Consider the following 71,700-nt stretch of genomic DNA (forward strand, 5'->3'; position numbering starts at 1 on the left):
TGTCCCTTTTAACCCAACTGGTCGTCTTCGACTCTAATCTTCAATTGATATTGATTGTGTACATCGGCCCAGGTAACAGATGGGTACTCGATCAAGTTTTGCTTTAACCGTCGTGAAGCCATCGAGCTTCGTTCGTTTAGTCCTTGGGTGTAAGCTTGAACGGCCCAATCGTCCATGACATGTGATAGATCCATTCGTTCCATTTGAAAAATAGAAACAAACTCTCTTAGTATCTCGTTATCTTTTTGCCTTACCTTGAAAAGGTTCGACTTCCTGGTTTTGACCTTTATGGCTCCGGCATGTGCTTTTACGAAAGAATCTGCAAGCATAACAAAAGAATCGATAGAGTTAGGCGGTAAATTATGATACCATATCATCGCTCCCTTTTGACAGAGTTTCACCAAACTTCTTTAATAATACGGATTCGATTTTGTCATCTTCCAGATCGTTCCCTTTGATGGCACATGTGTAAGAGGTGACATGTTCGTTAGAGTCGGTCGTTCCATTATATTTAGGATTTTCGGGCATGCGGAACTTCTTGGGAATCGGATTTAGAGCCGCGCTCGGGGGGAAAGGATTTTGTATGAATTTTTTGGAATTCAAGCCCTTCAATATTGGTGGTGCCCCCGGGATTTAATCAACCCCGGAATTATAAGTTTTCATTTTTTTGTCGTTTGCTTCAATCCCCCTTTCTCCTGACTCTATTTGTTTTGTCAGTTCCTCGAGAATCTTAATAATTTTGGGATTAGTCCCTGACTCTTATTCGTTTGACCTTACTACAGGTGGCCCCATTTTATGGGTGACTTCTTTGGGTGGACCGGGCTCGAGCCTGCTCGATGCCTGGGTTTGGCTTTGCAACTGAGCTATTGCTACCTATTGAGCTTGCAACATTTCAAAAATCATACGCAGGCTGATTCCGTCTTCTCCAGCATTTTGGGTATTTCGAACTGTAGATCGAGTTCCACCATGAATGCTGTTTTTGGAGTCGGAACGTTGGTTCGCCTCAATGGACACATGTGAATTAACGTCAATTGGATCTATGACTCGAGTTCCAACGGGGTCGACGAGTGGCCTTTCATCCCCGGACGTCAGGTTGTTATTCTCATCTTAAAGGCCAGCTTCGTTATCAATAGGTAGGGCCATTAATTGAGAGTTTATCGTTTTTAACTTGAAATCAAAGACATTTCCAAGAGCAAGTGTAAAATAGTGTGTTTCATAGAGATTCGTATCAAATAATAACTGTTATCCTTAGCCCCATGGTGGGCGCCAAACTGTTTACCCGAAAATGGATAGAGTTGAATTTATACGTAGTTTTAAGGATACGTGGTATAAATTGGTACAAATCGGGAAAGGTAAATAAATGTGTATTGAAATTAGTTATAAAAGAAATGAATGCTAACCAGATGAACTAATTAGCCTAAGCCTTCAAGTTTAATCACCTCCAAATCGGGTGAAGAACGATTGATAAAAGAAACAATTTGACTAAAATACCAAAAAACACCCCAAAAATAGTATTGGAATGAATGTGCGTATGAATCAATGTCCTCCTACAAATGATAACCACTCTTGATAGAGTAGGGGATCCCATTTTGGGTATAATTTAAAAATACATAGTAGGGATCCCATGATAGATTAATTAATTAACTTTTCCTTGATTTTCGTCGGGATTCTCTCCCCAAATCCGGCTATAACGACTCTTTTGTCCCTTGGCTCGATCTCGATCTTGTCCGGTCTCGGTATGGTTTGATCCCTGGATCTCGTGCTCGATATTGATCGATATTTGGGTCTCGAGCTCGATATTATAATAACGAACCTCGGTTCATCATACTCCAATCTTGATTAATTACACGAAGGGCAAACTCATTTTTGACCGTATACAATACTCTTATTTATCAATAAATTCCAGAAGCCATTTTGGGGAAGAAAATTGAATGGAAAATAGAAAATTATGGAAGAGATAATGTATATGGACAATCTATCATCTTTTTTTTTTTTTTTTTTTTCTTTTCGAAAAAATAGTGCGGTTGAGGTCATAAAGAAAGAGAAAGTGGTTTCCATAATTAGAAGAGCTATGAGATACTCATGTTTTGCCTGATTTAACCAATCAATACAATATAGGGGAAATGCTAATAATACATGCACATGAGGTTTTCATTTTCTAAAGCAGCTTTGTATAATTGGTTAAATAAGTTATATGTACAATATTAGAAAATAATTATATTATCAGAATGGTTTAATCGAATATGACAAATACTTTACTACGATCTTTGTTAAAGTTATTATTTAGACTTACTATAAACCTGAATTATGAAGGTTTATCTGAAGTGATTAATTACCCTGATAAAAAGTTTTGGTGTTTATAAATAATGTTAAGTACTATTTAAAAAAAAAACTAATTGCACTTTTAACTCATACCAATGGGATTCGAGTGATCTCTAGATCACCAAATTGTCCTTGCAGGAGTTAACAAGGCCAAATATACTAATACGATATTTTTACTCGCCCTTTTCTAAAGAAAAAAGTTACTAATAATTAATTCACCACTAATTAAAAATAAGAAAAAAGTACATTGATTTAGATTGTCTTCTCATCTTAAGAACAAGGGATACAATGTCTTCTATCAAAGCAACAGAGTAAAGTAGGGATCTGAGATTTGAATGTATTACAGAATTAACGGAATAATGTCTCTTCTAAATCAGTATACAGACACTATTATAAAACAAAAAAACTCTATCACTCCTAATGCTTCGTCGTCCTTTCGCATATAATTTATTTATTTTATATTACTTTTTTATAATTTAAATAGCTCTTTTTGGTTTTATGTCATGGTCCCCCCACTTAAACGAAAATTTGGAGGATTTGGAAAACTAGTTGTTACTGTACTATATAAGTATTTTAACAAATGTGTCTGTTTGCATATCATGGTCCCCAATGATTCTAAATTTATTTTTGTAACCAGGGGCGGATGTAGCATATAATCGACGGATTCAATTGAACTCATAACTTTCGACATGAAATAAAAATTTATTAAAATTACAGAAATAATAGAGATTAACCCATAACTTTAAAAATATAATTGATTCAATACTAAATTTTTTAAAAGTTGAACTCCTAAAATTTAAATTCTGGATTCGCCTCTGTTTGTAACGCGTGGAGTATCTTAGTAGGAAACAATTTGTTCCTAGGACTCGAAGAAACTTAATTAGTACATATATTTACAGCTAATTAATTAAATCCAAAGAAAATTTTATCTCGGTTACAGGAATACAAAAAGTGACCCTTATTTCCTACAGAAAATATGGACCACCAAAGCTTATAAGCACTTCCCTCTTCTTTTTTGATGAGCAGGCGTGCCAACTGTTCTCTTTTTTCGTCGTTATATTTTGTACTTGACTGATGATTACAAGCAAAAAAACAAAACAAATTGCTGACTTATTTAATATTACATAATTGCTTATTGCTAATAATATACACTATATACTGTGAGTCTGTGATATCTCCTTTGCTTCAACTATTGATATGTTTATTTGTTTCGCTATATTCTTGTTAGTGATGGACTCATAATTTTTAAATTATTGAAGTTCATTTGCTTCTAATATAGAGCTTCAATTAATTATAAAAGGGCACTCAGTAAATCTATTGTTCATAATCAGGGGTGATTCAGACCCCGAGTCACTAAATCCCAGTGTTGGTTAAATAAAAATCAAGGCCTCAAAAATTACTATCAATGACAAATACAACCAGTATGTCAGTATCTATCAGCCTCCGAATAATTATTAATAAATTTATATGTCTCTCCCTTTCTCTCAATAACTAGTACAATCAATTTACTTTTCACTCTTAGCTAGATATTTTAGGCTCCTTAATTTCTTGCTAAGGATTCGTTTTTCATTTCCTTAATTTCATGTTTTCTGATATTAGACCAAATTTTGGATCTTTGTTGCCTGTTTGATTGTACATCAAAAGAAAGGTTATGAGTTTGCAATTCCTCTGATCTTCGTTGTCCTGTTTGGTTAAGATTAAATTAAAATTGAAATGTTGTAATTTGTGAAATTTATCATTTTCTGTTAGTATCTTAAGCTATCTTTAAGCTTCTTATTAAAGTTTGACTTCAAAATTCAAATCATGTCCATAAAATATCATTTTGACCCACTTCAAAGGAAATGCTGCAAAATACCTCCAAGTGGAGAGATTTCTGAACAAGGTTTGGAGCATTGAGAAAGCTTACGAGTTAGAAAATTTTAGAATTTTAAGGAATTTATTTTGAAATTCTTTCCTTAATTAATTCCATATATACCATAAAATCCATTAATTAGAATACTAATTTCTAGCGAGAACTTGAGACACCTTCCTTCAAGTTTAGTTTATAACATTAACGTCCCTTGTAATTTAAGATATTATACTTACTTCCTTTATTTTGATTTTCATGTAACAATTGTTTTTCATAATTATTAGTAATGCAAAAATTGTAGCAAACTGACCAACCTTTTATCATTCTTTATTATACAGCACTCCTTATTTAAGTAATTGATTTAATAAATACTCCTTTTCTTTACTATAATGAACACATTCGTCTTTAACGTGCTTGCTGAAGTAATTATACCATTTTGTTTTACAATTCTTCCTCGGACCATTCCACTTACCATATTCTTTTTTATAACAGAAAACGAAAACTCGATTATATCTCCCTCCAGCATTTTGCCCATTGAAGTTGAAATGAAACTAAAATGAACTGGAAAGAACTCCCTTTTCTGCCCCATTAAGAAAATTTACCAACAATGTATTAACAAACTATAATTATATAAGTTATTCTGACTGAAGTTGTGATAATTTTTCCTGATTCCATGTTACATTTTTCTCCCTGTAAAATAAAGTGTTGCTTGAGTGTTTTTCTTTGATATGGAAGATCCTGTAGTTTTTCTTTTCATACAATGATCTAATTGTTTAACATTTATTTATTATCAGAATTCAGCCTTCCGAATAATACTTGTACTACTTTTCCCTCCAAAGGAAATAACCGCTAGATCAGTCAACAACACATAACACTAGAATTCACTAAATCCAATCTTTTACTATCTAACAAGATAATGCCATCCTAAGTTATTTATTTCTGATTGCATAAATAGTTTCTAATTATGCAAAGAAGTTTTGGCACAATTAGCTTATCTTAAAATCATTCTAAGTCGATTTTTAATTTTTTGCACTGACAATGTATATAAGATACAGTCAGATCACTTACTTATAAGTATTAATTGGTTACATAGTAAAAATGTTATGCCATCACAGGTCAAAATTCACTGTAAGTGTAAAAGCTTCCATATTGTTAATGTATTTAACCTAAATTCTTCTAAGTCATGCATGGAAAAATGAGTTTAAATTATACACATTGATGTAGAAAACGTTTAAACTGCCAATACAGTTTAATTGGGTATATAACATATATATTTTTTAAATTATCATATCAAAATTGTTACCAAGAGTTATCTGTTGCCATAAGTTAAGTTAACTTACTAACGTTAGAAAATTCTTAAGAAAACTTGCAGTTGCTACCCTTTGGGTGCGCACTGAATAACCTGCTCACTGTGTAAAAGCTCACAAACTGCACATGAGATGTAAACTGCATTAATTAGGCAAACATAATGCGACAAGCTCTTGACTGAGGAGACTGCTGGTAAGGAAATCAATCCCAAGTTGTTGGTAAGGAGAATCAATCTCAGATCACTCAACCAACACTACTAGAAATCCGGTAAAAACCGACCAATATTGGTCGGTAATGGCCAAAAACCGACCAAAACGCGACCATTTACGTGTGGACGGTATTTTTGTGGTCGGAAAGACATGCCGACCAAAGTTGGTCGGTCAATTAAATTCAAAAAAAAAATATTGCAAAAAAAAACCGACCAAAGTTGGTCGGTATTTTAATTATGTAATAAAAAGATTTACCATCTTGGAATCGAACCGGGGTCTGTACTGTGGCAAGATACTATTCTACCACTAGACCATTGGTGCATTTTGTTTTAAGACTGTCTTTTATTTGATTTATACTCTTTAATTGTATTTTCGCACGAAAATAACCGACCAAAGTTGGTCGATTTTAGTAAAAAGTAAAATTACCGACCAAAGTTGGTCGGTTTTTTTAAATGACCGGCCGAATTAACCGACCAATTTTGGTCGGTTTTTTTAATATTAATTTTTATTTATTTTAATTGAAAAACCGACCAAAGTTGGTCGGTTTCTTGAAAAATAAATTTTGCGGGACTCAAAAATAGTCGGTTTTTTGGTCGATTTTTTGACCGACCAAACCTTGATCGATTTTTGCCGAATTTCTAGTAGTGCAACCCTGCGGGCAATGTGAAAGACTTGTGGCAAAACTCGAAACCTACTTAGATTTGTGGATCAAAGAAAAAAGAGAGGGAAGAATGGCCACGATATAATGTACAAGTCATAAGTATGTGAGACTTGGATCCCGTATTTTAGTACATAGGGAAAAGAGTAAAAGCTGTGTATGCTATGACCTGGGACCTTAACGGAGAACGATACATACTAAATGTGAGAAGGACGAAAAAGCGCCCGTCAACGCAAGTATACAAAAAACTGCACATAGAAGTAGTCAGTGACTAAGAATGGCCCCAATTCTTACTGTACATATATAGAGGAAGTACTAAGAAATGGCCCTCAACTGCTGTATTTTGTCTTGTGGTTTGTACCAAAAACCTGTGGCCCTAAACGAGACATTAACTACCAGGCACTGCACTGTATCCTATCCAATCACTACTCGACAACACAACAACCCCCAAACCACTCTTGTTTTCACTTTATCTTTTGTTGCCCTTTCATTTCATTCAATTCAGACACCCCCCAACCCCTACACCTTTGTCCTCGTGTTTCTTCTCCATATACTTCCTAATTTAATTTCACTAATCCAAACACAACTCTTTTCATCATTTACATGGTAAGGGACAACCTTAATTGGTCCTCTCTTTTTCCAACCTTAGTATCCGCCAAATTCTTTAAATGCACCAAGATGGCAGCCGACATGATTCAATAATACTTAGGAATACAATTAGTTATAACCTTTGAATAATTATCAATCACCCATAACCTTGATTCTCTACCACTTTCTTTCTTGAGGAATAAACTCCTTTTTGATTTAGGGTTTTTCTTCTTCACTTTTGTTGCTTCCAAATAAATATAATTTTTTGTTTGTTTGTTTTGACCATCACCATATTTGAAATTCTTCCATGGGAAGAGGTAGGGTTCAGCTGAAGCGGATCGAGAACAAGATCAGCAGGCAAGTCACCTTCTCAAAGAGGCGTTCTGGATTGTTGAAGAAAGCAAATGAGATCTCCGTTTTGTGTGATGCTGATGTTGCCTTGATTGTTTTCTCCACCAAAGGCAAGCTCTTTGAGTACTCATCTGAGTCCAGGTATTCCTTAACTTTTATCTTGTACCGAATATTAAATCAAACTCAAAGATACCAAAGAGAAACGGGAGATTAAAGAAAATAATCTAATTCTGGTTATACACTAAAAATTGGTAGTATGATATATATTTCCTAAACTAATTACCGACTCGAACCGTTGATGCAGTCATGCACTAATTTCAAAAGTTTTCTCTATGTTCAGTTAAACTCATTATTTTCTTTCTCATATAATCATTATACCCTTTTATCATTATGTGCGATTTATACCAATTTCACTAGAGTACTAAAGTTTAAGTGATTGATGACTTCGTTTTGAGCCATCGCCATGTATCTTATACGTAATAATGAAAAGTGACGGAGTTCTTAATCTACAAAGCATTGAAGCTTATTTATGTCAGACGAACCAACCAGAAAGGTAAAACAAAAAGACAGTTTGATGTTACCTTAATTCCTAACCACATAAATATGTTACTTCTTCTATGCTTCAAACTTTTTGCAGGTTGTCATGTTGGTACTTTCGTTCTTAGACAATTTTTGACATTATTACGTTGCACTTATAAATCACATGCACCAAGAAAAGAGATTTAGAAGTACAACTATATATTGTCAGATGTAATTAACCATCAATGTTCCTGTGTTATACACTGATATTCAACCCCAGTACTGTTTACTCTTTAGTCTGTTTGTCTCTGAAAGAACTGAGAAGTTGTAGCTTGTTGGGGAGCTTTTGATTATTTGGAAATTCAAATCGGAATAAAGGGAGAAAAAAGTCAGACTAAAGAAAAAGCTGACGAAGAGCGTTTCACCTTTAATGTTAAGAGAGTGTTGAATTTAGGCGAGACCAAGACAATCTGTGTCTGAAATGGAGATCCTAGAGCCTTGTGCCTCTTTGTCAGTTCATTCATTATTAATACGAGGAACTCTCTCAGTGACGCGTGGGATCATATATAATCTTATGTGCAGTTTAAGTTCAACACATATATAAAAAATTACATTATTAAATTACCGGAAAAATAAAATCATATGTAAATATTACTCCTAATAACAAATGAGATTAGTAATTTCAAAAAAAGGTAGATAATTTGCCTATACACATTAAAATACAATGATAGTGTAAGAGTTTTTGTACTATTATCATATATATACCATTAATCTTAACCTAGTTAAAACTAACTGTGACAGGAGATCGTTTCTATACATATTGTTTTGTATTGCACGAAGCAAAATATAAAAACCTCTTCATTTGTCATCGCTAAACCATGTCGTATCACTTTGCGAGTACCAAGTATCTTTGTGACAAAGATAGGAAAGTCTTTTTTCCTTGCCTTCAATGGTACCTAGCAACAACATAAGGAGAATCAAATTTCCTTTAAGAAAATTAAACGAATTACCCAAACATGTTTAGAGCTCTCCTCAACCTACCAGAACTAGAAGATTCTATCTGATTGCCTCTCGAAAGCAAGGAGTCATTCGATAACATTGCTTCCCATTTCAACAACAACAATAATAAAAAATCCAATTTAATCCCACAAGTGGATTCTAAGAAGGATATATAGTGTATACGCAGACCTTAACCTACGTTGAGAAGGTAGAGAAGATGCTTCCGATAGATAATCGACTCAAGGAAAGATGAAAAAACAAGTAGTAGCAACCGGTAGTAAATATCAACAATGTAGCAAGAAATCCGAAGCGAAAGAAACATAAGGTAGTAATAAAAATCTAAATATAAGAACATACAATTCTAATACTAATTATACTAATACTACTGGTATGGATAAGAAAAATGCACAACTACATACTAACCTTTTATCCTAATTCTCGTCCTCCACTCCTTTCTATTTTGTCTCAGTGATATCTCAAGGCAACTATCTACAGTTAAATTCAATCTTATGTAGAAAAAAAGAAGAGATTTTAAGATTGAGAATGTGTAGGGAAGGGCATTCCTTTTGATAGTTTCTCCTCCAGTGGCCTGGTTTATTCTAAACTTTAATTTTTGTACTCCATCTTTTTTTCTACTTTCTTATGTTCTTTGTTGATCTTCAAAGTGTTTTCTGTGTAGCATGGAAAATATTCTGGAAAGATATGAAAGCTACTCATATGCAGAGAGAAAGTTGAATGCAAATGACTCTGATCCCATGGTAATCCGCAAATACTTCATAATTTTGCTTAACTTTTTTCTTTTTCTTGATTTGTCCGTTGAGTTTTGTCATTGTTGGCAATAAAAAAAGTGGTACCATGAGCTAGCCCTGATTCTGAAACCCTCATTTGGAAGTTAGAGAAAGAGTACTTGTAAATACTAATTGGCACATTTTAAACTTCATGAAATATATATTAGTTTATTTAAAGTTATATTTCAAGTGAAATACTGTTTTGCAATCACAAACTTTCAACTTTCACAAACTTTCTTCCCAGCAAAGTTCGTCATGTTTAGAACACAGTATCAACTTCCACAATATAATTTTTTCTACTACAGCTTCAAATACTCTTCTTTTAAGTTCTATTGAGATATTGTCTAAACGCCTACTGAGATCCGCTCTCTTTATTTATTTTCTAGTCTTGGTTTTCCTTATATATTGACTCTATTGATGCATTATTGTAGGAAAATTGGACTCTGGAGTACCCGAAGCTCATGTCAAGGATTGAACTTATACAAAGAAACATAAGGTACTACTTCTTTTAAGATCAAGCACAAGTATTCATATATAGTGTTACACGACCAGATTCTACTGAATTTATAATTATGAGTTTGGTATACAAAACCAAGAATAACATAGTTTAAAACTTCACACGAGTAGCAAGTTTAAAACTTCACATGAGTAACATTAATTCTTGCTGTAGTCATATAAAATCTGTGTTTACTTCAAAATTTGTAGGCATTATACGGGCCAGGATCTGGACCCTCTTAGTTTGAGAGAGCTACAGAGTTTAGAGCAACAGATTGATACAGCATTGAAGCGAATACGAAGCAGGAAGGTGAGCATTATACACCAACAATAGCATAGTTTAAAACTTCAAATGAGTAGCATTAGTTCCGGCTGCTTATTAATTACGTACTGGGATTAAACTTATATACTGACACTGAATTTATTTTTTACATTTTCCGTATATATAACATGTTTTAGCACACGTCTTATTTTCCAGATTATTAATTTTAGTTTTTAATAACGATTACATGTTTCTTTTAAAGTAACATGACAGTGTAAATATTCTACACTGTCAACGAATGGAAATAAATTTTTTTATTGTTATAATATTGGCATAAGCTAGTTCTCAACAAGTATGTCGCTTGAATATGCAGAACCAACTGATGCACGAGTCCATTTCTGAGCTGCAGAAAAAGGTAATGATACTCCGTCTAGTTATACTTATTATAATTCTGCTACCATAGAATATTTTTAAAAAAATAACATTTGTACTGTCACTTTTGTATCTGCTATATCTATAATGCAAATAAATCTTCCACTATGAGCTGAGGGTTTTGACTAGTTTTGCACATTATGGCAGGAGAAAGCACTGCAAGAACAAAACAATTCGATGACTAAGAAGGTACACCACGTACGACCTGTTTCCTAACATCTTAAGATTGATGTTACATGTCGAAATTCAACTCGGTAGTATCCTTGTGTGCTCATTAAACATTTGAACTGAAAACAGCTGAAAGACAAAGAGAAGATGCAAAGTGGGCAAACACAACCCAATTCAGGCCAAAACTCAGCAACCTTTATGCTACCTCAGCAGCCTCCACCACAATCTCACCAACTTCCTAACCTAACAATTGGGTACTCTCTCTCTCTCACACACACACACACACATGTGACAATGTTCATCGACAATATATGGTATTATTAGTAACTTGAAAAATAATGCTACAATTTATTAACTAACACTTATAGTTGTGAAGTTGGTTATAAGATATTAGAATATATAAATAAAATCCTACAGTTTTGTGTTAAAACATGTACTACTACATAAAGTTTGGTGAAACCATTGTGAAATTCTTTAAATATCAAAAACTGATAAATAATCAAAGTTTATAAATAATGTCAGTGGACCATTTGAAGCAACAAGGGTAAGGAACACAGATGGAGGTCAAGCTCGCTATGGTTCTAATTCCCTGGTGCCGCCATGGATGATCCGCCATGTCAACACAGAAGGGTGAAAACAAGATGTAATATTGGCTGTGTTGTAGATGTACTCGATCGCTCACACGACAGTACGTAGGCATTGCTTCTGCAACAGCTAGATTAATATAGTTGTCCATGTCTATCTGTATATGTTCCAAACAATGAATTCATTTTCCAGCTTGTATGGTATGGATCATTATCGCCATGAATGATAAATGTAGCCTTATCTCAGCCGCTTTTTTAGAGCATATGATATACGTAATAAAACTCTCATCCTTCATTTTTTTTCCCTTTCTTGAGTTTCCTTATTTGTCAATTAAGAAGGTTAAACTGGCAGTGTATCTGAAATATATTCCTTTAGCACAGAAAGATTAAGAAATTAAGGTTAGACCATAAGGTAATAAGCTTTTAGTTATACTCAGTAAATATTTATTTACATTCTTTTGTTGATCACCTTACTGTCTTGTTGTTTTTATATGTCTTTTTTGTACTGTCTCTTTTTGTCTATAGTGCTTATGCTTTTCTGAGCCGAGGGTCTATTGGAAACAACCTCTCTATTCTCACAAGGTAGGGGTAAGGTCTGCGTACACACTACTCTTCTAGATGTAGAATAATACTAGCTATGTTGTTGTTGCAAATGATTTCTAAGTTTGTATAATTTTGGCAATTGTTTTTACATCTCTGTCGGGTAAATATTAACCTCAATAGGTCCTCAAGTAATTAAAATAGGGACCTAGTCCGAGGAACAAAAGAAGTATCGATTGAGAAACCAGCATACTTTCATTTTTCTCATCTCCTTAGACGATCCAATTTTCAGCTCCTTTTTGCCATGTTGAAAAGATGGGCCGAGCTTAATTTGACCTAGATATACTATAATAGAAACCTATTTATCAGCTTTATTTAGATTCTTTATTAGTTACTTTATATATCTATATTTACAAGTTATATACAAAATCATAAAAAAGAAGAAAATTCAAGATCTCTTAAATTTAGCCTATCAGTCACATGACACTCACCCTCATTTCCAATAATCCCTACATTTAAGATTATGTTCTTTTTCCAAAGAATTTTAAAAATATTTTCTCTATTAATAATCACCCAAAATCTCTCTTAATTTCTTATACCCATTGTTACCCCCAAAATTATAGATTTTTTTCCTTTTCCCTTTTCCAAAGCTTTTCAAACCCAATTTTCCTTTTTCTTACTAATCACCCAAAATTTCTCTCTTTTATTGATACAATGCAAACGAAATTCAGAATACTGCTCTAGAATCAAGTTGTGGGTAAATTTTGAATCTTGTTTTCTTTCTTTCTAAAATCTTTATTATATGTGACTTGTATATGATACATCAATACCCAAAACAATACTTGATATAATACTAATACAATTATAGTACGATTATATTAGATTTTAGTGTAGAGTTGTGATTGAAACTTGAAGAAGATGAAGATCATAATTGTATCACAATTTTTCAGAAATGTATCACGATTGTATTATAATTGTATATGTATCATAATTGTTGATGGAATTGTATTATAAATGTATGATAATTGTATATTCATTGTATATTGTTACGAGCAGTTGTGAGTTCGTGACGAATTTCACAATTTGTATCACAAATATATGATAATTATATATTAATTTATTAGTATTGTATCGGGTATTATTTTGGGTATTAATGTACCATATATATAGATACAATTGTGATACAAATATGATACAATTGTGTTTTATGCATTGATGTATCTGATACAATTCAAATACAATTATGATATAGTTATCATACAATTCCTGAATATTTCTTTATTTTCAGTGTTGTCTAATCTCCCAGCAAAAGAACGATACAATTGATGATTTTTTAATAATATAAAGTTGTCGGGAATGATGGGAAGAGAGAAGATGAAAATTCTGGGAGTAAATTAAGGGATTTTGATGTAAAAAAAAAAAAGGAGGAGAGAGAAGAGGAGAGGGAAAAAGAAAAAAAGAAAATGATGTAATTGAATCTCTTAATTGAAGGTACTAATAATGGAGTGTGAGCCTTTTAAGGAGCAATCTACATAATTGGTAAGAAAAACCTATATACTTATTAAAAACTACAAAACATAGAGAAGATAGGTAATTAAGTTTCTAATATAGTATAATTAGCTAAAAATCCCAAATTGAAGTCGTCATAACAGTGACAAAAGGCGTTACAGAGTGAGCAGGAATTATTAATGTTAGTATAATTAGCTAAAAATCCCAAATTGAAGTCGTCATAACAGTGACAAAAGGCGTTACAGAGCGAGCAGAAATTATTAATGTTATTAGTATATATATATATATATAAAACCCGTAATTGAACAAAAATATAGCAAGTAAAACATTCAGGTTGAACACTAATTTTGCTAATGAGATATTGTTTGCTAGCTTCCAAAGTGCCAAAAGTATTAACACCAACAAATGATTTCCATTCAAAAGTACTCCAGTTATCTGAGAAAGAACAAACATGAAACTTTTATAATCCAAAAAGATAATTCCAAATAGAACAAATTGATTCAAATTAACATATTCACGAGATGGAAACTCGAGCATCACATCGCACTAACGTAAAAAAAGGGGGCGAACTGAAGACGGAATTTTCTCAAAAATATTAACTAATTTAGAGTTGGGTTAAATGTACACGTTTATTACCATATACAATTTATTTCCAATTAAAACCTGCCAATCTAATAATGAAGCACCACACTACGACGAGATAATACATGTGATGAAGAAATAATGGGCGTTCTCACTATTGAATTACACGAATTCAAGATTCAACCCCAACTGGGGAGTACGTGATATTACTTTGACACTATCAATGGCTTCACGTACCATACTCGTCATCATTGTAGTAATGCTCCCTGTAAATGCAAACAAAGAGATGAAAAAAGTTACGACAATGAGAATTCAGATAGCCGACCCCCACTTTCTTGGGGTTGACCCAGTAATTGTTGTAAAAAGAGCTGAGACAATGATGCAGCATAAACAAGGAGAAAAAGAAGATGCCCGACAAAGAGGACGAGGAAGGCAAGGAAGCTTTATAATAAGACGAGGTTTTAAACCTTGAAAGAACCAGCAACTGTTTTAAATAGAAGGATTCAACAGCATATATGCTTCACTAGTATTTCTACCTCAATCTTTCACAAAGTCGTGCTAAAGCATCAGCTCCTGTTCTCGAGGCAATATCTTCAACCTCCAAAGCATTGGATACATTCACAGTTTCTGCAAGCTGAAACTCGCACAACTCCTTCAGCGAACATGCATCTGTCAACACTGCTGAATGTCCACCACCAGCAGCCATTTTGCGGACCTCCCCAACACACCTGAAAAAACCAGTGCTTGAATTAGAAATGACATTGTATCAAACAAATTTCAAGACCTAGTTAAGCAATAGGCTCTCATGAAACATACCAATCAACTGGTGACGGATACCAGGCATATGTCGACTTCTCATTAGCCGCTTGACCGTAGCAATTGTAACCCCATCCATGTATTCGTCCATCTTTAGCAGAAATAAGTGTGTGTGAATGCCCACAAGCAACAAGTTGCACACCATCAGGAACAACCAAAACTGGTATATTCCGGAGCATCATCTCAGATTCATTGAGTTTGCATGAAAAGAATCCATTTAGGGGACCAACTCCCAATTGTCCAGCCTGACCACCGCCCCAAGCATAAAGAGCCCCTTTTGCAGTCACGGCACAGCTATGAACACCACCACAGGCAACATCTTTTATAATTATGCCATCAAGGGCAACTACACGCCTAGGTAAAAGTTCCTTGTCACCTGACTGAAGGGAACAATGCCCAAGTTGTCCCATGCTTCCCAGTCCCCATGTATAGCTGTAGATAGTCAAAATGACTTTAAGATAAGTCTGCGAGCATCAAAATCATACGAAATGGACGGGGAAGCAGAAAAGAAATCACATGATCTATAGCAGCTGTTGATGAGTAAAACACAACCATCACTAAGTGGTATGATACTTCAAGGAATAAAAGAAAGAGCAGAAAAAAGTGAAAGCGAAGAGTCAAATGGTCAATCCAAGAAGCAGACCAGGTAATGCAGTTTTCAATTTGGAGAACAGAAATTCATTACATCAACGTCATTCCTTGACACAGCTTTTAATTCTTCACTATAAAAAAGGCACTAAATGAAAGCAAAGATTCCAATGAAATATAAGAAATCAAACAAAAAAAAAAGCCTTGGAACAAATTTATCAGCTTTAGTCCACTAGCCCTGTGGGTCGTTAAGTCCAAAAAGGTTAATGAGCGGTACAACAGAGAGATGGCAGATCATCATGAAGATACATGTAGTGATGCTTCTTATTCATTTGATGAGGGGTCAATGACTAACTCAGACCCACAATGACTCAGAAACTTTAATTTTTACCTGACAAGCAAGGTTGCAGTAGTGGCAAGAGCATTTACCAAGTGGTTGGGAGTTTTCTTGACCACCGGAAAGGGTCATCATTGGATTCTAGTTAAGAACGTTCGTGGGAGCGGGGTTGGGGGTTTTCACCATAACACGAAAAAAGTTCAATTTTTACCATAAATTCCTATCAACATAGGAAAGAACAAGCAAGGACGAGAACTTAGCTTTTACTATGGCATACACAAATGATAGTATGCTATTATAAGGGGTCCTTTGGAAGGAAATTTCTTATCTCAAAGAGCTTTGTGATAAAGATTCCTTCTTAAATTGGAAACTGAAATAACTAAACTCTAATCTTCTACAGCTTTTCTTTTTTGATAAGTATCTTCTACAGCTTTTTAACGTGTAGTTGTTCTACTGTGGGCGAGGTCCCTCTGCTCTAAGCCTCTATCTCTCTTCTTTTAATGTGCGTGTGTGTGTGTGTTTATGGATGTGGTAGTTTCTAGGAATACTGTCTAACAAAATCCTGTAATTGAAACCAGAAGTCATGCTCGCAAATGTAATATTTTAGCAAGGACCAGGCTTTCGATGATTCAAAAGAAAATAAGAGAAGTTTCACAAATGGGCAAAACAAATCCTGCAAATCAAGTAGTGTGTATCTTTATGGTTCATTTTCCCAGACATCCACCTCCACTTGTGCCATGCAGATAACCACAATTCTCATGCTTCGCATCAAAACTTATCTCCATCAAGAAAGGTCCAATGAACACTTACACATCGCCTTTCTCTGAAATAGCTGCAGTATGGTACTCCCCGCATGACACTTGGGTAATCTTCACAAGTTCAGGGGCTTCATCGAGAAATTTAGCATATCCATTAATTACACGAGGGCCTTGAAGGCCTTCAGATGTAACACCTCTCCCAAGCTGACCATATTCATTATAGCCTGCTTTACCAGAGCAGTGACAAAATTTTCATTAACACATGACACAATATGTTTTTATCTCTATCGCTGTGTAAGCTGATAGAGAATGTACACATGAAAAATAGAAATAAAAAACACGGATCCATACACTTATTCAACGACTTCATCAAAATTACCGGGAGGATATATTAAGCATAGAATGGTATATACAGGTGAATCAAGAAAGTGCAAATTACCCCAAGCTTGCAGTAAGCCTTCTTCTGATAAAGCCACAACATGAACAGCACCACAAGAAACTTGGCGGATAACCTGAACAAAATGGAAGAGCATATAAATACCAGAAAACTTGTTGCACAATGCGATGCCAAGTCGCTTCTTGTATAAGGAGACCCCGAATTAAATCATTTGCACGTAATAACCAAAGTATATAAGTTATACATGCATATGGTGTATTCATGATAAATATTTTGCACGTAATAACCAATAAATCTGTTTGCAAAATATCAAATGTAAATATGCTTGCACACAACACAAAAAATGATTATTTAAAACTTGATCAAACCTAAGCCTCAACCCAATAAAAACCGTGCTTTTAGATGGCTAGCAACTTCATACAAAAAAGAAAAAGCTTGTAGGCGTAGATCAGATAGACTTCAGGAAAAAGTAAGACTGCTACCATAACATAAATGCAACTAGATAAATGGTTAAGCCCAGCTGGTACCACACAGAAGTGATACATTTGCACGAGAACAGAGAAATATCCTCCAAAGCAAATTCTCAAGACAGAGTTCATACCGTAGAAGGAGCGAAGGCACCCCAAAAGAGTCGTGGATAGTTGGATCCCTGCACAGAATAATATGGGCAAAAGAATTGTGACCTCAAAAAAACAAGGTAACTGTTGAATCTGAAGGTTTTAGTATAATCCCACTAGTGGGGTCTGGGCCCTCAAATAAACAAGGTAACTGTTAAATCTGAAGGTTTTGTGAGACTGACCTGGTTCTGTCCCCACACCCAAAGTCTCCGAATTGACATGGTACCATCATTTTCACGTGGTTCTGAAATAGCAGCAGTGCAATGTGCCCCACATGAAATGCTAATAACAAATTCAGATTGTAATTGCTTCACTTTCTTGGGGTGCTTCCTAGCACTTTCAGTTCCATCACCCAGCTGACCAAATTCGTTAGCCCCTGTTTGAAAGTATAAAAATTAGGAGCGTTCTATAAATTATTTCATGTCGCAATGAGAAGTTAATACCACTCTCCTACAGGAAAAGCAACTTCCTCCCGAACAAAAGCAGGACCAAGCTTCTGAAATCACTTGTCTAATAACTAAAAGTCTAGGTACTTCCCAAAGAGGTAAACTTTACAAGTAAAATGAACTGTTCGATATCAACTTAAATCGCATAAAGTGGCAACGTCTTCTTTGCAGCATATCTCTTTGATTAAAGGAACATAAAACAACTAACAGGTAATTTATTTGAGTAGAAAATACACAAAAACATAGTAAGATCAAGCAAGAAATGCAGTAAATGACCACCAGGAGAGTCCTTTATAATCAGTAAGAATAGTGTAATAGCTTTCAAAGACACCAGTTATAGCAAATGGCTAACCAGCCGAAGGGAATTAAACCATGTTCAGGAAAAAATAAACGATAACGGGGTTTACATGAGAATTCATCATTTGTTTTGAAGAAGACAATAGAGGATTTGTTATCATCATGATCTGTCCTCCCAACTTCTTAATTTCTTTCAACCCACACCTGGATATTTTGCAATGGGATGTCGAGGTAATCCACACAATGACACAAGTACCACCAACAAAACACTCTTTGCTCCTGCCTTCCCAAAAACGCTAGTCCGTGGGATGAAATAAAGAGCACAAAAGAAACAGAAGAGAAAAACAATAAAAGTTGGTTTTACATTCATGTATTTAGCACATTCATGGGGTATAGCATCTTCGAAAACTCTTTCTCAAACAAATTTTGATCGATAGATTTATTTGTATGTTGCCTGATGCAATGTCACCAGACCAATGATAGCCTGATCAAGCTAAAGACTATGTTTTTCTTTCTTGATTCCACCCAATTCATGTCAAGAAAAAACACAAAATATGCAGACATTTGAAGTTGTAACTCACACACAAAAAAAAAAAAAAAAAAAAAAACGTACTTGGCGAAAAAAAGACCAAAAATTGGGCAAATTTTGTTAATGATCAATCAAGAAAAGCAACCCCAAACAAACAAAATAAAAGATGGATATTGAAAATGAAGGATGTAAAGGCCAAAAATGTCAAACCCCATGTAAAAAGGGAGCCATCAGAGGCGACAGCAGCAGTGTGTTCACGACCACAAGCAATATCCAACCAACGAGAATTCCCACCAGCTGGGCATCCAAATAGCTCTGGAGGCAGCTGCTTTGGTATCCTCAAGCTCCTCTCTTTGTCCCTCCGACCCGTTTGCCCAGAATGGTTGTAACCCCAAACGTAAATTGCACTCTTATTTGGTAGACTCACGGGCCGCCGCGACTCCCCAAATATTTCATTAATATCCATTTAATTTAACTTATCAAGAAGAAAAGTTGACCTGATGAATCACACAATACTAAAGAAATGATCTTTTGCTGCTATTTTTGCAAATGAAATTAATCCAAGTCCCTAACTTTGACCAGAAAATATAAGCTCGAAGAAGTTGACAATGAAATGGATAAGGATATATAAGGGGGTTGAAATTATTCCGGGAAATTTGAAGAATTTAAGGTTGCAGTTTCAGCTCCAAAGAAAATGGCAGTTGACAGATGAAGGGAGGGGCAGGCACCAGTGCTGATTCCTGCCCGACCGTTTTGCCCCAACCGATTTTTCTAGACCTTTTACTTTAACTGCAAATCAACTTTAATATATACCCTCTATATTTCATTTTATTTGATCAAAATTTTGATATAAGTCTTTTATTTCATTTTATGTGATATTGTACTTTTTAATAATAATAATAATATAACCAGTGTAATCTCATATAATGGGGTCCAGGGAGTATAGTGTGTTGCATACCTTACCCCTATCTTATGTCGGTATTAAGGACAATCGGGTGCACAAGGTATCTTGCATTCACGCAGGGTCCGGTGAAGAGTTGCACCATGAGGGGTATGATGCAGAGAGCATACCCTAATGCAAGCATTAGTGGCTGCTTTCACGATTCGAAAGTTATGGGTTCAATTGAACCCGCCGAGTATATGCTACATCCGCCACTGGGTTCGAATTTGTGGAAGACAACTTTATCGTTGATCCTCCCCTTAAAAGAAACACATGTTATACTTCATCTATTCCAGTTTATGTGAACTTATTTACTTTTTTGGCCATTTCGAAAAGAATGACCCATTTCTAAATTTGGTAACAATTTAGCTTAAACTTACAATTCTACCTTTAATGAGAAGCCTTTATAACCACACAAATACGATTGGCTCCTTTTTGACTTGTTTAAGACCATAAATTTCAAAAGTCTTCATTTTTTCTTAAACTTCGTGTCCAATCAAACAGGTTCACATAATATGGAAAAGATGAAGCATTTAAAAAATCTAATACCGTTTCGTTGCTTTTGACTTTGAATCACATGATGAATAAGGAAAGAGAGATGTGTAAAACTTTTGTAAAATTTATTTGTTTGGTTTAAAACCAAGGGAATTAATAGCAGTCAATGGAAATTACCTTTTTATTTAAGCATATTTATTACTATGATATTGGTTTAAATTACTTTAAAAAAACTGATGATCATTGAACGTGGTTCACACTTCACATAAGTCCGGAATCCGTCTACGTACATAGCGTAGACTTTGAATTTCTTATAATCATTTTCACATCACATCTAGACTGTAGTATTTTTTAATACAATTGACCAATAACGAACCATTTTTCAAAAAAAAAAAAAAAAAAAAAAGAACATCTAAAGAATATTAACAATTTAACATAAGGAGAAGACGTGATTTTAGTTTCGGACCAAAAGGTGAGTACGTAATTTATATGCTTTCGTCAAGTTGTCCGAAATTCCCAATTTCCACGAGGTAAGCTTTCTGATTAACTGTTAGTTAATGGGTTGAATTGAAATTTGACAATTTCCCATTTGTTTCTTTCCATATACGTGTTAGAATTTAGAAACACTTTGCTTCGCCGGATTTCTGAAATTGGCCTCTCTTTATTTTCCAGCTTATCAAATTTTGATTTAGTTATGCTTTGGTTCAAGAAGTGAAATACTCATGAAACTGAAGCTTTGAGTATATGTTCTAGCAGTTTCTTTTTCTGGATATATGTTAACTTTTAGGTGGATTAGTTTATTAATCTTGGAACTTCAGATTTTTTGAAGAAGGTACCAATTCCTTGGGATATATGAATTGGGGTTCTTGAAATATTCACATTTATTTTTTCTCCTTCCTGTAAAATTTTCCAATGTCGTCTCACTTCATATTATAGACCAAATAATTGAAGATTAAAGAACATTGAGATAGAATGATTTAAAATTTAATAGGTAGGAGGTAACTGGTACCCATGGAATAAATCGAGGCAAACTGACTCGGACACCACGATTATAAAAAGAATCATTTAAAGTTCAGCATAGGGATAAAGCCATTCTAATTTTCTGCTTTTGGACGTGTAAAACCATTATTAGCAGTCAAGTTCATGCTTTATACCATAGACATCCGATAATTTGAAATGGAGGCAGCGAAATTTAGAGTTATTGAAATCAGAACGCAGACGGTCTATCACATATATCATTTTTTTTTAACTCATGCGCGTATGTAGAATTGTCGAGGTCCGAACCAAAATAAATGGGTGCAGTGCGCTCACCAGAAGGCTAGAATGACCCACTCTATTAGAAAGTGATCAACTTTTTCATGGTTCCCTACATAAATGATAAATCTAAAGAAGATTAATATCTGGGGATGTGATTTCATTTCCTGAACTTGACAATGGATCATCATGTGATCATGAGCTGCACTGTCTTCCAAATTCTTTTTGTCATATAAGGTAGGACAGATCTGCACTTTATTCTAAACACATCTGCACTTTATTCTAAAATGATTTATTCCATATAATAGAAGAACGATATGAGGTTAGTTAAAATGACCTGTTTCTGAATGTATGAAATCAGGTTCCTGCATCGATCAATGGCCACCAACAGCGCGAAGAAGTTTATTCGAATTGATATCAGTTCAGATACTGTCTGTCCGTGGTGCTTTGTAGGCAAAAGAAACCTTGATAAAGCTATAGCATTAGTCAATGATCAGTATGATTTTGAGGTGCCGTTTGGTTCTGTTATCTGTGCTTCCATTTCAACCGGTTCCTTTATTTTTACTGGAAAAATTCTGTTTTGCAGATTAGATGGCATCCCTATCTTCTCAACCCTTCTGCGCCTAAAGAAGGGGTTAACAAGAAAGATCACTACAGAAATAAATTTGGGCCTCGCTCTGAACAGATGACTTCAAGAATGACAGAGGTTCATATTTTCTTCTTTTCTCTTGTTGCCCACACAATGTGTCTTGAAAAGTTGTCTGTGGTGTGAATCGCCTTATTGCAATCTTTTCAATATCATGCAGGTTTTTAAAGGCCTTGGGCTGGAATATAACATGTCAGGACTTACGTAAGTCTGATTAGTCTGTGTCTTGTTTACTCAATGCTGTGAAGTGCAAAAGACTTTTGTGTTATAAAGAATGGTTGGTTTTTTTGGGTATGCAGAGGAAGTAGTTTGGACAGCCACAAACTTCTATATTTCGCAGGACAACAGGGGCTTGACAAGCAAAATAATCTTGCTGAGGAGCTTTTTCTTGGCTATTTCACACAGGGAAGGTATATAGGTGACAGGTTAGTGCCTTTCTTCCCGACAGCGTAAGGTTTGCTGCATTAGCATACTTCTGTTATCCAGTAACAAAATTCAACTTTTTTAACTTTTTCCTTCCTATAGGATTTTCGTCCTGCCTGTTGTTAGTGACTCAGGAGTAGCGATTTTTAAGTTTCTTCCTTTTATAATCCCCTTGGCTCAATGACCAACACTGATATTTTGCTAAGCATGAAGCTTACAAGCGAATAAAAGTCACTGATGAGCTTTTTCAAGTGATCACCAGCTCATGCAATTTTCCTAATCAACAGAATCGATTTCTTTGATTTTCTCTTATTTCTCCTTCTTTTCTTTTTGGAATACCTGGGTGTTAGTGGGGAGGTCAGGTTTGAGGAGAGGAAAGTTGCAATTCATTGGTCACGTGCTTTTGCTAAGGACACTACTAAATATTGAAAACTTTACTTCAGATAGTCCGACGTCATCAGTGTCGACTACAACTATGATAATTATCAATCATTACAGTGATGCATCACTGTCGATAAACCTTTTTGCTTATTTTAATGCTCTATGAACACAATCAGATGTTATATATACTAAATATGGTGATGTATATGGTATAAAGTGTATCGTTTAGAGTTTAATGTGTTAAAATTTGATTTTCCACTTGAAGGGAATTTCTTGTAGAAGCTGCAAGAAAGGTTGGTGTTGAAGGAGCAGCTGACTTCCTTGAGGATCCAAACAATGGGCTAAAGGAGGTACGTTTCGCAATTTTATTCAATAGTCAACTCGGAGAATCTGTCCGCTGTTTTTCTTGCTCTTTCCTTTCTCTCGGAAGGTTTGTGAGCGAGAGGGACAGGTAGTTTCTGTTTCTGAAACAGCTGACGACACCTTTTATTATAATAGCACTTCTCACACAGCTAAGCTCAACGGTATCTGTACTTTGACAGTATTGGCTAGTCTTTCCTTGTTCAGCTCCATGATGGACCATGTCACTCATATCACGTGTTACCTAATTCTTAACACCTTATTTCTCTCCTACTCTCTTTCTCTGGGCTGGTTCAGCAGTAAGATAGATCAAAATTTTGTACCATCTCAAGTAAATATTGCTATTTTTTGGTATGTGTAGGTGAATGAAGAGCTTCAGCAGTATTCATCTGATATATCAGGGGTTCCACATTTTGTGGTATGTCACTCAACTTAGCACATTGTGCCATGAGCACTTTCGATATGTCAATCCATGAATAAGAAATTACTAAGCAGTTATATTCGGCAGTTAAATGGCAAGTATCAGTTGAGTGGTGGCCAACCTCCAGAGAGCTTTATCCGAGCTTTTCAAGCTGCTTCAAATATCACAGCGTAGTTCTTCTCCAACTTCATGTGAAGTCTGTCTGCCGCTGCGAAGTTGTATGCCCACTGGAAAGATACTTGTGGCGCTTTCTTAAAGTAAGAGGAAATATTGGATCAATGCTATTCCTCTAATATAAGTTAATATTGTGGATACTATGATTTGGTAATAAAATCCACCTAGATGTTTGACGGTCTGTATAAGAAATGTTAGTGATGACTTAATGTTCCTGCAGTATTTGTTTCTGTTTTGTTTTACATTGAAGGTCGAGATATTTATGCCACATAATTGGGATGATCTATATAGAGATGCCAGATGCATTTCGCATGTTTCTTAGTACAATATGTAGTTTTCTTTTCAAATTCTTATTATATTGCACTGTTTTTTTTTTTTTTTTGGGTAACATTGTGAATTACCATTAATATCAATCGAACAGTTACAAACTAAAGAGCATCTCCTCGCAATAAACTGTGAGCAATGGCCTCAGCATGTCTGAACTATACAGCTATTGCCCGCAAAAAACCACTACATTTTTGTGCTTTCTTTGAGTTCCTAAACAGTTCCAGCCTATCTACTTCTTTTTTAATCTGTATAACTGTAACCTCAGTATTTACATTAATTCCTCTAACAATTTTCCAGTTCCTAGCTTTCTAGGTGTGGTAGATGACTGCTTCCAGAATAGCTGCAACTACTTCTTGAATTGCTTCCATTTATCCTTTTTGATACTCCTTAGAACCAGGGGCACATCTCCTCCGGACAATTTAATACCAGCCCATTGCATTACTGTAACTCGCACTTCTTTTGACCAACTACATTCCATAAACAGGAGCTGGGCAGTCTCATCAACCTGATCGTTACACATACAGCAGCTGGTATCATTGACTGGGATGTGTAACTGTTGTAGTCTCTCCCTTGTTAGCAACCTATTGTGATAAGCCAGCCAGGTAATAAATCTGTGTTTAGGCTGGGAAATTGCATTCCAAATAAGGTCAGCAGTTTCTAGTTTCCTGTGAGTTCCAATAATGGCCATGTAACTCTTTGTAATTGAGTACTGTCCTGAGTGGCTTAAAATGTACTGGTCTTGCTGAAACCAAGTATGCATTTCCTGCTTCAAATAGTTTAACTTCCTCCAATATCAGCTACTGTCCTAGGGGGCAGATGAGCCCAGATACTTGAATCTGTTTTTATATATAGTCCACGTACCCATTTCACCCATAAGCTGTCTTTTTTCACAATAAGCTGCCAAAGCAACATCCCAACTGAAGCCTTATTTCACTCCTTACACCTTATAACATTCAAACCCCCACAGCTTTTTGGCAAGCAGACTTTAGCCCAAGCTACTAGGGAGATCTTCCTCTTCTCCTCTGTACCTCCCCATAGGAAATCTTTACAGATCCTGTCCACCTCTTTCACTACACTCTGTGGGAGAATGAACACAGAGCCCCAAAAACTGTGGATAGAACATATGAGAGTTTCCTGGCATAGCCAAATTTGAACATGAACAGCACCACAAGAAAACTTGGTGGATAACCTGAACGAATTGGAAGAGCATAAAATATCAGAAAACATGTTGAGCCCTACCAGTACCACACCGAAGTGATGCATTTGCTGGAGGAACAGAGATGTATCCTCCTAAACTAATTCTCAAGACAGAGTTGATACCGTAGAAGGAGCGAAAGCACCCTAAAAGAGTCGTGGATAGTTGGATCCCTGCATAGAATAACATGGACAAACAAATAGTGACCTCAAATAAACAAGGTAGCTATTGAATCTGAAGGTTTTGTGAGACTGACCTGGTTCTGTCCCCAGACCCAAAGTCTCCGAGCAGACACTGTATCATCATTTTCACGTGGTTCTGCAATGGCATCAGTACAATGTGCTCCACATGAAACACTAATAACAAAATCAGATTGCAATTGCTTCACTTTCTTGTTGTGCTTCCTAGCGCTTTCAGTTCCATCGCCCAGCTGACCAAATTCGTTAGCCCCTGTTTGGAAGTATAAAATTAGAAGTGTTCTATAAATTATTCCACGTTGCACTGAGAGATAAATACAACTCTCTTACAGGAAAAAACTACTTCCTTGCAAACAAAAGCAAGATCAGGTGTCTGAAATCACTTGTCTTACAATTAAAAGGTCTAGGTTCTTCCCAAAGAGGTAACCTTTATAAGTAAAATGAGCTTGCCAGCATCAATTTAAAACGCATAAAGTGGTACGTCTTCCTTAACATAAAACAACTAACGGGCAATTTATGAGTAGAAAATAAAGGATATCATACCAAGATCAAGAAAGAAAGGCAGTAATTGACCAGCAGGAGATTGTTTTTTTTTTTTTTTTTGTTTTTTTGGCGATGAAGTAAATAATTTTTATTAATTTTTGGGCCAAAATGCTTCCGTATACAAGAAATATACCACAAGGTAGAAAACCTTCAAAAGGGAGAGTGCTTCTTAATCAATAAGAATAGCATAATGGTTTTTAAAGACACAATTTGTAGCAAATGGCTAACCAGCCGAGAGGGATTTAAACCATGTTCAGGAAAAAATAAAGGATACCATGGTTTACATGAGAATTCATCATTCATTTGGAAGATACCAATAGAAGATATGCTATCAACATAATCCTACCAACTTCCTAATTTCTTTCAAGCCGCACTTGATATTTTTCCAATGTGATATCTGTTAGGGATATAGTAGATATGCCCTAGATCCAATCTCATGATTGATGATTTGAACATATTTTTGTGAACGTTATTTGACATAAAATATATATGGCATCTGATATTCTTTTATCATAGTTATTATTAATTATTTGATTAACTTGATATGACCCTTGATTAAATTTTGAGACCTGACATTGTGATGGAGATCATGATAATGAAAGTGAAGTTTCTTATAATTTAATCTAAATTTGTTCTTGATCATAGGATTATTAATTTGGACATTAGTAACCTGGTTAGATCAATATTTATGTGATCGTCTTTATTGGATAAAGATTAGTTGATCTCATTAACTAAAACACATAGATAGATGATGCATATAGAGATATGATCATTGAACCGACTCATTGGATAATTCCTAATGGTTAGAATTGCCATAAACTGTCAATAGGATATTCTCTTGAAGAATGTGATGTAAGAGTTTCCTTTGACCTGAGATCGTCATAGTAATTGACAAGTTATTTATTGTGCTTTGATACTAGACATTTATGGCCCTAGGGCGATAGTTGAAAGGATATTGGGTATGATTAAATGCTTGTAGAATTAGTGATTGATCAGGACGGAATCTATCAACTCTTGGTAATGAGTTTAAGCTCCATGTTGTCATGAATTATAAACGACCAGACTAAGACCTTAGCTAGGGCGATTGAATGAAAGAAGAAAAAGAGTTTCTTAGGTCATTCAATGGTCGATTATATTTGACATGAACACATAGTTGGTCGCCTATTAGGATTTGACAATTGAACCATATCCTAGGGTGACCCAGAGCTATAAGGATTGAATGAACTACTATTTTATTCTTTTGTGAGTTCTTGAGAGTAAATTGTATACTTCATGCTATCCAGTCGTTAAGGAGTATTGCTAGACGCTACCCTTGATTAGTATATTAATGTGATCAATTTACTACCGGCTTAGTATTGAATCTATGGGGTCGCACACTAACGAGTGTTCTGATCTTTTCTAAAGGATTAATTACTTTATTATTTGTTAATTAAATTAAAGAATTTAATTAGTTAAATAAATTTAGTTATTAGTCAAAATGAAATATTATTATATTCTTTGCTAGCACAGAGAGTATAATTAATATTGTGAACAAATTAAAGTTTTCTATTTAAAATAGAAAATTAAATTACATCTCATGATTAAAATATATATGTGATATATATAATTAGTATTTATATATATATATATATATATATATATATATATATATATATATATTATTAAAGACTTAATGTGAAATTCAATTACGAATTGGAAGAGCACGACAATTTGCATTCCCATTTGACATGGGATTCGTATTTTCTTTAATATTTACTAGTAGTAGTACCCGCGCGATGCACAGACACAAATATCAAATTATGATTTGGGTTATTTGGATTATATGCAATCTACATTAGATACCAATTAAGAAGCAGGACATAAAACTATTTCTCATATCTCGTACTGGATAACATATTTATTTTTTATATTTGTAACATCCTTGATCTTAGTACTTACATTTATTCCGCGGTTGATATTAAAGAGTACTAAACATATCACATTGTAATTTGTCTTGTTTGAGCATATTATTTTAACAAAATTCTTACTACCACTTTATGTTTTAATTCAAAGTATAAATATTCTCACACTCCCTTTTATTTTCCTCTTTATATATTTTTACCCCTATTATGAAAATTTAATTAGTTTTTTATATTAGTATTTTACCAATAATCAAAATATGTAATATCACATTTTATTTTAAGTCATAACTTTGAATTAGTCTAAAATATTGAATACATAAGTTTTTTTAATTAGCAAATTTTAAATCTATTGTATTTTTTTTATAATTAGTTTATATCACATGCAATTAAAATTTCTTTCTCTTTTAGTTTCACGATAAAAGTTTAACTTTTATTTTCGTTACTAAAATTATCTACATGAGACATTTATTTTATATTCTTAATATTTAATTTGTTATCCTATTATTATTTTTCTTTATCTAGTAAAACCTTAATTTTGCGGTCCTATCCATAGTTTGAGCCTTTTTACCATAATTTTAATCTAATCTCAAGTTCAAATCATCTTTCCCTTCTATTTCTAATTTTAAATATTTTTAAAATTTTAATTATTGCTATTACATTATCTAATATATAGTATTTTATGTTTTTATGTGGACAATGTTTTTTTAATTTTTATTTTCTATTATAAAATAATTTATTTTATTAATTTATAGATAGTTAAATTAAAAAATAATAATCAATAACTAATTATTAACTAAATAACTAATTATTAACTACTTATGCCATGCGAGTTTTTTCTAGGCTTAAAGGAGCCTCCTAATAATATATATTTAGAAAGAAATGTAGCAAAGAAAGTCCATAAAAGACTTGTCACGTGCACAGTCCCTAAAGGACGTATGGCTTCCATGACACCCATTTGGAATGGGATTTTGTTTTCCATGAGAAAAGGTTTTGCAATGTCCAATTTTGGAATGGCTTGCAAAAGGAATAAGGCCACCGTCTTTAGTCTTTTCCTAAACCTAGTGGAATAGTATTGTTGCCTTATGTGATATATAAATATATCACTAAGCATTAAGAAGCAACAATGGAAAAAGGTTTTGCGAGCTGCGTTCCTTCAATATCCAGGTAATCCACACAAATACCACACTGCTACTGCCTTCCAGAAAAAGGTTTAGTTTGTGGGATGGAGAAAGACCACAAAAGAATAGAAGAAAATAATAGAAGGTGGTTTTACATCTGTGTACTTCCTATATTCTTGTGGTACAACATCTTCGAAACTCTTTCTCAAACCAATTTTGATCTATAGATATATTTGTCGCTTGCCTGATCCAATGTCAGTAGAGCAATGGTAGCCCGATCAAACTAAAGACTACGTTTTTCTTTCTTCATTCCACCCAATTTATGTTGGAAAAAACAAAGTTATGTTGTAATCCAAGAAAAAAATAGTACCACTTGGCTAAAAGAGACCAAAATTTTGGCTAAGTTTGTAAATGATCAAGAACGTAACCCCAAATAAACAAAATTGCAGGCAATTGAATTTAAAAGTACAAGCAAAAACATGGATGTTTAATAAAATGACAGAAAAAAAGGCCAAAAAAGTCAAACCCCAGGTAAAGAGCGATCCATCAGAGGCGACAACAGCAGTGTGTTCACGACCACAAGCAATATCCAACCAACAAGAATTCCCATCAGCTGGGCATCCAAATATCTCCGGAGGAAGCTGCTTTGGTATCCTCAAACTCCTCTCTTTGTCCTTCCCACCCGTTTGCCTAGAATGGTTGTAACCCCAAACGTAAATTGCACTCTTGTTTGGTAGACTCACGGGCCGCCGGGACTCCCCAAATATTTCATCAATATCCATTTAATTTAACTTACACACAATACTAAAGAAATGATCTTTTGCTGCTATTTTTGCTAAGTCTCAAACTTTGACCAGAAAATGTAAGCACGAAGAATTTGAAGAACTTAAATGAAATGGATAAAGGATATATAAATGGGTTGAAATATTACCGGGAAATTTGAAGAATTTAAGGTTGCAGTTTCAGCTTCAAAGATATTATGAAGTGATATTACAGATTGTTAGTTAGGTAGTTATTCTTAGTTAGGTAGTTATGAATTCAGTTAGTTGCTAGCTGTAAATTAACAGATTCAGCCTGTTAATTAGAGTTAGTGGAGTTAGCTAGATATATCATATGTATATATATTTGGTATTGTAAATGAAGAGGATCCGCAGTTATTATTTTCACACAATCCTCTCATTAGCTCACACAATCCTCATTAGTTCATTGTTCCTTCATTGATGGCAGATCATGTAGATTTCAGCATGGTAACAGAGCCACCGATGCTCCTCAATCACTGATGTTGGCTATCTCTATCCTAGTGATCTATTTCTTCTTCTCAATTAGCTCGTTTTTCTCTTTCTGCTCATCAATGGCGGAAACTGCAATTCATACTCATCCACAGTACCTTGGGCCATCAGATACTCCTGGTGTTGTTCTGATTCCTTCGAAGCTTACAAGATCAGAAAATTACGGTTTATGGAGCAGAACAATGAAAATTTCCCTTCTAGGAAAGAGGAAATTAAGGTTTGTGACTGACACTTGTACAAAGGACTCGTTCACTACTGAATTGCATGAGCAATGGGAAACTTATAATGCAATTGTCTTGTCATGGCTCATGAATACAGTTTCCACTGAACTTTTAAGCGGAATTACGTATGCTTCAAATGCACATCTTGTTTGGGAAGATTTGAGGGAGAGATTTCATAAGGTGAATCGAATGCGTATCTTTCAACTGCATAGAGACATTGCCAATTTGTCACATCTCAAGTTACTTTACTAAGCTGAAGAGTTTATGAAATGAGTATGATGCATTGGTACCAATTTCAAACTCGAGAGAATACATGGAGCATCTTCAACAGTAGAGACTTCTACAGTTTCTCAGTGGTTTAAATGACTCATATGATCAAGCTAGACGACAAATCCTCTTGAAAACTAATGATCCCTCCTTGAACCAAGCCTATGCCATGGTGATAGAAGATAAATCTCAACAATCCCCTAGCCTGGGCTCAACCAATGAGAAGAACGATCCAATGGCAATGCAGGTAGGCAAAAGCCAAGGATACAAAGGCAAGAAGCCTTTTATGCAATGTGAATACTATGGTCTAAGAGGTCACATTAAGGAAAATTACTATAAGATTGTTGGGTATCCTGAAGACTTCAAGGCAAGAAGGAAGCCTGGTAACAACATTGGAGGTCACTATGGTCGTGGCAATGAGGGTCAGTCTGGCTTTGGGGGTGGCTCTCACCAACCTTTCACTGCAGCCAACAATGTGCTTGAAAACACTAATGCCAACTCTCAAGGATCATCATCAGCTGGTGATGTACTAGGAGGAATGACTGGGAATGTACCATACTTCACTGAGGAACAATACAAACAAATCCTTGATCTGTTAAACAAGGATACACCTCTGATTGTCAAGTCAACATGGCAGGTATAACAAGCAATTTCTTGTCTAAAGCCTATTCAGATGAATAAATTGTAGACTCTGGTGCCACTCATCACATAGTAGCATCTAATGATATACTCATGAATGACAATAAGACTACTAGGACTTCTAGTAATGTGATTCACTTACCTAATAGAGATAGAGTTCCTGTTACACTTACTAGTTGGGCTGCTATATTTGGTAATGAAGCAATACATGATGTCCTATATGTTCCAGGGTTCAAGTTTAACCTCCTTTCTGTCTCCAAACTAACGAGGAACTCTGATGCTCAGTGAACTTTTATCCTGACTTTGTGTTATTTCAAGACCTTTACAGTGGCAGGGTGAAGGGGATTGGTATGGAGATAGGGGGCTTGTACATATTCAAGGGAGTTAATGACATCAATAACTCAAAGCATACACAGGGCATAGTTGCTGCAACAATAAAGGAAGATTGCAGGATGTGGCATCAAAGACTTGGACATCTATCTCTTCTAGCCATGAAGAATATCACCTTGCTAGGCAAGAATGTAAATAGTGAGTCATTGAATAGTTGTCCAATCTGTCCATTAGCCAAACAAACTAGACTGATATTTCATAATAGTACATCCAGGGCTGAAACTTCTTTTTCTCTTGTTCATATGGATCTTTGGGGGCCTTATAAAACTTCTACTTTTGACAATAAGTATTATTTCCTAACTGTCGTTGATGATTTTAGTAGATATGTTTGGATCTATCTACTACAGCTTAAGTCTGAAACTATAGTTGCCATTAAGAATTTTTTGCTGATGGTAAAGAACCAGTTTGGTAAGATGGTAAAAATCTTAAGATCAGACAATGGCACAAAGTTCTTTAACTCTCAATGCAAGGATCTATTACAGAGTTTGGGAATTCTGCATCAAAGTAGTTATGTTATACTCCACAACAGAATGGTGTTGTGGAGAGGAAACACAGACACATCTTAGATGTGGCAAGGGCCATAAGGTTTCAGTAAAAAATGGCCATTAAGTACTGGGGCATGTGTCATACCTCTTTTTCCTCACACAACCCTATTACGAGTTTGAGTTAGAAGAGTTTTTCCAATTAAAGTGACGTTTTGAAAAGGGATTATTTATTATTTAGAGTCGCCACTTGGAATTGAGTTTTGGTGTTCCAAGTCACCTTTTATTTGAATCCCTCATCAAACGGAAGATTTGACTCCTTATTTATGGTCTACGAAAACAGAACACTAAGTAAGGAATTCTGTTGATCGAGGGAAAGGTGTGAGGCATCCCTCGAGTCCTGTGGTTCTAGCACGATCGCTTTTATTGACTTATGCCCGATTTAAATCAATTTTTGACTATTCTTATATTTTATTGATTATGATTTGTCTAGTACCACTTAATTAATTATTATATTTTATTAACTGTTTTCACCAAGATGCAATATGCACACAAGGTATTCTTCTTTGAAGTTGGATGTTAAACCAAGGTATGGGAATGTACACATAGTTAAAACATAATTATTGTAAATTTAAAGGTATCAAGACGCGAAATGCGCACATGATCCTTTTATTATTTAAGCATATCAATCCAAGGTTCGAGTATGAACACATGGGCTAATAGCGTATTTAGAATATTTAATTATTTTGTCTCTTTTATATTCGAGATATTTAATTATATATATTTTTTATTTGACTTAATATTTTTGGAGTTAATGTACAATATTTATTTTACGGAAAAAATGAGCCAACTTATAGCTTCATTAACTTTGAGCGTAGAAACTTTTTGTTTTACCCACTATTTGGTTTATTACATTAAATCCATACAACCTAACTACTAATAACTTTCCAGTAATGCGAAAAATATTCAAACTACTTAAAAATAAACCTACTTATAATTATTATTTAAAGCAAAAGGTGAATTAAAACTTTGAGAGAAGCCATGGAAAATTCTATTAAGTTGATTCTGCAGACTTGGCTATTGTTAGAGCAAAGCCAAAATCATACCTTTATACTATATTAACAAAAATATTTTAACACACACAGAGGAACTAGGAAGCAATGTAGTAAAGTTTCTTACAAAATAAAATAAGTAAAAATAAAAGAAAACTTATGGAATTCTTTAACTATTTTTTCTTATGGTGAAATAAAAAATATGTATGTCCCCAAACTGAATTAAAATAGCTAACATCACTCTAAAGCAATTACGATAATCTGACAAACTAATGAAACTATATTTACTACAACTTATTTTAATTAGAAAACAAAACCTTTAAGAATGCTTTATATTTTACAGAAGCTAAACATTGTGACTAAGAAATCTTCATATTCAAAAGTAACGTAGATATTTTCATATTTAAAAGTAATGCTAAGACAGTAGCTTGTATCTCAACAAACAAATCCAGAATAGAACTAAAATCTTTCACAGATTATTATGCACATAAAATAACTAAGCAAGAGAGGAATAAAAACCTTGCAGTGAAGCTTTTCAATATATTACGAGAAAAATCCGACAATTACAACAGATGAGCGAAAATTGTGACCGCAAACTGGATCCCCAAACTCGAACTGAACCTTCGTTTCTCCTAAAGTTCTTTTAAAACTCTCTGAAATCTCTTTTCTAATTATTTTTTACCTTCCTCTTAATTTTGTTTTCTTCTCTCAAATCTCGTTCCTTTCCTCTCAATTTTTTGTTTTTCGTCTGTTCCCTCCTTTATATAATGGGATTGTGTTTTATATATATATTGTGTGTGTGTGTGCAGATGATGGAGGGGGATAGTGGGATGTGGGGAGGATGTGAGGGGTTACGTGAGAAGTGAGGGGTGTAGGGTGAGAGTAGATCATGGGGTTTTAGATTAAAAATGGGAATTATGGGATTGTTTATCTTTATTAAATCAGTTTTTTAGTTTGTTTTATTTAGTTTACTTTTTTTGTCTTTTATTTTAAAAGATAAATTAAATTATAAAGATAAGAAGATTAACCAACATTTCTTATAATATAGAAAAATTAAATATTTACATGTTCTTTAAATGATACTAAGAAAAATATCATAACTTATTAAAATTTTAATTAAAAGAAATACATATATATATATATATATATATATATATATATATATATATATATATATAAATTTATATATAAAAAATCACTATTATTTAGTGAACTACGTTTGTAGTTTTTTTTTTTAATATATTTTTTTTTTAAATAAAACCTATTAAGAGTAAGATAAAATTTTAAAATATTAAGATTAGACCTAAAAGAGATATTTACAATAAAATAGTATTGAAGTTGGGTGTGGTCAAAAATTAATTGTTCACAACATGCCCCTCTTTGCTTGAAAATATGAAGAGTTTTCAGGCAAAAAAAAATGAACAAGGTGACTGAGTTTTGACCTCACTATTATTTAAAAAGGAAAAGAAGATAAAAGAAAGAGATGTGACCGAGCCTTGGTTTTAGGCAACCTACATATCCCGGGTTATAAGGGAATCAGGTCGCGTGTAGTTCAAGTGGAAGAAGAGTGATAGAGTATGCTTAGAGGGAGATTCGAGTGAAGTTTCGTCGAGGTTCCGATCCGCAGCTCCTACCATTACATCAAAAGAAAAAGAAAATTATATACTCTTGAAATCTAAGAGTTACAAAGTTCCTATCTAAATGCCATCTCGAGTCTTGTCTTGATTCTTGACTTGCTTCCCTTATTGACTTTAGACTGAAACTTGATGTTCTCGATGCAACAAACTAGGAAATGTTCTCACAGGCCTGTTTCTTAATCAGATGATGAGAATATGGATCTTGAAATCCTATGTCTCTGCATGCATTACGTCAAAGCTGGCTCGACTGGTATTGAGATCAAACGTTCCACTTTCTCTGGCGAGAGCTGGAATCTTATTTTTGCACATCCAGTTTGTACTTTGCAGAAATACCTGCAAGCCATCAGAAACAAACAAAACGAACAAAAAATTTCTGCCCCAGTTTGCACTAGAAATTTTTTGTGAGTTATTGAAAATACAATAAACTATCTTTCTATTGCAAAATAAAGAATTAAAAAAGAAATGAATTTTTTTAAAATATATTTTATAACAAGGGATGTCGTACCCTATGTTAACAAGAAGGAAGGCAATCAGGGGATGTAGTACCCTATGTTAACAATAAGATGAGGCTCTTGGTAGTATAAGATGCTACTAGGGAATGCCATACCCTATGTTTGCAACAATAAATGCAACCAGGGGATACAGTACCCTGTGTTGGAAATAAGGTGAGGCTTTTGGCACCCTGGGATGCTACTAGGGAATGTCGTACCCTATGTTTACAATAATAAATGCAACCAAGGGATGTCGTACCCTGTGTTGGCAATAAGATGAGGCTCGAGGCACTCTGGGTTGCTACTAGGGAATGTCGTACCCAATGTTTGCAACAAGAAATGCAACCAGAGGATGTAGTACCCTGTGTTGGCAATAAGGTGAGGCTCTTGGCATTCTGGGATGCTACTAGGGAATGTTGTACCCTATGTTTGCAACAAGAAATGCAACCAGGGGATGTAGTACCATGTGTTGGTAATAAGGTAAGGTTCTTGGCACTCTGGGATGCTACTAGGGAATGTCGTACCCTATGTTTGCAACAAGAAATGCAACTAGGGGATGTAGTACCCTGTGTTAGAAATAAGGTGAGGTTCTTGGTACTCTGGGATACTACTAGGGAATATCGTACCCTATGTTGGCAGAAAGGAATGCAATCAGGGGATGTAGTACCATGTGTTGGCAATACGATGAGGCTTGTGGTACTCTAGGATGCTACTAGGGAATATCGTACCCTATTTTGGCAGAAAGTAATGCAACTAGGGGATGTAGTATCCTGTGTTGAAGATAAGGTATTGATTCCCTATAATGAAACTAAAAATAACATGATTACATGTATATTGGAAGAAAATCAAGGATTTGAGAACTTCACTTGGTGGTGTTCGTCTTTTCACGAATTGTTTCCTAAAATTGTTATGTTCCTATTTTGAACAAAAAAAGATTCGTTAGTTTTAAAATGGTGGTCAGTTTGTGGTCTTGATTTCTTGGGCGACTTGACCTTGCATCCATTACACTTGTTAGAAAAACTGACTCCGTGATGAGTGTATAAATTGCCGGGAGATTCTGTCTTTTCTTTCTGAAGATCTTCTTTCTCAACATCAAAACCTAACTATTTTGTGCCTATCACCATTTGTGTTCATGGTGCAAACAACCTTGCTCCCAAAACAACTTTTAACTGAGTAACTTTTGTTGACCCTTGAAACATTGTTCAGTCCTTCAAGCCTTTTGTTCTTCAGGAAAAATCACAGATGGATTTATGCCTTTGCCCATACGGTTTATGCCTAGCAATCTTTGCTTTATATAACGGGAAAACTGCAACCAATTTTGCGGCCTTTTCTTTACTTTGTTTTGACAAAATTAGACTGAAAGGGACTCAAAAAAGTAATGCGAAAGAAAACAAGAAGGTGAACTAATAGGTATTACAACTTAATCAAGAAGTGTCCCTTTCAGAGGAAAAAATAAGAAAGGACTTATCTGGAGGAAATATGCTGACTTCAATGAACATGACATGCACTTTGGACTTGATGCCCGATCCGTTTGAACCGTCTAATTCTCGAAATCTGTTGTAAACTTAACTTTGAAACTGAGTTCTTTGTCTTAACCATGCTTGTGTCGGGATGTACGAAGCCTTAAATAGATCAATGATGCCCTTTGTGGGTTTTCACCAATTGATCTCTCTCATTTGCCTTTCTCTCAACTCACCATTGCCTTATAGTGCCCGTGAAGGTTTTCACCAATAAGACTCTCTCATTTATTTTTTATCTCTTCAATGGATGAAGCATTACCCATAGTATACTGACTTAGCATTCTCGAAAGTTGATTAGAAGGTCTTAGCAGGGAAAGGTAAAAAGAACTATTCAACTTAATTATAACTTTTGGAACCATTCTGATGAAACAACCATCGAAAATAAAATAAAATCATGCCACAGTTTCTTCGAATACTGGGGAAATGTGGATTTTTATTTTGGTGTGACCGAACCCCAAAGTGAGGCTGCCTACGTATCCTTTCGGAATCAGGTCGGACGTAGTTCAATTAACATGAACTTGTTTTGATGATGATTGTTTTTTTTTTGCTTTTTTTTTTTCATTTTTCATTTTTCATTCTTTTTTTTTTTCATTCACTTTCATTTTTTTTTTGTTTATTAAGTACATTGGTTCCAAAAGAGGGGAAAACAAAGAAGTATAAACAAGGCTTCAAAGGGCTAACTAGGGTTGACCAGTGTTTGGGTAGCGAGAATGATAGCCTTTCGTCATCCCAACCTGAGAATGCTAAGTATAAAAATGCCCCGACAGAAGCATGTCAGACATATTATATCTTGACCGCGTCTGCGTTGACGGATATATCGGTTACCTTTCCTTCTATATCTGCCAAATGTAGAGCTCCTTTTGACAATACTATTTTGATTAGGTAAGGACCTTGCCAGTTCGGGGCAAACTTTCCTTTTGCTTCTTCAGGAAAGATACGTTTCAAAACAATTTGTCCTACCTCGAATTGTCTTGGGCGCACTTTTTTATTATAAGGGCGTGCCATTCTTTGTTGGTATAACTGACCGAAACAAACTGCCACCAAATGCTTTTCATCAATTAAACTCAACAGTTCCAATCGGGACTTAATCCAGTCAGTGTCCCCGATCCCTGCTTCAATAATGATTCGGAGAGAGGGAATCTCAACTTCAGCAGGTATGACCGCTTCAATGCCATAAACTAACAAGTAGGGCGTTGCATTAACTGATGTACGGACAGTTGTCCGGTATCCCAAAAGAGCAAAAGGCAGTTTCTCTTGCCATTGTCTAGACCCTTGGACCATCTTCCTAAGAATCTTCTTGATGTTCTTATTCGCAGCTTCAACAGATCCATTAGCTTTGGTCCGGTAAGGAGTAGAATTGCGATGCTCAATTTTAAATTGTTCACATACCTCCTTCATCAAATGACTATTCAAATTAGCAACATTAGATGTGATAATGGTTTTTAGAATACCGAAACAACATATGCTGTTGGAGTGAACAAAGTCTACTACTGCTTTCTTGGTAACTGCTTTAAATGTAATAGCTTCCACCCATTTGGTGAAGTAATCAATTGCAACCAAGATGAATCTATGCCCATTTGAAGCTTTTGGCTCGATTGGCCCAATGACATCCATTCCCCAAGCAATAAAAGGCCAAGGAGCCGTCATAGGATACAACTCTAAAGGAGGCGAGTGAATCAAGTCACTGTGAATCTGACACTAGTGGCACTTGCGAACAAAATGAAAGCAATCTCGCTCCATAGTAAGCCAATAATATCTTCCCCGAAGGATTTTCTTTGCTAGAACATATCCATTCATGTGCTGACCACATACTCCCGAATGCACTTTATTCATGATTATTTCAGCTTCTTTGGCATCCACACATCTCAACAAATTCAAATCCGGAGTCCTTTTGTATAGGATTTACCCACTCAAAAAGAAACCATTAGAGAGTTTCCTAATAGTTCTCTTTTGATCCCCGTTAGCATGTTCCGGATATTCTCTTATTTTTAGATACTGTTTAATATCACAGTACCATGGTTCACCATCTGGTTCTGCTTCAATTGTGTTGCAATAACCATGTTGATCCCGAATTTGAATTTCTAATTAGTCAATGTGAGTATTACCTGGTTATGGAAGCATTGAGGCCAGGGTGGCCAAGGCATCAACTAATTCATGAAACCTGGGAATGTACCTGAACTCGATGGACTTGAACCTTTTGCTAAGATCTTCCACAGATTGTCTATATGGAATAAGCTTGATGTCTCGAGTCTCCTAATCACCTTGAGCCTACCGAATAAGAAAATCTAAATCTCCCATCACTAACAGTTCATGCACATTTAGGCTTATTTCTATGTTCAGACCCATGATGTGTCACGATCCAAAATCTCACCCGTCGTGATGGCGCCTATCTCAATACTAGGTAAGCTGAAAATCTCAATAAACCACAATTTCTCTCAAGATTGAAAATATAATATTTAAATACAATACAAACACTCCCCAAAACTTGGTGTCACTGAGTACATGAGCATCTAATATGAATACAAGTTTGGAAAATATAGTTTATAATAGTCTGAGACCAAATACAGTGAACAAAGAGATAGAAAAGGAGAGACAAGGTCTGCGGAACACGGTAGCTAGCTCAAAATCTCCTGAAAATCAACCGCACGAAAGGTTCAACACCCGCTATGTCTGGGAACACCTGGATCTGCACACGAAGTGCAGGGTGTAGTATGAGTACAACCAACTCAGCAAGTAACAATAATAAATAAGGAACTGAAGATAGTATCAAGCTACACAGTTATGGTTTATTTCTAGTAATTCCAGCAAAAGAATAGACATGCTATCAAATCTCGCAGTTTAATGTCAAATCAATTTTTTATACAGTTCCTGTTCATGTAATCCGTATATCAACAATCTTTCAGAGATTTCACAACAATGACAGATAACAACTAAGTGTGACAACAAATAGAAATCAAGTACAACCTCTTAGGACAACAATCACTCACTGGGCTCCCAGCCCTCATCACTTCCTGGGCTTCCAGCCCTCATCACTTCCTGGGCTCCCAGCCCTCATCACTCACTCTCAATGGGTACCCGTGCTCACTAGGGGTGTACAAACTCATGAGGGGCTCCTACAGACCAAACGCTATAAGCACGGACAACTCACGTGCCATAATATAAATATCTGGATCCGCACGGCCAACTCACGTGCTACACGGCCAACTCACGTGCTACACGGACAACTCACGTGCAATAATAATATAAGGATCCGCACGGCCAACACACGTGCTGCACGACCAACTCACGTGCAATAATAAGCCAATAAGGCATGCTGCAGGCGGGCAACCCCGATCCATAAAATATCCTCACAATCAGGCCCTCGGCCTCCCTCAGTCATAAATCTCTCCAGTCTCTCGGGCTCTCAATAATCATGAAATCAGCTGAAACAACAATGATATGATGTATCAATAATAATAACAGAGACTGAGATAAAATGTGCAAGTAAAAACTGAGACTGAGTAAATATAGCATTTAGCAGGCAATTCAACAAGTACACGACCTCTGTGGGTCCCAACAGTACTATCACATAGCCTAAGCATGATTTCTAACATGATTTACAGTCAAATTTTATCAACACATGGAGAGCATATAGCTAACAACAAATTATTCAACTTTACAGTTTTCCGAGACGGACCAAGTCACAATCCCCTCAGTGCACGCCCACATACCCGTCACATAGCATGTGCGTCACCTCCAAAATAATTGCATGATACCAAAATCCGGGATTTCATACCCTCAAGACCAGATTTAAAACTGTTACTTACTTCAAGCCGTGAAATTCTTATTCTGCAATGTCCTTTCCTCGTGAATTAGTCTCCAAACGCCTTGAATCTGGTCATAAATAATTTGTTTCAGTCAATAAAATTCATTGGAATTAATTCCATAAGAAAATAATGATTTTCCATAAAAATCCAAAAATTAGCTCAAACATCGCCCGTGGGGCCCACGTCTTGGAACCCGACAAAAGTTACAAAATCCGAAAGCTCATTCCACCACGAGTCTAACCATACTAATTTTACCAAAATCCGACATCAAGTCGACCTCAAAATCATCAAATCTTATTTCAAATCCCTATGTTCAAAACCCCCGATTTGTACCTCAAAAACATGTAATCTAGTCGGATTATTCGATGATAATTCAATATTATGGAGTAGAAATGATCACAAGGGACTTACCTCAAGTTTTCCTGTGAAAACCTTACTCAAAATCACCCAACCCGAGCTTGAAATGCCCAAAAATGGCAAAAGCTCGGAACCCCTCTGTTTTTGTATTGCCCAGAGGTTTTCGCACCCGCAGCAACTTGGCCGCTTCTGCGCCAACCGCATGTGCGGAAAAACTCCCTCATATGCGCCTTTGCCCGTATCTGCGTGCCTATTTGCGCTCATGCGCAAGCCTCTTTTGCGTGCGTCCCTCCGCATCTGCGCTCACGCAGGTGCGGAATTTCCCTCGCACCTGCGACCACTGCCCCACAGTCCATTTGAGCATCTGCGCTTGCCAGGCTCGCTTCTGCGAGCTTTCACCTGCGATGGAATTTCCGCAGGTGCGATTGCAGCAGAGGGCAGAAACTTCAGCTATTTCTTCTAAGTCTGAATTTGATCCGTTAACCATCTGAGACTCACCCGAGGCCCCCGGGACCTCAACCAAATGTACCAATAAGTCCTAAAACATCATACGGACTTAGTCGAGCCTTCAAATCACATCCAACAATACTAAAACACGAATCACACATAGATTCAAGCCTAATGAACTTTAAAGTTTCCAATTTCTACAAACGACTTCGGAACCTATCAAATCACGTCCGATTGACCTCAAATTTTGCACACAACTCATAAATGACATAACGGAAGTATTCAAATTTTCAAAATCGGATTTCAACCCCGATATCAAAAAGTCAACCCTCTGGTCACACTTTCCAAAAATTTAACTTTCGGCATTTCAAGCCTAATTCCACTATGGACCTCCAAATAATATTCCGGACACGCTTATAAGTCCAAAATTACAATACGGAGCTATTGGAATCATCAAAATTCAAATCCGAGGTCGCTTACACATAGGTCCATATCCGGTCTATTTTTCTAACTTAAATTTTTAATTATGAGACTAAGTGTCCTATTTCATTCCGAATTCCTTCCGGACCCGAACCAACTAACCCGATAAGTCATAAATCAATTGCAAGACATAATTTGAGCAGTAAATAGGGGAACGGGGTTATAATACTCAAAACGACCGGCCGGGTCGTTATATTCTCCCCCTTTTAAACAAACGTTCATCCTCGAACGAGTTTAGAATAATACCTGGAGTCTCAAATAAGTGTGGATATTTATTCCGCATCTCCTGCTCAGTCTCCCAAGTAGCTTCTCCAACTGGATGGCCTCTCCATTGCACCTTCACTGATGCTATGTTCTTTGACCTCAGCTTTCGAACATGCCGGTCTAAAATAGCCACCAGCTCCACATCATAAGTCAAATTACCGTCCAGCTGTACTGTACTGAAATCCAGAATGTGAGACGGATCCCCGACATACTTTCGGAGCATGGATACATGGAACACTGGATGAACACCTGATAGACTAGGTGGTAAAGCAAGTTCATAAGCCACCTTCCCAATTTTCCTAAGTATCTAAAAAGGCCCAATATACCGAGGGCTCAACTTCTCCTTTTTCCCGAACCTCAACACACCCTTCATGGGTGAAATCTTGAGCAGAACCTTCTCCCCAACCATGTGAACAACATCACAAACCTTCCTGTCGGTATAACTCTTCTGTCTAGACTGTGCCGTGCGAAGCCGTTCCTGAATCACTTTGACCTTCTCTAAAGCACCCTGAACCAAGTCAGTACCCAATAGTCTAACCTCACCCCGCTCAAACCAACCCACCGGAGACCGACACCGTCTCCCATATAAAGCTTCATACGGAGCCATCTGAATGCTTGACTGGTAGCTATTATTGTAAGCAAACTCTACGAGTGGCAGAAATTGATCCCATGAACCTCCAAAGTCAATGACACAAGGGCGTAGCATATCCTCCAATATCTGAATAGTGCGCTCGGACTGTCCGTTTGTCTGAGGGTGAAATGCTGTACTCAACTGAACCTGTGTGCCCAATTCTCGTTGCACTACCCTCCAAAATTATGAGGTAAACCACGTACCCCGATCTAAAATAATGGACACTGGCACACCATGTAGGCGAACAATCTCGCGAATATAAATCCCAACCAACCGCTCCGAAGAATAATTAGTACCGAATGGAATAAAATATGTGGACTTGGTCAACCGATCTACTATCACCCAAACAACATCAAACTTTCTCAAAGTCTATGGGAGTCCAACTACGAAGTCCATGGTAATACGCTCCCACTTCCACTCCGGAATTTCAAGTCTCTGTAGCAATCCGCCCGGTCTCTGGTGCTCGTACTTTACCTGTTGACAATTTAAACACCGAGATACAAACCCAACTATATCTTTCTTCATCCACCTCCACCAATAGTGCTGTCTCAAATCCTTATACATCTTCGCGGTGCCTGGATGAATAGAGTACCGTGAACTGTGAGCTTCCTGGAGAATCAACTCACACAAACCATCTACATTAGGTACACATAGCTTGCCCTGCATCCGTAATACACCGTCATCTCCAATAGTGACTTCCTTGGCATCACCGTGCTGAACCGTGTCCTTAAGGACAAGCATACGTGGATCATCATACTGGCGCTCTCTGATGCGATCATATAAAGAAGACCGAGAAACCACACAGGCCAAAACTCGATTCGGCTCGAAAACATCCAATCTAACAAACTGATTAGCCAAGGCCTGAACCTCCAAGGCTAACGACCTCTCTTCTACCGGTAAGTATGCTAAGCTGCCCAAACTCTCTGCCTTACGACTCAAGGCATCGGCCACCACATAGGCCTTTCCGGGATGATAGAGAATGGTGATATCATAATCCTTAAGCAACTCCAACCACCTTCGCTACCGCAAGTTAAGATCCTTCTGTTTAAACAAATGTTGTAGACTCCGATGATCGGTATATACCTCACACTGGACACCGTACAAGTAATGCCGCCAAATTTGCAAGGCATGAACAATAGCTGCTAACTCAAGATTGTGGACTGGATGATTCTTCTCATGTACCTTTAACTGTCTAGATACATAGTCAATCACCTTACCGTCTTGCATAAGTACTGCGCTGAGACCAATCCACGACGTGTCACAATACACAGTATAAGACTCTGAACCTGTAGGCAACACCAATACTGGAGCTGTAGTCAAAGCTTTCTTGAGCTTCTGAAAGCTCTCTTCACATTCATCCGTCCACCTGAACGAAGCACCTTTCTGGGTCAATTTAGTCATAGGCGATGCAATAGACGAGAAACCCCCCACAAAACGACGATAATAACTGGCCAAGCCGAGAAAACTCCGAATCTCAGTAACTGAGGATGGTCTGGGCCAATTCTAAACTGCCTCTATTTTCTTTGGATCCACCTTAATACCTTCACTGGACACTATATGTCTCAAGAATGCCACCGAACTAAGCCAGAACTCACACTTAGAGAATTTGGCATAAAGTTTCTCCTCTCTCAGCCTCTGTAATACAATACCCCAGTGTTGTGCATGCACCTCCTGGCTACGTGAGTACACCAGAATATCATCAATGAATACCACGACAAATAAATCAAGATATGGCTGAAATACACTATTCATCAAATGCATAAATGCTGCCGGGACATTGGTTAACCCAAAAGACATTACAAGAAATTTATAGTGGACATAACGAGTCCTAAATGTCGTCTTTAGAATATCCGAATCTCGAATTTTCAACTGGTGATACCCAGACCTCAAATTAATTTTGGAGAATACCCTCGCTCCCTGAAGCTGGTCAAATAAATCATCAATACGCGGCAATGGATATTTATTCTTGATTGTAACTTTGTTCAACTTCCTATAATCGATGCACATCCACATAGTACCATCTTTATTTTTCACAAACATAACCGGTGCATCCCAATGTGGCACACTAGGCCTAATAAACCCCCTTTCAAGGAGTTCTTGAAGTTGCTCTTTCAATTCTTTTAATTCAACTGGTGCCATACGATACAGAGGAATAGAAATGGGTAGAGTGCCCTGTACCAAGTCAATACCGAAATCAATATCCCTGTCGGGTGGCATACCCGGCAGGTCTGCAGAAAATACATCCGAAAAGTCTCGCACGACCGGTACTGAATCAATAATAGGAGCATCTGCATCAACATCTCTCACAAAGGCCAAATATGACAAGCATCCCTTTCCAACCATACGTTGGGCCTTCAAATAAGAAATTACCCTGCTAGGAACAAGATCTAGAGAACCCTTCCATTCAACCTTTGGCAACCCCGGCATCGTCAAAGTCATGATTTTTGCGTGACAGTCCAAAATAGCATGACATGGGGGCAACCAATCCATACCCAGGATTACATCGAAGTCAACCATACTGAGTAATAAGAGATCAACTCTAGTCTCCAGTTCCCCAATAGTTACCACATTCAACCGATACATATGATCCACAATAATAATATCGCCCACCGGTGTAGATACATAAATAGGTGAAACTAAGGACTCACAGGGCATATCCAGATAATGAGAAAAATATGATGATACATATGAATAAGTGGAACCAGGGTCAAATAATATAGAAGCCTCCCTATGGCACACTGAAACAATACCTGTGATCACTGCGTCTAAGGTAACAACATCTAGCCTGGTAGGAAAAGCATAGAATCGAGCCTGTCCGCCACTTGATCGGCCTCCCTCTCTTAGACGACCCCAAGCTACCTGACCCCTAGCCCGAGATGGCAGGGCAGGTGGTGCAACTGCTGGTGCTGGTGCCGTCGGTTGAGAACTTTGCTGTGAAACCCCGCGACAACAGCCTAGGACACTCTCTCTTGAAATGTCCAAATTCTCCGCACTCGAAACAACCCCTCCTCTGACGGAACTACTGCTCCTGATAACCCGAGGAATGACCTACAAAAGCCTGTGCGGACGAGGCATGATGAGAACTCTGCGCTGGTAGTGCACTGAATGAAGACTGGCCTGAGTGAGCACTGTAAGAACCATGGCTAGCTGATGCACCACGATGAGCTGGACGACCCGTATGAGCATGTTTGTAAGAACGACCCCTACCTCGGTGAAACTGACCCCCTGAAGAAGCACCTCTATAATCACCCGGATCATGAGGCCTCTAAGCCTCTCTCTCTCTCTCTCTCTCTCTCTCTCTCTACGTTCCTGGCTACGAACCATCTCTATCTGCCGAGCAATGTACACTACCTCATCAAAAGTAGCACCAGATACTCTCTCCCTGGTCATAAGTAATCACAGCTGATATGTGAGGCTATCAATGAACCTCCTAATCCTCTCCCTATCAGTGGGAACCAACCAGACTGCGTGACGAGCCAATTCAGAAAATCTCATCTCGTACCACGTCACGGACATATCGCCCTGGTGAAGCTGCTCAAACTGTCTGCACAACTCTTCTCTATGGGACTGAGGTACGAACTTTTCCAAAAAGACCACGGAGAACTGATGCCAAGTAAGGGGTGCTGCGCCAACAGGCCTACGTCTCTCGTAAGTCTCCCACCATCTGAGTGCAGACCCAGAAAATTGAAAAGTAGTGAATGAGACCCCACTGGTCTCCAGAATACCCGCTGTCTGAAGTATCCGTTGACACCTATCCAGAAAATCTTGAGCATCCTCTGACTCAGTACCGCTAAATGGTGGAGGTCGAAGACTCTCAAATCTCTCAAGCCTCCTCTGCTCATCACCTGCCATAACATAAACTACCGGGGCCTGAGCAACTACAGCCGGCTGGGCTGGTGGCGCTCCCGATATCTGAAGTTCCTGTACTACCTGGTCTGGAGTACGGGCAACAGGGGTGTGAGTACCTCCCCCAGCCTGAGAAGTGGCAGGTGCGGCCTGAGCCGAAACCACCTGAGCAAGACCAGTGCAAGCTGCCAATATCTGGGCCAAAGTCTCCTGAATGCCTACTATCTCAATGGGCACAACTGGTGCCTTAGCTGACCCTGTTGGCTCAACTATATCTGGAATCTGCTCCTGTGCTGGAATTATTGGTGGTACTACAGGTGCTGTTCCAACTGTGGTACGAGCTACACCTCGACTTCTACCTCGACCCCAGCCTCTACCATGGCCCCGACCTCTCACGGCCCTAACTGGTGGCTGACCGTCCAATCCGGTGGTACGTGTCCTCACCATCTGTGAGAGAATAGAATAGCAGAAATTTAGTTTCCAGAATCAACAAATTCACACGGCAGAATACAAGAAAGTGAAATTTTCCTAAGGGTTCTGCAACCTCTCGAAGATAAGTACAGCGTCTCCGTACCGATCCACAGGATTCTACTAAACCTGCTCATGACTCGTGAGACCTATGTAACCTAGGGTCTGATACCAACTTGTCACAACCCAAAATCTCACCCGTCGTGATGGCGCCTATCTCAATACTAGGCAAGCCGAAAATCTCAATAAACCACAATTTCTCTCAAGATTGAAAATATAATATTTAAATACAATACAAACACTCCCTAAAACCTGGTGTCACTGAGTACATGAGCATCTAATATGAATACATGTCTGAAAAATATAGTCTATAATAGTCTGAGATCAAATACAGTGAACAAAGAGATAGAGAAGGAGAGACAAGGTCTGCGGAACACGGCAGCTACCTCAAAATCTCCTGAAAATCAACCACGTGAAAGGATCAACACCCGCTATGTCTGGGAACACCTGGATCTGCATACGAAGTGTAGGGTGTAGTATGAGTACAACCAACTCAGCAAGTAACAAAAATAAATAAGGAACTGAATATAGTATCAAGCTACACAGTTATGGTTCATTTCCAGTAATTCCAGCAAAAGAATAGACATGCTATCAAATCTGGCAGTTTAATGTCAAATTGAGTTTTTTTTATACAATTCCTGTTCATGTAATCAGTATATCAACAATCTTTCAGAGATTTCACAACAATGACAGATAGAAACTAAGTGTAACAACAAATGGAAATCAAGTACAACTTCTTAGGACAACAATCACTCACTGGGCTCCCAGCCCTCATCACTTCCTGGGCTCCCAGCCCTCATCACTCACTCTCAATGGGTACCCACGCTCACTGGGGGTGTACAAACTCATGAGGGGCTCCTACAGCCCAAGCGCTATAAGCACAGACAACTCACATGCTGCACGGACAACTCACGTGCCATAATTTAAATATCTGGATTCGCACGGCCAACTCATGTGCTACACGGCCAACTCACGTGCAATAATAATATAAGGATCCGCATGGACAACTCACGTGCTGCACGGCCAACTCACGTGCAATAATAAGCCAATAAGGCATGCTGCAGGCGGGCAGCCCCGATCCATAAAATATCCTCATAATCAGGCCCTCAGCCTCCCTCAGTCATAAATCTCTCCAGTCTCTCTGGCTCTCAATAATCATGAAATCAGCCCAAACAACAATGATATGATGTATCAATAATAATAACAAAGACTGAGATAAAATATGCAAGTAAAAATTGAGACTGAGTAAATATAGCATTTAGCAGGCAATTCAACAAGTACACGACCTCTGTGGGTCCCAACAGTACTATCACATAGCCTAAGCATGATTTCTAACATGATTTACAGTCAAATTTTATCAACACATGGAGAGCATATAGCTAACAACAAATTATTCAACTTTACAGTTTTCCGAGACGGACCAAGTCACAATCCCCTCAGTGCACGCCCACATACCCGTCACATAGCATGTGCGTCACCTCCAAAATAATTGCATGATAACAAAATCCGGGATTTCATACCCTCAAGACCAGATTTAAAACTGTTACTTACTTCAAGCCGTGAAATTCTTATTCTGCAATGTCCTTTCCTCGTGAATTGGTCTCCAAACACCTCGAATCTGGTCATAAATAATTTGTTTCAATCAATAAAATTCTTTGGAATTAATTCCACAAGAAAATAATGATTTTCCATAAAAATCTAAAAATTAACCCAAAAATCGCCCGTGGGGCCCACGTCTCGGAACCCGACAAAAGTTATAAAATCTAAAATCTCATTCCACCATGAGTCTAACCATACTAATTTTACCAAAATCCGACATCAAGTCGACCTCCAAATCATCAAATCTTATTTCAAATCCCTAAGTTCAAAACTCCCGTTTTATACCTCAAAAACATGTAATCTAGTCGGATTATTCGATGATAATTCAATATTATGGAGTAGAAATGATCATAAGGGACTTACCTCAAGTTTTCCCGTGAAAACCTTGCTCAAAATCGCCCAACCCGAGCTTGCAATGCCCAAAAATGGCAAAAGCTCCGAACCCCTCTGTTTTTGTATTGGTTTTCGCACCCGCGACAACTTGGCCGCTTCTGCGCCAACCGCATGTGTGGAAAAACTCCTGCATCTGCGTCTTTGCCCGCATGTGCGCGCCTATTTGTGCTCCTGCGCAAGCCGCTTCTGCGCGTGTCCCTCCGCACCTACGCTCACGCAGGTGCGGAATTTCCCTCGCATCTACGACCACTGCCCCATAGTCCATTTGCGTATCTGTGCTTGCCAGGCTTGGTTTTGTGAGCTCGCACCTGCGATGGAATTTCCGTAGGTGCGATTGCAGCAGAGGATAGAAACTTCAGCTATTTCTTCTAAGTCTGAATTTGATCCGTTAACCATCCGAGACTCACCCGAGGCCCTCAGGACCTCAACCAAATGTACCAACAAGTCCTAAAACATCATACGAACTTAGTCGAGCCTTCAAATCACATCCAACAACAATTAAACACGAATCACACATAGATTCAAGCCTAATGAACTTTGAAATTTCCAATTTCTACGAATGACTTCGGAACCTATCAAATCACGTCCGATTGACCTCAAATTTTGCACACAAGTCATAAATGACATAACAGAAGTATTCAAATTTTCAGAATCAGATTTTGACCCTGATATCAAAAAGTCAACCCTCCGATCAAACTTTCCAAAACTTTTACTTTCGGCATTTCAAGCCTAATTCCACTATGGACCTCCAAATAATATTTCGGACATGCTCATAAGCCCAAAATCACCATACGGAGCTATTGGAATCATCAAAATTCAAATTCGAGGTCGCTTACACATAGGTCCTTATCCGGTCCATTTTTCTAAATAAATTTTCAATTATAAGACTAAGTGTCTTATTTCATTCCGAATTCCTTACGGACCCGAACCAACTAACCCGATAAGTCAAAAATCAATTGTAAGACATAATTTGAGCAGTAAATCAGTGAACGAGGTTATATCAGTCAAAATGACTGGTCGGCTCATTACATGATGCAAGCTTCATATTCTGCATATTGTTTGTACAGAAGAAACGAAGTCGCGCCGTGACAGGGTAATGTTTCCCAATAGGTGATACAAGAATCGCCCCAATCCCTACGCCTTTGATGTTAACAAACCCATCAAAGTATAGTTTCCAAATTTGACTGTCATCTTGGACTACTTCTTCAACTAAATTAACCTCTTCATCTAGGAAGTATGTGTTCAAAGATTCATACTCATCCCCAACTGGGATTTCTGCCAAATCATCTGTCAAACCTTGTGCCTTTATGGCAGTACGAGTGACATAAACAATATCAAAATATGTGAGCAAGATTTGCCATTTTGCCAATCTGGCAGTTGGCATCAGCTTTTGTAAGATGTACTTCAGGGGATCCATTCGGGATGTAAGGTAAGTTGTATAGGCCAAAAGATAATACCTAAGCTTCTGGGCGACCAAGGTTAAGGCGCAACATATCCTTTCCAAAATAGTGTATTTGGCCTCATAAGTGGTGAACCTTTTGCTCAAATAATATATTGCTTGTTCCTATTTACATGTGGCATCATGTTGACCAAGAGCACAAACAAAGGAACTATCCATTATTGACAGATATAAAAACAGAGGCCTACCAGGTTCCGGCGGGACCAAAACAGGGGGATTTGACAATATTCCTTGATCTTATCAAAGGCTTCTTGGCACTCATCTGTCCACTTGATAGCGGCGTTCTTTTTCAACAACTTGAAAATAGTCTCACATGTGGTTGTAAGCTGCGCGATGAACCTGTTGATGTAGTTAAACCTCCCGAGTAAACTCATGACTTCTGTTTTGTTCTTCGGGGGAGGCAACTCTCGAATGGTCTTTATCTTGGAGGGATCTAACTCGATGCCTCTTCGACTAACTATAAAACCCAAAAGCTTCCCAGAAGGAACTCCAAATGCACATTTGGCTGGATTGAGTTTGAGATTGTACCTTCATAGCCTTTCAAAGATCTTTTTAAGTCTTGCACATGATCATCTTATGTTCTGGACTTAATGATCACATCATCAACATACACTTCAATCTCTTTGTGCATCATGTCATGGAATATGTTTGTCATGGCTCTCATGTATGTTGCCCCATGTATTCTTCAAACCAAATAGCATGACCCTATAACAATAAGTTCCCCATGGAGTGGTGAAGGCGGCCTTTTCTGCATCTTCTTCATCTATCAGAATTTGGTAATGCCCGACATAACAATCCACAAAAGATTGGATCTCATGTTTAGCACAATTGTCAACAAGGATATGAATGTTGGGTAAGGCAAAGTTGTCATTTGGAGTTGCTTTGTTTAAATCCCTATAGTCAACACAAACTTTGATTTTTCCATCCTTCTTTGGCACTGGCACAACATTTGCTAACCATGTGGTATATCAGATGACCCTGATCACATTTGCACTTAGTTGCTTCATGATTTCCTCTTTAATCTTATTATTCATATCTGTCTTAAACTTTCTTTGTTTTTATTGGATTGGTGGAAAATTAGGGTATGTGGGAAGCTTATAAACTACTAATTCGGCACTCAAACCAGGCATGTCATCATATGACCAAGCAAATACATCTCTGTACTCTAACAAAACTTAAATTATGGCATCTCTCGACTTTTGTTCAATATGAATGCTTATTTTTGTTTCTCTGGTTTCTTCAGGACTTCCCATGTTAATTGCCTCAGTTTCATTTAAGTTAGGCTTAGGCTTATTCTCAAATTGATCCAATTCCCTTTATATCTCCTTAAAAGCCTCATCTTCATCATACTCAACTTCTTGATTCATTATTTTGAGATTAGACATGTTTTTAAGATCTGGGCATGAATTCCGCATGCATGTCATTTTTTTAAACCAGCGTTAATGAAACTAAAAATGATAAGAAATTAACAAAAATTAGGAAAAGGAAAAGACATAAATTTACTATGAAACTGGAACTTCATTGCATTGAATTTGAAAGGATAGAAAGGTTAGCATCAAAGCAAAGCAGTTAAACTAAAATATCTGGATTACAACCCTTAAAATAATCCAAATACAGAAAAAGAAACAAAACAGACTACCAAGACTCCTTTCTGATGGGAAGAGGAGTTGCTTCCCAGTTGTTTAGCGAGGTATCTGGACCAATCAACTGAACACTTGAACGGCTAGGGCCCTCACCAACTTGAACCATGTTGATCTCATAGAACATCTCCTTGAGACCCTTGCAAACTTCATCAATGTCATCCTGAGTAGAATGATTTTTGAATTCTTCAAATTGTGGCTTGACAAAAGTGTAGGCAATGTGAGGGATTGGTTTGGAAAAATTCCAACCATTCTTTTTGCGGGCCTTGGTTCCGTCTATGTCAGCTGATATTGGTTTAAAACCCAAGACAAAGGTATCTTTCTTCGTAAAAGGAGCAATAGGGTTCACAATTCCCTGCAGATAGGATCCTAATCCTTTTCCTGGTTCATAGCCGTTCCTCAACATCAGCGCAACTACCATCACGGATGTGGCTGAAAGACGAGGATGTAGAATTGGTTTTCCTTCTTCTACTTGGTTAACCTCAATCACCTAAAAAGCTTGATATATGATGGATTCATACCCTTCCTTAGCCTCGATACATGGAAGGGACAGGTCTTTATAGACGGATGAGTCATCCTCCCCATGAACAATAATTTCTTGCATGTCATACTCAAATTTGACCATTTGATGTAGGGTGGATGGTACAACTCTGGACATATGGATCCACGGCCTTCCTAGAAAAAAATTATAGGAAGTCTCCATATCCAACACTTGAAAGATAATGTTAAAATCAACCGGGCCGATTATCATGGTGAGTTCGATTTCCCCAATAGTGTCTTTTCTTGAACCATCAAAAGCTCTGATGCTGACATTACTAGTCCGAATTATGTTAGTGTCAATGTTCAGCTGTTGTAGAGTAGAAAGAGGGCATACATCTACACTTGAGCCTCCGTCAATCATCACTCATTTTACGTAGTGCCCTTCACATTTGACCATAAGATGCAAAGCTCTATTGTGCCCATCCCTTTCATCAGGCAAATCATCATCGCTGAAAGTAATTCTATTTACTTCAAAGAATCTTTCAGCCATTTTTTCTAACTGATTCACCGTTGTATTTTCTGAGACATATGCCTCGTTCAGAGTTTTGATCAACACGCGGCGATGCACTTCCGAGTGCAGAAGTAGAGATAATAAAGATATTTGAGCAGGAGTTTTCCTTAGTTGGTCAATGATTGAGTAGTCTTGCATTTTCATCCGCATCTTTTTCTGCCACAGGTTCTTTCACTGGCAAGTGACTTTCCCCGGCTTGCTTAGATTTTCTCAATTCCTCTGGTGAGTAGAACCCTCCAAAGCGGGTCAAGCCACCAATTTCATTTGTTTCTTCAACTATCTCTTTTCCTTTGTATGTCATGACAGTCTTGTTATAATTCCGGGGAATAGGTTTTGTGTTTGCTATTGAGAGTTGTGCAACAGGTTGGATCACGATTGGCTCTGTTATATTTCTCAAACCATTATTCTAAACGATCTTTTGAATGACCCCAGGGATGTAAAGTTTGGTCCCACCCAATTGAACCTCAACCGTTTTGTGCTTCCAGGGACATAGAGAATCGTTTTTCCCAAACCTGCCAAGTTCAAGCTAGAACTCGCACCTTTCACAATCAACAATGCAAATTGCAGTGGGATAACTATCACTTTTGGTTCTTTCCCTATGGTTCCAACAACCATCTCTGTCTTGCCAGACTGCTTATAATCCCGATCATCACAAATCATCCCAATAAAATATGTATTATTATGAGTTGGGAGTGGATTGTTTGTGATATTAGGAGTACCCCCATTGCTTGTCACCACAATTTCCTTGGCTTCAATCAAATCTTCAATGGCTCTCTTTAACGTCTAATAATTTTCGGTACTATGACCTTGGGTATTATAGTGATACTCACATCTTGCATTTGAATCAAAACCTTTTGAATTTGGATTCACATAACGCGACATGATAGGTTCAATCAACCGCAACTGCATCAATTTTATAAATAGGCTTGTATACGATTCTCCAATTGGGGTGAACTCTTTCTTTGGATCCTGTTCTCTCACATGTTCCTATCGAGGACGAGGATTATATGGCACCTAAAAATTCGGCCGGAGTTAAAGGGAGCCTTGTGGAATCGGTGCCCGCCATTGTTGGTGATATAGAGGCCTAGCATAAGCCTGAGAATTAAACACTATGTATTGTTGTGGGGGAACTGAGTACCGTAGACCCTGAGGTGGATAGTAATGTTTAGGAGAATTGGATTGTCCTTGTTGGAATTGCACATAAAAAGGAGCTACTCCTCTTTGAACTCCCCCGAACCCAGATGCCATCATGGATCCTTCCTCCTTCTTTTTCTGATTTCCGAAACTGCCTGGACCGCTTTGAATTGCTTGTGTGGTCGCCTTAAGGGCTGCCTGACTCACAATTTTGCCCGACTTCATGCCATTCTCAACTATTTCACCAATCTTAATTGCCTCAGTGAAAGGTTTACCAATGGCGGCCAACATGTAATGGAGGTAATAAGGATCCTGAGCTTGGAGAAAATAGTCAATCATTTTTGCTTCTTTCATTGGTGGTTTGACCCTAGCAACTTGCTCTCTCCACTTGATTGCATATTCTCCTAAGCTTTCTGTTGGTTTCTTCTTTATGTTGAATAAATAGGAGCGGCATGGCACTATATCAATATTGTACTGAAACTATTGGATAAAATCTTGAGCCATGTTGTTCCAAACGTGCCAGTGAGAGATGTCTTGATTTATGAACCACTTTGAAGAGATTCCTGTCAAACTTTTCCCAAAATAAGCCATGAGTAATTCTTCTTTGCCTCCTGCTCCCCTTAATTGGTTACAATACCTCCTCAAATGGGCAATGAGATCACCATGCCCATCATACTTTTCAAACTTGGGGGTCTTGAAGCCGGGTGGCAAATGAACATGGGGGAACATGCATAGATCGTTAAACGAAACACTCTTTTGGCCTCCCAAACCCTGTATGCTTCTCATGGTTTGTTCCAAGCTCTTCATTTTCTGGTCATTTCCTCTTGTTCCATATTCTTGTCGGGCTTTTTGATCTCGGTTGGGAACACGTTCTGATGAGTATGCTTGTATGAATCTGGAACCTTGAAAGTCAGTTATGGAGAGTAATGTTGGGCATCATGAGCATTCAATTGTGGATCATTGTTGAACTTTTGAGTAAGAGCTGGTTGAGGGACAGTGAAAGCATGGGTAATGGGTATAGTAGGTGGGCCATTTCTGAGGGGTGCGGTTTGAGGACGTGGAATGGAGGTACTGGGGATAATGGGAAGGTTAATGCTCGGGCTGAATCCAGGTTGGTATAATGGGTTACTTGTTATGGAGATGGGCACTTGAGTTGTAACTGATACATTATGAAGATTATCCGAAGGCCTTACGGGTAGTGGGGGCAGTGCCTGTCCATTCACCCAAGCTTGGTACATCTTTGCCAATTGTTGCTTCAACACTCTTACTTCTTCAACCAGTCCCGAACCTTGTTCGACCAATTGTCCATTGACATCATCATTGTCTGACTCATTCTCACTATTATTTTCCATTCGATTTTTTTTTTGATCTCGTGTTGTAAGGGTTAGTCGCCAGTTTAAACCACAAACCAACCACCTCTGTTTAACTTTATCTTTAAAATGACAAACAACAAACGTGTTTGAGTTAGGCATTTTGCAGATATTAATCACATATTGTATGTCATGCACCTAATGTCATTTTCATTTCTAAAATGATCTTGGAAGGATTCATGCTTCATCTCGACCTTTTGGTTTATTTCCTCTTGAATTTAACGTTCTTTTCTCTTACCTCTTTGTTTTTTTAATTTTCTCTCAATTATTTTTTGCTCAGATTAATTATGGCTTTGATCGCATCCAATGGGGATTTTCTACGTATCATGACATCGTATGAATTAGACCATTACGTAGTTCAGGGGGAGATAATAACAATTTTGATGATTGTTTTTTTTTAATTTTTTTTTTTATAAAAAAAATAAAGCAAAATAAAATATTTTTCATTCATTTTCAATCAATTTTTTTATAAACAATGAGAGAAAAAAATATATAGAAACTGACTCAACTGACTCTAAAGACATAAATATGACTAGAATAAAATAAATTTTGATAGGAATAAAAGACTCCAAATATAAAATTAAAAATGCGATAAACGAAAATGAAACTAAATACTAATTGACTGCACTAAAACTTTAATCTTCAATGGACTTCTTGCTTAAACTGATATCATCAATGATCTGCATCTCTTGGCCTCCACTCTCCACCCAAAGCCTCGTACAAATTTTGAAAAACTGCTGGCAACTGTGGAATGAAGGCACGTGCCTATTGACCAACTTTCTCATTGTTTAGATGACGATGATCATCATGAATATATGCTGCTTTCTCTGCCAATTGAAGTACTTGCTCTCTGGGTTCCCTATATTCACGTGACAAATCTGCAACGACATATGGGTAGTGTTGAGGGCGTGCCCCATCTGAGCCTCCTGTCCCTCATATTCTTCAATACGACGGTTTAGCACACCTCTCTCAATCATCCACTGACGCCGCTCTGCCTCTAAATCTGCATGCTGATGACACCTCTTCTGCCTTTTTATTTCATCTAATTGTGCATGCAGCTGACCCTTTGAAAGTATCCAATGTGCCCTTTCTCTTTCAAACTGCTCTTTCTGCTGATCAAACTCCAATTATTGTTGGTGCGCTTCCTCTTCAATGATACTCAAGTCTTCTTGCAGTTTGTGTATTTCTGCATTTTTGTTCGCCTCAACTCTTCTGACTAAATCAATCGTGTTTGCCAGTTCTTCTTCTAAGCGCCCCCCTCATTTTTAGCATGCTTTAGATCTTTATCCATGACCCGTAAGGCATATTAATAATATTTCTCAATATTTAAATGAATTTGAGCGACTCTGGCTTGCTGCTGGGCTTGTTGTTTGGCTGTGGTCATCCGAGCATGCTCCAGTTCCTCTTTTAGCCTTTCTATAGTTCTTTAATCATTTCTCCTCTTGTTGGATCGCTCAGGCCTATGTCTAAACGATGAAGGGTCATGAAACCAAGTAATATATTCAGGGATCACCTTTCCACGATCTCGGTCTTCTACCATCTCATTCAACTCTGAGACCTTACTTGCATACCAAATTTTCATAATTTCTTCTTCGTCATGAGGTTGATATTTACCAAAATCATAACAGAACTTGCTCATATCTCATGTTGGTGGCATCTCTTGTAGTCGTGCAAACTGGCGCATTAACCGAAGTGGAGCATAGGTCTGAACACCATCCAATCTTGTGAGTACAAAATAAGAATGGTATGCAGACTAACAGATGACTTCTTTAGAGGAAAACCAATCGTAGTTCCAAGTGATCAGTTTGGAGGACAGAGTAAGAAGTAATTCTTTCCAGGCATCAATCCCTTCTAGTAAGTCACATTTGTCAATTCTTTTCTGGTGATCATAAGTATGATTGGGCCATAGTTCACAAAAATCAGTGATCGTAGGATGACGATAAAAATGCTCCAAAAACCATATATGTAGCAAAATGTTGCAACCATCAAAGTTTCGCGCGCCCAATTTACATCTAGTTAAAGCACAAAAAATGCAAGAAAGAATCATAGGAACCAAAGTATAATCATCCCCTTCTGAGGTCACTGCCTCAACTACACCTGCCAAGCGGATGTCAATGCGTCCTTCCCTTTCTGGGAAAACTACACGTCCTAAAAAGGCAACCATAAATGCAAACCTTCTGTGAACCTTCCATGTTTCCTTACTTTTCTTTGATTTCAATTTTCCCACATTCCTTTCGAAATTGTATTCTAGGCCATACAAGTGAAAAAATCCCAACTTAACCACCTTGCCTCCTAAACCTTCATTGTCACGACCCAAATTAACCCTCCGTAAGGTGTAGTGATGGCACCTAGTCTTTACGACTAGGTAAGCCTAATAATGAAAAAAATATAAAGAAAACACAACATTTTAAAGATAAACAGCATATTATAAATAGCCAAGAGTAGTACCACTCGGCATATACAAAATAATTTTCCAAGACCCAGAATATCACTAAGTCACAAGCTGCTATAATCTATGTAGCTCTATACAAAAGTCTGAAGATAATAAGGAAAGTCTCTAGACGAGGGAGTAGAAGGGGACTCCGAAGATCTGCGGACGCAAGCAGAAGTACCTTGAAGTTTCCTAGAATCAGCAGCACACACTAACCCCAAGGCTGATAGCTCGTACCTGGATCTGCACACGAAAACATGTGCAGGAAGGGCATGAGTACACCACAATGGTACCCAGTAAGTGCCAAGCCTAACCTCGGTCGAGTAGTGATGAGGTCAGGTCAAGGCCCTATCGGAGTAAATATAATAAATTAAACAGTAAAAGATATAAGTGAAATTTATGGTAACATAGATAAAGAAATTCTCAAAAATTTAACAGTTAAGGGAGCCCTCGGCTCAAACAAGGTAAACACAGTGGGAAATCTCTCGGGATACCGTCCCGTAGTTCCGAATGAATATGCAGTACAAGGGGATCTCCCAGAATAAGTCTGTAGTCCCAAAGTAAATATGCAGTGCTGGGGGATCTCCCGAAATACGTCCGTAGTCCCAAAGTAAATATACAGTACATGGGGATCTCCCAGAATACGTTCGTAGTCCCAAAGTAAATATGCAGTACATGGGGGATCTCCCGGAATACGTCCGTAGTCCCAAAGTAAATATGCAGTGCTGGGGGATCTCCCGGAATACGTCCGTAGTCCCAAAGTAAATACGCAAGACAGGAGGGATCTCCTGGAATACGTCCGTAGTCCCAATTTAAATATACAACGCAAGATGAAATCGCAGGTATGGCATCGAGTTATACAGTTTATACTGAACACAGATAAGGGAATAGTGATTTAACTAAGCATGGCACACAGAATGTCAAATAGGCAGTTAAAACACGTAAGCATACTTTTCTAGTCTATACTAATCAATTAAGCATATTAGTGCAATTTAATAAGAGAAGTAATTTATGATTTAAAAAGGATAAACGAGATTTTTGCAATAACAGCCCGTGTACGTACTCGTCACCTCACGTACACGGCGCCCACACACCAAATAATATCAAGAAATCCCAACTGAAAAGTCCCCACCACAAGTTTAGGCAATCCACGTACCTCGAACCGCTCAAATCACCTCGATAACATGTTCTTACCACGAGTATCCGACTCCAAATGGCCCGAATCTATTCAAATAAATTGCATAATATAAATATAACTACGAGTAACTAATTTAGCTAATTAATTCGAAGCTAAAGCGTGAAATTAGGAAAAACGCCAAAAACGTCACCCCGAGCTCACGTCTCGGAATCAGGTAAAAGTCATAAAATACGAATACCCATTCACTCACGAGTTTACTCGTACCAAAATTTCTCAAATCCGATACCAAAATCTCGATCAAAACCCCAAAATTCGGCCTAAGAAGCTTTCTCAGTTTTTCACCCCAAATCCAAAATTAAATAATGAAATCAACCATAGATTAGTGAAATATAACCATAAAGGAGTTAGGAATCATTACCCAAAAACTTTCTCCGAAAATCTCTCCAAATTTCGCCTTCTATCGAGCTCTCAATCAAATTTTTGTGTTATGAATTCAATCCTCATTTTTGAACCTTAAATTCTGCCCAGGTGCGTTCTTCTTCGCGAATGCGACATCACGATCGTGAAAGCGATGAATAATTTTCCACTGGCCCAAAATTCCTCCTTCGCGAATGCGAGGGGACTCTCGCAAACGCGTACCTTCCACTGACGGACCCTTCGCGAACGCGGGAACCTCTTCGCGAACGCATAGGCTTAATGCCGGAAGCTTCCTCTGCCCCGTTCCTCTACGCGAATGCGAGGACCATATCGCGAACGCGTAGGCTTAAGGTCCCACACCTTCGCGAACGCGGGAAAAACATTGCGAACGCGAAGAACAACTTCGCTGCCTTTCCCAGATGCTCTACGCGATCGCGAGGCACCTCTCGCGAACGCGATGAAGGATTTTTCTGCAATAAAACACTAGAAATCTGCCACTTCTCTAAGTCCAAAGATGACTCGTTGAGCATACGAAACACACCCGAGGCCCTCGGGACCTCGACCAAACATACCAACCAATCCTAAAATACCATACGAACTTAGTCGAGCTCTCAAATCACATCAAACAACGCTAAAATCATGAATCACCCTCCAATTCAAACTTAAAGAACTTGAAACTTCAAAATTCTACAACCGATGCCGAAACCTATCAAATCACGTACGATTGACCTCAAATTTTGCGCACAGGTCATAATCAACATTACGGACCTACTCCAACTTCCTGAATTGGGAAACAACTCCGATATCAAAAATTCCACTACCGGCCCAAAACTCCAAAAATTCAACTTTCGTCATTTCAATCCTAAATGAGCTACGAACCTCCAAAACACAACCCGGACACGCTCGTAAACCCAAAATCACCTAACGGAGCTAAAGGAACTGACGAAATTCCATTCCAGAGTTGTCTTCACACAGTTCCGACTACGGTCTAAATCCTAAGGCTTAAGCTCTCATTTAGGGACTAAGTATTCCAAAATACTCCGTAACTCAAAACCAATCATCCCGGCAAGTCACAATAGCAGAAATAGATTTGGGGAAAGCAGTTAATAGGGGTTTGGGGCTCTAACTCTCAAAACGACCGGCCGGGTCGTTACATCCTCCCCCTCTTAAAACAATCGTTCATCCTCGAACGAGTATAAAGACATACCTGAAACTGTGAAAAGATAAGGGTACTGGATGTGCATATCCTGCTCGGTCTCCCAAGTCGCCTCCTCGACCGGCTGACCCCTCCACTGGACCTTTACTGAAGCAATATTCTTTGACCTGAGCTTTCTGACCTGCCTATCCAAAATGGCTACTGGCTCCTCAACATAAGATAGATCTTTGTCCAACTGGCCTGAGCTGAAATCCAATACATGAGTCGGATCACCGTGATATTTCCAGAGCATAGACACGTGGAATACCGGGTGAACTCTTGCTAGGCTGGGAGGCAAGGCAAGCTCATAAGCAACCTCCCCAACTTGCCGCAATATCTCAAAAGACCAATGAACCTCGGGTTCAGCTTGCCCTTATTCCCGAACCTCATGACACCCTTCATAGGCGATACCCGATGCAAGACCCGCTCACCAACCATAAATGCCAAATCACGAACCTTACGATCTTCATAACTCTTCTGCCTGGACTGGGCTGTGCGAAGTCTCTCCCAAATCACCTTCACCTTATCCCGGGCATCCTGGACCAAATCTGTACCCAACAATTGGGCATCACCCGGCTAAAAACATCCCACTGGGGACCGATACCACCTACCATACAAAGCCTCATACGGTGCCATCTGAATGCTGGACTGGTAACTGTTGTTGTAAGCGAACTCTGCAAGTGGCAAGTATGGGTCCCATGACCCTCCGAACTCCATCACACAGGCATGGAGCATATCCTTAAGAATCTGAATCGTGCGCTCGGACTGCCCGTTCGTTTGAGGGTGAAAGGCCGTGCTCAACTCCACTCTAGTACCCAACTCCTGTTGTACGCCTCTCCAAAACTGGAATGTGAACTGTGTACCTCTGTCTAAAATGATGGATACTGGAATACCATGAAGGCGGACAATCTCTCTGATATAAATCTCAGCCAACCTCTCAGAAGAATAAGTGGTCAACACTGGAATAAAATGAGCTGACTTGGTCAGCCGATCCACGATCACCCAAATAGCATCAAACCTTCTCAAAGTCCATGGAAGTCCAACTACAAGGTCCATGGTGATCCGCTCCCACTTCCACTCTGGGATCTCTAACCTCTGAAGTAATCCACCCGGCCTCTGGTGCTCACATTTGACCTACTGACAGTTGTGACACTTGGCCACAAACCCAACTATATCCTTCTTCATCCTCCTCCACCAGTAGTGCTGCCTCAAGTCCTGGTACATCTTCGCGGCACCTAGATGAATGGAGTACCGCGAGCTATGGGCCTCCTCAAGAATCAACTCTCGAAGCCTATCTACATTGGGCACACCGATCCGGACCTCCATCCTCATCACATCGTCATCACTAATAGTCACATCTCTGGCATCACCTCGCCGAACCCTATCGCGAAGAACTAGAAAATGAGGATCATCATACTGGCGCTCCCTGATACGGTCATAAAGAGAAGACCGAGAAACCACACAAGCTAATACCCGGCTAGGCTCTGAAATATCCAATCTCACCAACCGGTTGGCTAAGGCCTGAACATCCAAGGCTAGGGGCCTCTCAGCTGCCGGAAGATATGCAAAACTCCCCAAACTCTCTGCCCGCGCGACTCAAGGGATCAGCCACTACATTGGCCTTCCATGGATGGTACAATATAGTGATATCATAGTCTTTAAGTAGCTCCAACCACCTCTACTGACGCTAATTAAGGTCCTTCTGCCTGGACAAGTATTGCAAACTCCGGTGGTCAGTGCAAATCTCACAGGGAACACCGTACAAATAATGACGCCAAATCTTCAGGGCGTGAACAATAGCTGCTAACTCGAGATCATGAACTAGATAATTCTTCTCATGTACCTTCAACTGTCTAGACGCGTAGGCAATCACCCTACCATCCTGCATCAATACCGCTCCAAGGCCAATCCTCGAGGCATCACAATAGAAGTGTAGGACCCTGAACCTGTAGGCAATACTAATACTGGAGCTGTAGTCAAAGCTGTCTTAAGCTTCTGAAAGCTCTGCTCACACTCCTCGGTCCACCTGAACGGAGCACCCTTTTGGGTCAGCCTGTTCATAGGTGCTGCAATGGATGAAAATCCCTCCATAAAGCGACGGTAATACCCTGCCAAACCAAGGAAACTGCGGATCTCTATAGCTGATAACGGTCTAGGCCAACTCTGCACTGCCTCCACCTTCTTCGAATCTACCTTGATCCCATCACAAGACACTATGTGGCCCAAGAATGCCACTGAATCAAGCCAGAATTCACACTTAGAAAATTTTGCATACAACCTCTTCTCCCTCAAAGTCTAAAGCACGGTCCTCAGGTGCTGCTCATGATCTTCCCGAGACCGGGAATATACTAGGATGTTGTCAATAAACACAATAACGAAGGAATCAAGATAAGGCCAGAATACACTGTGCATCAAAAGCATAAAGGCTTTTGGGGCATTGGTCAGCCCAAATGACATAAAAAGAAACTCATAGTGACCATATCTGGTCCTGAAATTAGTCTTCGGGATATCCGACTCCCGAATATTCAACTGATGATAGCCAGAACGCAAGTCAATATTGGAAAACACCCTGGCACCCCAAAGGATACCTTTTCTTCACTGTAACCTTGTTCAACTGCCGATAATCAATACACATACGCATAGAACCATCCTTCTTCTTCACAAATAAGACTGGAGCACCCCAAGGTGATACACTGGGCCTGATGAAACCCTTATCAAGCAACTCCTGCAACTGCTCCTTCAAGTACTTCAACTCAGGAGGAAGCATACGGTAAGGAGGAATAGATATGGGCTGAGTGCCCGGCAACAAATCAATGTCGAAATCAATATCTCTATCGGGCGGCATACCCGGAAGATCAGCTGGAAACACATCTGGAAAGTCCCTTACTACTGGAACTGACTCGACTGTAGGGGTATCAATACTGACATCTATAACATAGGCCAAATACGCATCATACCCCTACTCAACCATTCGCTGAGCCTTAAGAAATGAAATAACCCTGCAGGGAGTATACTCTAAGGTACCTCTCCACTCTAATCTCGGCAAACCTGGCATAGCCAGTGTCACGGTCTTAGCGTGATAATTAAGAATAGCATAATGGGGCGACAACTAGTCCATGCCCAAGATAACATCAAAATCTACCATACTGAGTAATAACAAATCGACTATGGTCTCAAAACCACTAAGAGCAATCAAACACAACCGATATACGCGGTCCACAATGAGAGAATCTCCCACAGGAGTATATACATAAACAGGGGAACTCAAAGAATCCAGAGATATCCCCAAGTGTGGAGCAAAATAAGAAGACACATATGAGTATGTAGAGCCTGGGTCAAATAATATCGATGCATCCCTATGAAAGACAGGGACGATACCTGTGATGATTGAATTTGAAGCAACGGCCTCTGATCGGGCTGGAAGGGCATAGTACCTGACCTGGCCTCCCCGTCTAGGGTGACCTCGACCTCCCTGACCTCCATCTCGAGCTGGCTGAGGAGGTGGGGTGGCCGATGGTGCTGGAAGAATGGCCGGAGGACCCGGTGGAGCACGTGGAGGCTGATAAGTCTGTGGAGGTGCACCTCTCCTGGCTCTGGGGCAATCTCTAACCAGGTGACGAGTGTCACCACACTCAAAACAACCTCTCGGAAGGCTCGACGACTGAGACTGACTCGGACCTGGCCTGCTGGACTGGCCGGTAATAGCACCTCGAGTAGGAGGCATACTGGATACTGGTGGTGCATAATAGGGCTCCTGAGGTCTAGGAGGAGCTGGAACATCGCTGGCTGCTGGAAGAGCTGAATGAACAGGGCGACTCACAAAACCCCTACCATGGTGTGCTGCTGGTGTACGAGCTCCTGAATAATGACCAGTCTCTCGAGACCTCTTGGCCTCTCTCTCCTCTCTGTCCCCTGAAAACATGCCCTCCACCCTCCTGGTAATGCTCACTGCCTGCTGATAAGTGATGTCCATCTCCAACTCCCTGGACATACTGGTCCGAATACTGGGGTGGATTCCCTCAATGAAGCGACGAACCCTCTCTTTGACTGTAGCAACCAGAGCCGGTGCATGGGGAGCTAACTCACTGAAACAGACTGCATACTCCGACACATAGTCATAGCACCCTGACGCAACTGCTCAAACTCTGCGCGCCAAGCATCCCTGAGGCTCTGAGGAACATACTCACGCAAGAACATCTTTGAAAACTGAGTCCAAGTGCGTAAGGCTGCCTCATCCAGACTACTCAGCTCATAGGCACGCCACCACTGATATGCTGCTCCCCTTAGCTGGAAAGCGGTGAAAGAAACCCCACTCATCTCCACAATGCCCATAGTGCGGAGAATACGATGACACTCCTCAAGAAAACCCAGAGCATCATCTGAAGCTAGTCCGCTAAAAGTAGGTGGGTGGTACTTCTTGTACCTCTCAAGTCTGAGCTGCTCTACCTCAGAAGCAGCTACCCTGATCTCATGCTGAACAGGAGCCACTGGGGGCATAGGAATATACTCTGGGGCCTGATCAACCTGTACCCTCTGCTCAGGAGTGCAGGTTGCAGGAGTCTGTGCCCTTCCCCCGGCCTGAGATGTAGCGGGAGCTATCGGAAATAGTCCAGCCTGTGCCAGAGTGCTGAACATGCCTAAGAACTGAGCTAAAGTCTCCTGGAGGGTTAGAGTAGCAATAGGGATCTCCGGCGCTGGCCCTCCAGCTGGAGCTGCTGGGGGCTCCTTTGATGCAGCTCTTGCAGGTGCTCGGGCTGCACCACATGGTCGTCCTCTACCCTGATCCCGGCCTCTGGCGGCTCTGACAGGGGGCTCAGGTGCATGATCGTCGGTCCTCCCGGTACATGTCCTCACCATCTTTGAGAAAGAATATAATAGAATCTTAGAATTTTTTGATGTCAATAACTCGCACGACAAGGAAATCAAAGAAATATGATTGTTCTTAACAGTTACATAGCCTCCCGAAGATAAGTACGGACGTCTCCGCATAGATCCACGAGACTCTAATAAACCGGCTTGTGACTCGCGACTCCTATGAACCTAGTGCTCTGATACCAACTTGTCATAACCCAAATTAACCCTCCGTAAGGTGTCGTGATGGCACCTAGTCTTTACGACTAGGTAAGCCTAATATTGCAAAAAATATAAAGAAAACACAATATTTTAAAGATAAACAGCATATTATAAATAGCCAAGAGTAGTACCACTCAGCATATACAAAATAATTTTCCAAGACCCGGAATATCACTAAGTCACAAGCTTCTATAATCTATGTAGCTCTATACAAAAGTCTGAAGATAATAAGGAAAATCTCTAGACGAGGTAGTAGAAAGGGACTCCGAAGATCTACGGACACAAGCAGAAGTACCTTGACATCTCCTAGAATCAGCAGCACGTACTAACCCCAAGGCTGATAGCTCGTACCTGGATCTGCATACGAAAACATGTGCAGGAAGGGCATGAGTACACCACAATGGTACCCAGTAAGTGCCAAGCCTAACCTCGGTCGAGTTATGACGAGGTCAGGTCAAGGCCCTATCAAAGTAAATATAATAAATTAAACAGTAAAAGATATAAGTGAAATTTACGGTAACATAGTTAAAGAAATTCTCAAAAATTTAACAGTTAAGGGAGCCCTCGGCTCAAAATAAGGTAAACACAGTGAGAAATCTCCCGGGATACCGTCCCGTAGTTCCGAATGAATATGCAGTATAGAGGAATCTCCCGGAATACGTCCGTAGTCCCAAAGTAAATATGCAGTGCTGGGGGATCTCCCGGAATACGTCCGTAGTCCTAAAGTAAATATGCAGTACAGGGGGATCTCCCGGAATACGTCCGTAGTCCCAAAGTAAATATGCAATACAGGGGGGATCTCCCGAAATACGTCCGTAGTCCCAATTTAAATATGCAGTGCTGGAGGATCTTCCGGAATACGTCTGTAGTCCCAAAGTAAATATGCAGTGCTGGGGGATCTCCTGGAATACGTCCGTAGTCCCAAAGTAAATGTGCAAGACAGGGGGGATCTCCCGAAATACGTCCGTAGTCCCAATTTAAATATGCAACGCAAGATGAAATGACAGGTATGACATTGAGTTATACAGTTTATACTGAACACAGATAAGGGAATAGGGATTTAACTAAGCATGGCGCACAAAATATCAAATAGGCAGTTAAAACACGTAAGCATGCTTTTCTAGTCTATACTAATCAATTAAGCATATTAGTGCAATTTAATAAGAGAAGCAATTTATGATTTAAAAAGGATAAACATGATTTTTGCAATTACAGCCCGTGTACGTACTCGTCACCTCACGTACACGGCACCCACACACCAAATAATATCAAGACATCCTAAGGGGAAAGTCCCCAACATAAGGTTAGGCAAGTCACTTACCTCAAACCGCTCAAATCACCTCGATAACATGTTCTTGCCATGAGTATCCGACCCCAAATGGCCCGAATCTATTTAAATCAATTGCATAATGTAAATATAAATACGAGTAACTAATTTAGCTAATTAATTCGGAGCTAAAACGTGAAATTAGGAAAAACGCCCAAAAAGTCACCCCGGGCCCACGACTCGGAATCGGGTAAAAGTCACAAAATACGAACACCCATTCACTCACGAGTTTACTCGTACCAAAATTGCTCAAATCCGATACCAAAATCTCGATCAAAAACCCAAAATTTGTCCTAAGAAGCTTTCTCAATTTTTCACCCCAAATTCGAAATTAATATAATGAAATCAATCATAGATTAGTGGAATATAACCATAAAGGAGTTAGGAATCATTACCCAAAAACTTTCTCCGAAAATCTCTCCAAATTTCGCCTTCTACCGAGTTCTCAATCAAATTTTTGTGTTATGAATTCAATCCTCGTTTTTGAACCTTAAATTCTACCCAGGTGCGTTCTTCTTCGCGAACGCGATGAACAATCTTCCACTGGCCCAAAATTCCTCCTTCGTGAATGCGAGGGGACTCTCGCGAATGTGTACCTTCCACTGACGGGCCCTTCGCGAACGCGGGAACCTCTTCGCGAACGCGTAGGCTTAATGCCGGAAGCTTCCTCTGCCCTGTTCCTTTACGCGAACGCGTAGGCTTAAGGTCCCACACCTTCGCAAACGTGGGAACAACATCGCGAATGCGAAGAATAACTTCGCTGCCTTTCCCAAATGTTCTACGTGATCGCGGGGCACCTCTCGCGAATGCGATGGAGGATTTTTCTGCAATAAAACACTAGAAATCTGCCACTTTTCTAAGTCCAAAGATGACTCGTTGAGCATCCGAAACACACCCGAGGCCCCCGGGACCTCGACCAAACATACCAACCAATCCTAAAACACCATACAAACTTAGTCGAGGTCTCAAATCACATCAAACAACGCTAAAATCACGAATCACCCTCCAATTCAAACTTAAAAAACTTGAAACTTCAAAATTCTACAACTGATGCCGAAACCTATCAAATCTTGTCCGATTGACCTCAAATTTTGCGCACAAGTCATAATCAATATTACGGACTTACTCCAACTTCCGAAATCGGAAAACGACCACGATATAAAAATTCCACTACCGGCCCAAAACTCCAAAAATTTGACTTTCGCCAGTTCAAGCCTAAATGAGTTACGAACCTCCAAAACACAATCCGGACACGCTCCTAAACCTAAAATTACATAACGGATCTAACGGAACCGACAATATTCCATTCCAGAGTCGTCTTCACATAGTTCAGACTACGGTCCAAATCCTAAGGCTTGAGCTCTCATTTAGGGACTAAGTGTCCCAAAATACTCCGAAACTCAAAACCAATCATCCCGACAAGTTACAATAGCAGAAATAGATTTGGGAAAAACAGTTAATAGGGATTCAGGGCTCAAACTCTCAAAACAATCGGCTGGGTCGTTACATTCATATTGTCCGTAATTTATGTTCAAGAGCTTTAGACATCTACCCCCCATTCACATTTTTTGGTACTATGGGCCTTTGGCAGCGAAGATTGCGGCCCCACCCCTGGAAATGAGAGATTTCCTCCAAAGTCGGAGTCATTTCACAGTCGGTAAAATGGAACACATTATTTTTAGGATCCCAATGCGAAATCAAAGCTTCGATCACATCCCTCTTGGGCTTGATCGTAATCATGTGGACCAAATATCCCAAGTACTTCTTTATCTGGTTTCGCTCATACTCCTTAAAGTCTCTCCACCAATCCCACAACAACGGTGGTATCTGATCGACAATTAGAAAATCCGGTATCCCTTTTGATCTGGGCCTCTTTTTAGACTTACCTCTTTCTCCACTCATGGTGTACCTGTTTACCCAGGCACGGGGTTAGGCTTTAATCAAATATATTATTGACACAAAAATCTGGTTTCTCAAATTTTGACTATATAAAAATAAAAAATAAAAGCCAAACTGTGGGACTAAAAAAAGAGGGGGGGGGGGGGGTTAAATTAGCAAAATAATCATGAAATAAAAAAATTTAAAGGCTCAAAATGACTATTTTTTCGTAAAAACAAGTGAACAGAAAAATAAATGGCCTCTTTTGTTAAAACGACCATTTCACATTTCTAAGGAAGGTTTCAAGGCTATTTCGACAAAAGGAACGGACGTAAGGACAAAACTAGTCAAAAGAGATAAAACTGACAAAATGACTATATATTTTTAAAACAAATGGGGTTGAACCCGATGAAGGTTGCCTACATATCTCACATCTGGTGAGAATCAAACCCGTGTAGTTCGGTTTAAATAAATAATAAAAAAAACCATTTTGAAAATTGTGATTTTACACATTAGAACCCTTCAAAATTTTATTAAAAAAATGGGTACTTTATGAAATTTTGAGGAAATTTTCTCTTTCTCTCTCCCCTGTTCAATCAATCGATCCTAAAGCCGGTCAACATTTAAGTAAAGCCTATCAAATAATATTACATGTAGCACAGAAAAATGAACATGTTTGTCTGAAAAATTGGTACCTGTCCTAGACGGGCTCGACCCCTGTGCCAAGTCCCGCTAAGTCCAATGCACATACAACAACAACAACAACAACAACCCAGTATAATCCCACTAGTGGGGTCTGGGGAGGATAGTGTGTACGCAAACCTTACCCCTACCCTGGGGTAGAGAGGCTGTTTCCAAATGACCCTCGGCATCCTTCCCTCCAAGAACTCCCCACCTTGCTCTTGGGGTGACTCGAACTCACAACCTCTTGGTTGGAAGTGGAGGGTGCTTACCATCAGAGCAACCCACCTTGTCAATGAAATCCATGCCCACTAGGGATATTCATTGCTTGTGTCTTGTTCTTCTAAGTTTTCAAATCCTAAAGGAGATGGTATATAGACGTGGCTTACCCAGGCGGATAACCAGAGCTGAGGAGCGTCAAGCGTCACTAGTAGTAGAATAACACTGGCTAGCTAACGGCTCTCCCGCCTAAACATATGTGACTAAATCATTCACCAGAAGCTGGTAGGCTAACTGGCTTTATCTCAAGACAGAAATTTTGTGATGGTGGTAGGCAAACACAACATAACTAATTATCAGAAGACTCAGAGGGGTGCGAGAGATGATACAATTTATATCACAGTTCAAATAAATATTAAAGCGGTAAATAAGCGACAAATAGCACATTAGGCTCCCTAACACAATAATATCCAAAATATGATAAAAGCCAAATAAGAATCAATGTACAAAGCACGAATTCTTATTAATTATCCCCAGCAGAGTCGCCAGAGTTGTCACACCTCTTTTTCTTCACACAACCCTTATTACGAGATTGAGTTAGAAGAGTTTTTCCAATTAAAGTGTCGTTTTGAAAAGGGATTATTTATTATTTGGAGTCGCCACTTGGAATTGAGTTTTGGTGTTCCAAGTCACCTTTTATTTGAATCCCTTATCAAACGGAAGATTTGATTCCTTATTTATGGTCTACAAAAACAGAAGACTGAGTAAGGAATTCTATTGATCGAGGAGAATGTGTGAGTCATCCCTTGAGTCCTGTGGTTCTAGCACGGTCTCTTTTATTAACTTATGTCCGACTTAAATCAATTCTTGACTATTCTTGTATTTTATTGATTATGATTTGCCCAGTACCACTTAATTAGTTATTATATTTTATTAACTATTTTCACCAAGATGCAATATGCACACAAGGTATTCTTCTTTGAAGTTGTATGTTAAACCAATGTATAAGAATGTACACATGGTTA

The 71,700-nt window shown here is 38.5% G+C and overlaps 6 protein-coding genes across 9 annotated transcripts; 4 read left to right on the forward strand and 2 right to left on the reverse strand.

The window, feature by feature from the left end:
* Nucleotides 1–7,092: 7,092 nt before the first annotated feature.
* LOC107789626 (agamous-like MADS-box protein FUL-L) lies at nucleotides 7,093–11,836 on the forward strand. Of its 2 annotated transcripts, none has more exons than XM_016611477.2 (8): nucleotides 7,093–7,426; nucleotides 9,483–9,561; nucleotides 10,023–10,087; nucleotides 10,297–10,396; nucleotides 10,722–10,763; nucleotides 10,928–10,978; nucleotides 11,078–11,202; nucleotides 11,471–11,795. In XM_016611477.2, exons 1-8 carry the CDS (start codon nucleotides 7,242–7,244, stop codon nucleotides 11,580–11,582), a joined length of 759 nt encoding a protein of 252 aa, XP_016466963.1. In that variant the 5' UTR covers nucleotides 7,093–7,241; the 3' UTR covers nucleotides 11,583–11,795. The 2 variants fall into 2 exon arrangements, with proteins under 2 accessions (XP_016466963.1, XP_016466964.1); XM_016611478.2 differs by having other exon boundaries at nucleotides 7,102–7,426; nucleotides 10,928–10,969; nucleotides 11,471–11,836.
* Nucleotides 11,837–14,162: 2,326 nt separating this feature from the next.
* On the reverse strand, nucleotides 14,163–19,741 carry LOC107789628 (ultraviolet-B receptor UVR8). Its single transcript, XM_016611482.2, has 8 exons — nucleotides 19,159–19,741; nucleotides 17,859–18,052; nucleotides 17,661–17,708; nucleotides 17,102–17,174; nucleotides 16,715–16,886; nucleotides 14,980–15,411; nucleotides 14,700–14,891; nucleotides 14,163–14,429 (listed from the first exon to the last, which is right to left on the reverse strand). The coding sequence occupies exons 1-8, from the start codon at nucleotides 19,412–19,414 to the stop codon at nucleotides 14,393–14,395; spliced, it is 1,404 nt and encodes a 467-aa protein (XP_016466968.1). The 5' UTR covers nucleotides 19,415–19,741; the 3' UTR covers nucleotides 14,163–14,392.
* Nucleotides 19,742–20,721: 980 nt separating this feature from the next.
* Nucleotides 20,722–24,351, forward strand: LOC107789630 (uncharacterized). Of its 2 annotated transcripts, none has more exons than XM_075234737.1 (8): nucleotides 20,722–20,855; nucleotides 21,999–22,146; nucleotides 22,224–22,343; nucleotides 22,444–22,487; nucleotides 22,583–22,708; nucleotides 23,353–23,437; nucleotides 23,809–23,865; nucleotides 23,956–24,351. In XM_075234737.1, the coding sequence occupies exons 2-8, from the start codon at nucleotides 22,015–22,017 to the stop codon at nucleotides 24,040–24,042; spliced, it is 651 nt and encodes a 216-aa protein (XP_075090838.1). In that variant the 5' UTR covers nucleotides 20,722–20,855; nucleotides 21,999–22,014; the 3' UTR covers nucleotides 24,043–24,351. The 2 variants fall into 2 exon arrangements, with proteins under 2 accessions (XP_075090838.1, XP_016466970.1); XM_016611484.2 differs by having other exon boundaries at nucleotides 20,767–20,913.
* LOC107789631 (uncharacterized) lies at nucleotides 23,955–32,085 on the reverse strand. Of its 2 annotated transcripts, XM_075234738.1 has the most exons (4): nucleotides 29,850–32,085; nucleotides 25,821–26,014; nucleotides 25,690–25,737; nucleotides 23,955–25,558 (listed from the first exon to the last, which is right to left on the reverse strand). In XM_075234738.1, exons 1-3 carry the CDS (start codon nucleotides 30,103–30,105, stop codon nucleotides 25,711–25,713), a joined length of 477 nt encoding a protein of 158 aa, XP_075090839.1. In that variant the 5' UTR covers nucleotides 30,106–32,085; the 3' UTR covers nucleotides 23,955–25,558; nucleotides 25,690–25,710. The 2 variants fall into 2 exon arrangements, 1 of the variants encoding a protein (XP_075090839.1); XR_012701371.1 differs by having other exon boundaries at nucleotides 25,690–26,014.
* On the forward strand, nucleotides 30,675–31,085 carry LOC142172002 (uncharacterized). The gene has a single exon (XM_075235751.1). The coding sequence runs from the start codon at nucleotides 30,675–30,677 to the stop codon at nucleotides 31,083–31,085; it is 411 nt and encodes a 136-aa protein (XP_075091852.1).
* On the forward strand, nucleotides 31,270–32,185 carry LOC142171594 (uncharacterized). The gene is made up of 2 exons (XM_075234739.1): nucleotides 31,270–31,737; nucleotides 32,058–32,185. Exons 1-2 carry the CDS (start codon nucleotides 31,270–31,272, stop codon nucleotides 32,076–32,078), a joined length of 489 nt encoding a protein of 162 aa, XP_075090840.1. The 3' UTR covers nucleotides 32,079–32,185.
* The last annotated feature ends 39,515 nt before the right edge of the window (nucleotides 32,186–71,700 follow it).

Source organism: Nicotiana tabacum, chromosome 17 (genome assembly GCF_000715075.1).
Source record: "Nicotiana tabacum cultivar K326 chromosome 17, ASM71507v2, whole genome shotgun sequence".
NCBI classification, from domain to species: Eukaryota; Viridiplantae; Streptophyta; class Magnoliopsida; order Solanales; family Solanaceae; genus Nicotiana; species Nicotiana tabacum.

Excerpts from the sequence above, each read along its gene's own strand:
- LOC107789626 (XM_016611477.2), top strand. The coding sequence starts at position 7,242 with ATGGGAAGAGGTAGGGTTCAGCTGAAGCGGATCGAGAACAAGATCAGC. Across the intron at positions 10,764-10,927 it reads TTTCTGAGCTGCAGAAAAAG|GAGAAAGCACTGCAAGAACA; the intron begins GTAATGATACTC and ends ACATTATGGCAG. Across the intron at positions 11,203-11,470 it reads CTTCCTAACCTAACAATTGG|TGGACCATTTGAAGCAACAA; the intron begins GTACTCTCTCTC and ends AAATAATGTCAG.
- LOC107789630 (XM_016611484.2), top strand. The coding sequence starts at position 20,873 with ATGCTTTCGTCAAGTTGTCCGAAATTCCCAATTTCCACGAG. Across the intron at positions 20,914-21,998 it reads AAATTCCCAATTTCCACGAG|GTTCCTGCATCGATCAATGG; the intron begins GTAAGCTTTCTG and ends GTATGAAATCAG. Across the intron at positions 22,147-22,223 it reads ATGATCAGTATGATTTTGAG|ATTAGATGGCATCCCTATCT; the intron begins GTGCCGTTTGGT and ends TCTGTTTTGCAG.
- LOC142171594 (XM_075234739.1), top strand. The coding sequence starts at position 31,270 with ATGGTGATAGAAGATAAATCTCAACAATCCCCTAGCCTGGGCTCAACC. Across the intron at positions 31,738-32,057 it reads TTGTCAAGTCAACATGGCAG|ACCTTTACAGTGGCAGGGTG; the intron begins GTATAACAAGCA and ends TGTTATTTCAAG.
- LOC107789628 (XM_016611482.2), bottom strand. The coding sequence starts at position 19,414 with ATGGATATTAATGAAATATTTGGGGAGTCGCGGCGGCCCGTGAGTCTA. Across the intron at positions 15,412-16,714 it reads ATTTCAGAGAAAGGCGATGT|CTATACATGGGGACTGGGAA; the intron begins GTAAGTGTTCAT and ends GACTATCTACAG. Across the intron at positions 14,892-14,979 it reads TATCCGTCACCAGTTGATTG|GTGTGTTGGGGAGGTCCGCA; the intron begins GTATGTTTCATG and ends TGGTTTTTTCAG.
- LOC107789631 (XM_075234738.1), bottom strand. The coding sequence starts at position 30,105 with ATGGATATTGATGAAATATTTGGGGAGTCCCGGCGGCCCGTGAGTCTA. Across the intron at positions 26,015-29,849 it reads TGGATCGCTCTTTACCTGGG|GGGCTAACGAATTTGGTCAG; the intron begins GTTTGACTTTTT and ends ACTTCCAAACAG. Across the intron at positions 25,738-25,820 it reads GGGTCTGGGGACAGAACCAG|GGATCCAACTATCCACGACT; the intron begins GTCAGTCTCACA and ends TATTCTATGCAG.
- LOC142172002 (XM_075235751.1), top strand. The coding sequence starts at position 30,675 with ATGGCGGAAACTGCAATTCATACTCATCCACAGTACCTTGGGCCATCA.